The sequence below is a fragment of the Brassica rapa genome, unplaced genomic scaffold (assembly GCF_000309985.2).
Source record: "Brassica rapa cultivar Chiifu-401-42 unplaced genomic scaffold, CAAS_Brap_v3.01 Scaffold0902, whole genome shotgun sequence".
In the NCBI taxonomy this organism is placed as follows: Eukaryota; Viridiplantae; Streptophyta; class Magnoliopsida; order Brassicales; family Brassicaceae; genus Brassica; species Brassica rapa.
This window is the reverse complement of record NW_022610838.1, coordinates 40,605-112,693: the sequence shown is the minus strand read 5'-3', so window position 1 is coordinate 112,693 and position 72,089 is coordinate 40,605. Positions and strand designations below refer to the sequence as shown.

Below are 72,089 nucleotides of genomic sequence, written 5' to 3'. Positions count from 1 at the left end.
GAATTAACCTGATCAACACCACAAGAATCCATGGTTGGATTTATTCAGAATTTATCTCCAGTGTAGGCAAACCAACAAAACTTCTCACAGAAACTGATCCACAACCATCTTACCGATCAAAATCAAAGGCTGAAGAACATAGGTGATTCTCAACTTCAGGACACCAAATCTTCAGCTCTTAAACACTCCAAAACTCACTGATTAAAGTCACAGGATGGTGAGAAAGAGTTGTCCATGCTCACTCCTCTTCTCTGAATATTTTTCTGAATTTTTCATGAATCTTTTCTCACAGATTTTTCTCTCTTCTTTCTCTCTTTCTCTCTGAATTTTTCTCTGGTTTTTCTTGCAGGTTATGAACGTCCAGAGGAGAGAAGAGGGTATTTTATATCATAAGGAGTTGCTTCAGATGAGGGTTTGCTCCCACAAAAGACAAAGATGAGGTTAGACAGCTGGTGACATGCTTCAGCACACCAAGCAGCACAAGCAGCTGAACTTTTCCTTCCCATGAAAAAGCTACAAGCAGCTGAAGCAAGTAGCTTGTGACCAGCATGTGACTTCTAATGAGCAAGCAGGCAAGCAAGTAGGTGTAGGTCATGTGACCTAATTACTGAGGAAGCAAGTAGGCTAGAAGGTGCAAAGCATGTGACTGTTCAGAAATAATTTTAAGAGTTTTGTCGATATTTTTCGGACTGTTTCGACTAAATATTTTTCATCATTCGAATCTCGTCCTGCTCTGAATAAACTCACCCAGCATGAATAAAAATCAACGATAATAATTAACACTCGACCAGAACCATCAAGAGATGGTTTTTCGACCAAAAGACAGCCCCGTCGAGATTAATTCACCGTGTCGATTTTTATTTAAATTCTGATCGATCAATCTTCAAACTGATCTTAAAGAATTTTCTTGACCAAAATTATATCTGCTCGTGAGGGTTATTACATTCTTCCCCCCTCAAAAGAATTCGTCCCCGAATTCTGAAAACGTAACTGTACACTCTTTACTGAACAGTTTCTGAAAGGAGTTCTGGATATTAGCTCTGACCTTATCTTAATCTGCCCATATCAAAACAACTCATGGTTGACCCTTGATTCTCCCAACCGATCCTTTCTTTTATGAGCAGCCACTTTCAAGATAACCAAATTATTTACTCTGTACAACTCTTGTCAACTGCGGTCTGCATACTTTTTCTAACAATCTTGTATCTATAGACTATTACTTCTCAACCTTTTCTATCTGGCTTTCTCCCATAACAGCAACATGAAATTTGGAACGTGAGGTGATGTGCCATACGTGAAGGTAACATCTTCAGTCTGGTCAATGTCAACTTGATTAACCGTGCAACAATCAAACAAGAACATGCACGATCAATCACGCTAACATGATTCAGACCAAGGGTGCCACTCTCAAATACACACAAACACACTTATTCCAGAAATGATTTCCCTTACAGTATTCCATACCCTTCTTATCTATCTGAGATACTCTTCAAAAACTTCTGAACGACTCAATCTCACTGAAATTTCGCATATCCAAGTCTTGTTCTATTACTTTCTGATTTCCTTCTTCTGTCTAGTAACTGAGGAATCAACAAGTCCGCCTATACCAAACTTGATTTACCAACGAAGTACTCTTGTATGATGACTTCACACTTTCTCTGTTAATACATCTTCTGATCTCTTAACAACTTGAGCATTCCCATATGCCTTATGGTTATACCTTTTTCCTTGCACTCTTCAATCTTCCTTGGGATTTACTTCACATCTGCTTAATTTTAGGTTGAATTTGGATTCCTTCTCCCACATCTCCACTTTATGAACTTGTACATGACACAGTCCTCATACTATTCTTCGAAATTCTCTTCACCCAGTTCCTTCTATGAATTCCTTAGATTCTCATCCTTCAACTGAGTTCCTCAAATACGAATGAATAAGCCATCTTGATTTTCTACTTGCAATCTTGAAGGTTCTCTATTCTTTCCTTATAAGGCAGCAAAATAAATCACTCCCAATTCCGCTTCATGATTCTTGAGATCCTACTCCATATCATCATTAATATCACTTCCTCTTAAAGCATAAGCAGCAATATTTGCTCTTCCTTAGGCTTCTTTGATCAGTGAAAACTTGCATCCTTTCCCCATATTGAAATGATCACTAAATTTGATGTGCAACAGAACTGCCACCAACCCCAACTTGTGCATCAAATAGTTTTCCTTATGCTTCCTTAGCTCCCTTGATGCATAAACGATTACCATATCGTCTTGCATTAGCATTCACCTAGACCAACACATAATACATCCATGTAGTAGTATATGGCTGGTTAGGCTCATGCAAGTCTAAGATATGCATAGACGTAGATACTTCCTCTAACTAATTTCATACTTCATCAATACTTTTACTCCATTCCAAGGTAACACCATTCTCAGTCGATCAACTCATTGGTGGATATGGTTTCTAACTCTTGAACAAACTTCTGATGGTAACCGGCCAATCCACAGAACTTCGAATCTCGATAACTGAAATTGAGTACGACCATCATGTAGTAGTAGCGATCTTTTGTAAATATGCAACAACTCCTTGTTCCATTTACTGACTAAGGTATCTAACTTCCAATTTCCGTGCAGAAATATTTACTACAACGTGAAGCGTCCATCAAACGTCCTTGGAATAAAACTACGCCTTGCGACCGATCTTAACCATTCTTCAATTCTAGAACTTGATACTTGACCCTGATGGTCACGTCCTTGATTTTATACTCGAACATAACCGCAAACTCTGGTTCTTCTTCTTTACCACTGACATCGGTACACTCCACAGAAAATAACTAAGTCGAACAAAACCTTTCTCCAAACAAATCTTCTGACTTCTACTTGAATTTGGCTAGAACCACTTGGATAGATGCCTAGGCAATTGCAGCGAATCAAGGTTCAACCAGAATACTTGACGGGTTACTTTTGGATGTCAACAAATTTTCCACTTTCTTAAACATAGCTTCATGTTCCCTAGTTATCTAACTGTCCTCGATACTCTGCTTCTTATTATTTTCTCTCCGCCCAATTATGATGATAATGGAATACGCCACGTCACCGTTTCCCAAAAGGTTCCCAACTCTCCAGACTGATATGAGCGAGGCTCCAACACTTAGTAGAATACCATTGCAAGCCAACGGTAACTGGTCTTCTCTCAAAGACTTTCTTCCTCAACAACATCCTAATTGAGCTCGATAACTAGATAGCCAATCTCACTCTAGATAGAAACAAACCGCTCTAATGGAAGTACTAAGGAATGGGGATGGGATACGAAGGCATACCATAACTCTAAATGGCAGCCAGTACTTCCACGAATAAGAACAGTGTACTTGAATTCACTAAAGTGAATCCTTCCTAAAACAAAGACACTACCCGAGAACTACATCTATGTGTTGTTCCCGCATCAAACACAATATGGGCGGAAAATTCCATCCATAGGCAAGGTCTCATACGACACCTTGATCACTCCTTCACTTATTTATTTAATCATTCATAAATTTTTAAAATGCACACAACACGCAATGGGATAAGAAGCAAACCTGTGATTGGACCTTTCAGGGGTTTTGACGGTCCAGTCAACTATAAAGTGTAGGCTCTACCCAAATAGCCTAACACTTGGATGTGGACTAACGGTAAGGAAAATCGGACTAGTTCAACAAGTGTTATCTTAGGTATAGGTAACGTAGATCGGGTAACTTCATGAGGAAGGGTAACCTAAATTCCTAACTCTTCACAAGAACCACCAAAGCGCGAATGATGCAAACGTTCCAGGATTTCCCAAACTTTGACAATCACGACCATTCTGTCTTTGCTAGTCACAACCATAACGGCTCAAGGTCCTCGATCTTGATCTTTGATCTGCAGCGGTTGGAAAATAAACGGTCTGCATGACTTGGTTAACTTCTTCAGCAATAATAGCTTCTTTAACATTCACGTCATACTCTAACATCTCCTCGAAGCTTTGAAACTCCATGGTCTTTTATCTACTCCAAAATTCTTGGCTAAGTTCCCAAAGATTTTTCGTATGATCTTTTGCTTATTCTCCAAACCATAATTGATGAATCCAATTCACTCGACCACGTATCTCGATGCTTGTGTAGAAAATACTACTTCCTGAACTCATGAAATCTGTCCAACTCGAACTCAACTCTGTGAAGTAATTCTTGACTCTCGACCAACAAAGCGTTCATCTCCAAATAGCTTGCTGCCAAATCCTTCTTGTTATTTCTTAACAACGGCCACGTCAATATTCAGCTCTGAGTGTTTGATCCCAAATCTGCCTCAAGCCAAAGTATACTTCGAACGGTTTAGTCCTTCTTCAGTATCTTGTGGTCCCAACTTCTTCTTCTTTGCATCATAAGCTTCATGATGTCTCATTGCAAACAGAATGCTTCCGGTGCTTCCATCATCTTGTAATACAATCAAACCATCTCTTCGTCCAATCCTAAGCTTGAAACAAATACAGAACAATTTGGCTTGTACAGCTCTGGTGCTTGTACGTCTCAGCATAAGCTTGATATTCATAACACACAAGTCCAGAGATATATTCGATGTATCAACTCTGTCCCATATATCTCTCTAAAGAATTGGCATCCCCCACTAGAACTCAAAAGAAAGGCAGGAAGACATGACATTAATGACTCCTAAAAAGACGGTAGTGAACCCGGCCATGAGGGTAGAAATCTCGAACATGATGATAGCAGCATCGATAAGTACGGTTCACCCGTTCAAGCTTGTCTTGGTGCTTCTGCTATGAAAGATCAGGTTACGTAACTACCCATGACTATCTATTCTAAAATGAACGAACCAGCCAGCATATCCTAGTTATGCTTGCGACTCATGTTGACTCGAAAAACATTTGAAACAAGTCCCATTCTAGCATCGTATAACCATGCTCTGATACCACCTTTGTGACACCCCCGATCATAGATGACCGGAAATGACACGGTCGATGTTCCTCGATGGTCGATCTGAGGTTCTCAGTATACTTCCGATCGCCTTAGACCAACAATCAAAGAACACCAACGCTCCTATCGGATACCACTCTAGGCTTTTCAACCCGAGAAAGCAATACCTGATAGTTAGTTCGTCCGGACAAGGACTAATATCATATGGAACCCGTACTTTAAAAAAAACATTATTTATATATCATTCAAAATCATCTTACAAAATTTGTTATAAATTAACCTCGAGGTTTTCGGTCTACAAATCTTATTCATAGGATATATCAAAATGACTTTGCAGGGATAATAAAACTACCGCTGGCTAATGCCGTTCCTTCCTGTCCTAGAGTAAAGGTCTCCCACCTACTGGTTACCTGCATATCAAATGAGTCATGAGTAACTAGTTTACTCAGTGAGTCTAATCCCACACCCAAACACATATCAATAGTATCCCGAGCAATCGACACCATTTGAATGCAGTGGAATTATATTCCATAATTAATATAAGGCCTCTCAATCCATCCATGTGAATCTATCTTAAACATCACCTCCACGATACCCGCCAATCACTCATACTCTTAATATATATATATATGCTAAACCCGGAAAACCACCAAGGCTAACCGAGCTTAACGGGGAATAAATATAACCATCATCTCCATCAGATATTCCAAGATAGAACATCCAACGCTGCATGCAGTTACACGGCCTCCAGGGTGCGACCCCATCATCGTGTCTTCATGACCTTGATCCATATCGCAGGACCAATTCACGGCAATGCGGGACTTTCGGGAGAGTGAGTATACAATAAGACTTCACATGATTCACACTTATTAATAGAATACTTATAGATTAGTACTTGAGAACAAGTACTAAGGCTCGGGATAACCTCAAAGAATTATTCTTGTTTATTCTTAAGTATTTAAACTAGATATATACTTCATATATAAATATAGATCAAGGAATAATACTTAATCAATCAAACCATAATTACTCCTTAATTAATCCATGATTAATCCTTAATTAATAAATGATTATCCCTTAATTAATTCATGATTAATTCTTAATTAATCAACAATATTCAATATGCAATCATGCATACTCATTCATAATTCATTCATCATCTATCTAGACTCACCTTTAAATCCATGAGATTGGCTAAGGAAGACTAGACTCGAGCTCAAGCTAATCACACTTCACTTTTGGATCACTCTCGGTTCAGAACCATCACAAGGATCCGGCTGATCCGAATACTCTCCTTGGCCATCTGAATTCAAAACATAACAGTTGGAACATAAGGTTCAGTAGTCTGGTTCAAGAAGAAACTCAACTCAGTTCATAACATTTCAGTTCAGTTCTCTCATATCAGTTCGGTTCAAGACAGATTGATACCATGTTCAGCTCGGTTCAAGCTTTAACAATTTAACTCGGTTCATATCAGCTTAGTTCATGCTCAGCTAACTCCGGTTCTAATCAGTTCCCAACAGCTTAACTCGGTTATACTCAGACGACATCAGTTCAAGACAATTTCAGACCATAGACAGCTCCGCTCAGATCAGATCAGAACATACCAGCTCAATTCAGTTCTAAACAAGATCAAATCAGTTCGGTTTAATTCCCATAATTCTTATCAGTTCGTCTACTGGTTCTATGAGACTGATTAAATCATAAACCAACCAAGACTGAAGAGAACAAGACCTTAGACAACTGATCCTGACAGGTTAACCAACATACAGCAATTGGTTCTCATCAAAACATGGCTGAATCAAGAAGCTGAAGCTTACCGGTTTTACTCAACTAATTAAACTTGACTGGTTGTCTCTCTTCAAGCTAACCACGAATTAACCTGATCAACACCACAAGAATCCATGGTTGGATTTATTCAGAATTTATCTCCAGTGTAGGCAAACCAACAAAACTTCTCACAGAAACTGATCCACAACCATCTTACCGATCAAAATCAAAGGCTGAAGAACATAGGTGATTCTCAACTTCAGGACACCAAATCTTCAGCTCTTAAACACTCCAAAACTCACTGATTAAAGTCACAGGATGGTGAGAAAGAGTTGTCCATGCTCACTCCTCTTCTCTGAATATTTTTCTGAATTTTTCATGAATCTTTTCTCACAGATTTTTCTCTCTTCTTTCTCTCTTTCTCTCTGAATTTTTCTCTGGTTTTTCTTGCAGGTTATGAACGTCCAGAGGAGAGAAGAGGGTATTTTATATCATAAGGAGTTGCTTCAGATGAGGGTTTGCTCCCACAAAAGACAAAGATGAGGTTAGACAGCTGGTGACATGCTTCAGCACACCAAGCAGCACAAGCAGCTGAACTTTTCCTTCCCATGAAGAAAGCTACAAGCAGCTGAAGCAAGTAGCTTGTGACCAGCATGTGACTTCTAATGAGCAAGCAGGCAAGCAAGTAGGTGTAGGTCATGTGACCTAATTACTGAGGAAGCAAGTAGGCTAGAAGGTGCAAAGCATGTGACTGTTCAGAAATAATTTTAAGAGTTTTGTCGATATTTTTCGGACTGTTTCGACTAAATATTTTTCATCATTCGAATCTCGTCCTGCTCTGAATAAACTCACCCAGCATGAATAAAAATCAACGATAATAATTAACACTCGACCAGAACCATCAAGAGATGATTTTTCGACCAAAAGACAGCCCCGTCGAGATTAATTCACCGTGTCGATTTTTATTTAAATTCTGATCGATCAATCTTCAAACTGATCTTAAAGAATTTTCTTGACCAAAATTATATCTGCTCGTGAGGGTTATTACAGAGTCTGTCCTTGTCGAGCCTATAAAGCTCTAGTCTTTGCTTCATTGTAAATCATCCCATTTTGAAAGTAATAAGAATTATTCAGTTTTCTAGTTTTCTTAAAAACTATTGTTCTAAGTCTTTTGAGTTTGTGTGAAGCAGCTCCAAAGCACCTTGACTTATCAAGGGTCCTTTCCATAGAGTCTTGTGGCGTCCTCAATCCCCCATCCTTCCATTCCAATTCGTTTGCCAAGCTTGAGAGAGACATCAGTCCAGCAAGCAAAGCACCATCTCAATCCACTTCAATCATCAACTGATTAGGCTGAGAGTGTCTCAAGACCAGCAGCCTAATTCCATCCTATCTATCTTTATTTATCTTGTTTTATCATATTAGAAATCATATCTCATTTGTTTTTGCATTTGTTTTCAGGTTCATAACTTGCATTCCATCATATCGCCCATCCGATCATCTCTTTGGTCGACCCATCCAAGCTTCCATCATCCATCTTGCCCACCCTGATTTCCAGCCTGTAACATTTGGTATCAGAGCTTAAGCTCCTGAATCAGGTCCATTCTATCCTTGCATCATTCATCTTGTTTGCATTTGTTTTTCCAATTATAAAAAAAAAAAAGGTTTTGCATTGTTATTGTTCTTAGGAAAAGAAAAACATAAGAGAAGAAGTTTCTTGCATTTGATTCACAAAAATTTGAAAAAGAAATATCATATTGTGTTTGCATTCATTCCCCAGCTCCACTTGTCATTTTTAGATTTAGTGCATTCATTTAAAAAAAAAAAATCTGCATTCCATATTTGTTTCTTGTTTAAATCTTGCATAAAAATAAAAATAAAAAGGCATAGCATTTTATTAATTTCGTGCATACCATATTTGTTTCATAAGTTTGTTATTTGCATTCAAAAAAAAAAAATCATTCATATTGTTTGCATTTGTTTTTCCATCTTGTAAACCGAAAATCCATAAAAACAGTTTCTTTGTTCAAGTTTTGTTTCTGCATTTGTTGTTGTGTTCTTTCTGTTCATCCTCTTAAAAGCCACGAAAAAGAAAAGAAAAAGTTTTGTTTGATTCATTTAAAATCGAAAATCCCAAAAGAAAAGTGTTTGCATTCATTAGTTTCCATAAAAGAAAATCCCATAAGAAAAAATGTTGTTTTGAATTTGTTTCCTTTCCATTTGCATCCATAAACTTAAAAGCCAAAATAAATCATTCTCAGTATTTTCATACCATTTATAGTTGTCCATTTCGTGCTTGCATCAAGAAAACCAAATAAAAATATTGCATCTTAGTTTAAATCATTTTTGCATATTGTTGGTTAATTCTTGCATAATTAAGAAAATCAAAAAAAAATATCAGCATTAGTTTTCTTTCCATATTTTCTTTTCATTTGTGTCTCTTATCATACCATATTGTTTAATTTCGAGATTGCATTCAGAAAACCAAAAGAAAAAAAAATCATTTTAGTATAGTTACTTCATTTCGGTTCATAATTGCATACTTTCTCGGTTTAGTTAAATTGCATTCTTGCATTTGTTTTATTTTGGTTAGACCAAAACTTTCCATACCTTCACTTGTTCTTTGAGATTGTTTTCAGGAAGCAATGGAGGAGGAGATACACGGCCAAAACCTAAGGGCCACCTTGAGCCAACAGTCCGCAGCTCTACAAAAGCTCCAACTTAAGATTGCTCAGTTAGAGAAAAGAAATTAGGCACAAGGCCAACGTCCACATGAAGGAGAAAGGAGATCTGGAGATGTACCAGGGGCTGTATATGTCGAGCCCAAGCCACCAGATCCTTCAAGGATCAATCAAACTCCAACTTCTAAAACCCACAACCCTTATGTTGTTAATTCTCGGTTTGATTATAAATCTTTTGCTGATAAAATTGAACTCTTTAAATTTTCAGGGAAAAGAGGTTATCTAAGATGGGAGAGGAACCTTGATGAATGGTTTCACTTCAACAACATCCTGAGGAAAGAGAGGCTAGCTTATGCTATTGATCAACTTAGAGAAGAAGCCTTGAAATGGTGGGTACAAGAAGAAGATGATAGGCGGCTTTACAAGGAGCCAACTATCAAAACGTGGAGAGCTCTTAAGGAAGTCATGAGGGATAGATTTGCACCAGATTTTACAAGTTCTGAAATCCAAGAACTATATCCAAGGAGGTACCCAACTCATGGTTCCAAAGAAGCAAGAAGATTAGTGGCACAAGAAGGTCAAAGAGTCTTGTCTCAACAAGATAACTTTCAGCCAAAGCAGGGGCACACCATTATCCATTGGTTAAACCAGAAGAATGACATCCCAAAGGTCAGGAAGATGAGTACAAGTGTCGGCCAAAATACTTTGATCAGGTCCAAAGACAAACCAGAGCAAGCTATTGTCCAAGTAAAGGCCAAGGTAAGTCCTATACTTGTTAAATCTTTTCATGAATCATCTACCACTTGTATGATGCACTTGTCTTTGTCCAAGAGTGTTATTACAGGTATTAAAGAGCCTATATCCCACGGAGATGACACACCAAGAGCAAACCTTCTAATGGATCAGAAGGACAAGCAATCCAAGTTGCTTAAAGAAGCAAAACCAGTAACCAAAGTGTCAAACCAAGGTAAGTATCTAACACCACCTTTAGATACTGGCCTAAACGTTTATATTCTTGGTACAGGTATACTAGATGAGGGCCATATCCTTACTGCAGTTCCAAAGGCCAAATCAGTACATGAGCTCAATCAAAATCCACACCACAAGTGGAAACCGAAAACTGAACAAAGTGTTGTTCAAGTACCAAAATCTGAGGTAAATTCCACCCTAGATCAGAATGCTATTATTAATTCCATGACAAGATTAATTCACTTGTCTTGTCCAAGGAAAAGTGAAATTGGTACAGGAAATCAAGGTGAGTACAAGGCAAATAAAGAACAAGAAGTTCTTACTGCCACAGCTGAATAAAAGGTTAATTGTTCTATGTTTTCTTCAGTTTATAAATCCCTATACGTTGGTATAATACACTTGTCTTTGCCAAGATGTTTTGATCCAGGGATAAGTCAAGAAGAACATAAAAACCGAGCTGAGCTATCACAAAAAGATGGTCATACCGACCAAGGTAAACAGTTGCAAGAAAGGCAGCCATCTAACCAAATATCTCCAAAGAAGAATATCATTCTTCATCATGCTGATGCACCCAAGGTAAATCCGGCCATAACATATTATGTTCATAAAACTCCAGTATCAGATATAATTCACTTGTTCTTTGTCCAGAATGTTGAGAATTTTTCAGGTTGCAAAGGAGAAAGCTTCAAGGAAATCCCACCGGATAATCTTTTGTTGCTAGGAGGATCAAACCCAAAGATGGTCAGGACTGAGCCTACTAAGAGTATGAAGGACCATCCACTGAAGAAGAGAAGCAATGCCAAAGTCCACAGCAAAGGCGTGATCCTATCCTATTTGCTGAAAGAAGAGCCACCTGATGCACAATCCATCCCCAAACAAAAACAATATCAAGGTAAGACCTTAGAATCCCAAAAGAGTATGAAAGCTGACTTGCTCTATCTTGGTGCAGGTTATACAGTTTCGAGGTCGAAACCTTTTCAAGGGGGAGGGAATGTTGCGGCCAGCAATTCAGCAGCTGAACCAGAGGTCGACCCAACACCCTACTCAACCAGCCAAGGCGCCAGCCAGGACATATGTGCACTAAACATGCCATATCTTACAAACCAGGAGGGTGTAAATCACAAGGATAATTGTTATGGATTCTACACTCAAGGAGGAGTCCAGGCCAATTAGAATTGGGCCAAAATATTCAAGGAGCAAAAAGTTATGAATTTTACAATTCAGAGGTTTCTCAACCCGTCCATCTGCGAGTATGCGACTTTAGAAGAGAATTCAAGCCCAAAGAAGAAGCGTCCTGAACCAAAACCGATCATAGGAGTCAAGAGGAGTTTATTAGCTTTCCAGAAAGCCGAAGATCTCGATAAATGGCCAAGGAAATTGGAAGATATGATCAATTTCCCAAAACCGGCCAAACCAGCTCTACACTTGCCTTATTTGCAAGATCCGGGTTTCACATCAAACCACCCTCAAGAATGGCAACCAGGAGACCTTCTAAGTCATTCAGAGGCACCCCACAACATCGTAGGAAGCACCATGCCACACTGGATCAGGCGGATCCTAATCAAACCAAAAGATCAAGCCGGTTTGCATCAATTGGCCAAACCGACATCAATTAAGGAAAGTCTTCAACCAATTCAACTTGGTTCGACCCAGGGCTATCTATGGGAACCAGGAGATACTCTAGACCATTAAGAAGACATCCAAGACGTCCTCAGCTGCACCAGCACCCAGGAGATCAGGCGGATCTCTCTTCCCATCAACCTTCCATATTTGGCAACATCTACACTAAATGCTTTGGAGGAATTTCTACAAATTTTTGCCCAAAACCAACGGCCATATTCTCTTTTACTGAGGCCAAGGAGTATTTCAGGAACGCTTGAAGATCATGGCCACGTCCAGAAGCTATCAAGATACAAGTCTTCACAAGTTTCTCTTTTGGAAGGAAGCAAATCAAGTCTAACGGCTATATTCCATGGAGTCATCAAAGTCTTTGCTCCCAAGACTTTAAGTTCAAGTTATTTTGTTTCCTTTTATCATTTTATGACTGTTAGAGTCTGTCCTTGTCGAGCCTATAAAGCTCTAGTCTTTGCTTCATTGTAAATCACCCCATTTTGAAAGTAATAAGAATTATTCAGTTTTCTAGTTTTCTTAAAAACTATTGTTCTAAGTCTTTTGAGTTTGTGTGAAGCAGCTCCAAAGCATCTTGACTTATCAAGGCTCCTTTCCATAGAGTCTTGTGGCGTCCTCAATCCCCCATCCTTCCATTCCAATTCGTTTGCCAAGCTTGAGAGAGACATCAGTCCAGCAAGCAAAGCACCATCTCAATCCACTTCAATCATCATCTGATTAGGCTGAGAGTGTCTCCAGACCAGCAGCCTAATTCCATCCTATCTATCTTTATTTATCTTGTTTTATCATATTAGAAAAATCATATCTCATTTATTTTTGCATTTGTTTTCAGGTTCATAACTTGCATTCCATCATATCGCCCATCCGATCATCTCTTTGGTCGACCCATCCAAGCTTCCATCATCCATCTTACCCACCCTGATTTCCAGCCTGTAACACTGGCGGACACCCACAGACTTCCTATGTGTACTGAACAGACAGCCCAAGTGGGCCAAAATCAGTCCACGGGAAGAGTCAGCGTGCTGAGTCCAAGGACCAACGTGCTGATATGTGTACTTATGGACAGCGACAGACGTCCTGTGTGTGCTGACGGACACACACGAACACACACGGACAGCCACAGACATCTTGTGTGTGCTGACAGACACACACGGACGTCCTGTGCGTACTGAACAGACAGCCCACCTGGGCCAAAATCACCCGAACAGTCCACGGGAAGGGTCAGCGTACTGAGTCCAAGGACCAACGTGCTGACATGTGTACTGATGGACAGCCACAGACGTCTTGTGTGTGCTGACGGACACACACAGACGTCCTGTGTGTGCTGACGGACACCCACAGACGTCCTGTGTGTGCTGACGGACACCCACAGACGTCCTTTGAGTGCTGACGGACACCCACGGACGTCCTGTGTGTGCTGACGGACACCCACGGACATCCTGTGTGTGCTGACGGACACCCACGGCCGTCCTGTGTGTACTGAATAGACAGCCCACGTGGGCCAAAATCACCCAAACAGTCCACGGGGAGGGCCAGCGTGCTGAGTCTAAGGCCCAACGTGCTGGTATGTGTACTGATGGACAGCCACGAATATCCTGTGTGTGCTGACGGACACACACGGACAGGCACAGACATCCTGTGTGTGCTGACGGACACACACGGACGTCCTGTGTGTGCTGACAGACACACACGGACGTTCTGTGTGTGCTGACGGACACACACGGACGTTCTGTGTGTGCTGACGGACACCCACGGACGTCCTATGTGTGCTGACGGACACACACGACAAACACGGACACACACGGACAGCCACAGACGTCTTGTGTGTGCTGGCGGACAGCCACAGACGTCCTATGTGTGCGGGCAGACACCCACGGACATCCTGTGTGTACTGAACAAACAGCCCACGTGGGCAAAAATCACCCGAACAGTCCACGGGAAGGCCAGCGTGCTGAGTCCAAGAACCAGCGTGCTGATATGTGTACTGATGGACAGCCACGGACATCCTGTGTGTGCTGACGGACACTGACGGACACAAATGGACACACACGGACTGCCACAGACGTCCTGTGTGTTCTGGCGGACACCCACTGTTGCGGCCAGCAATTCAGCAGCTCAACCAGAGGTCGACCCAACACCCTACTCAACCAGCCAAGGCGCCAACCAGGACATACGTGCACTAAAAATGCCATATCTTACAAACCAGGAGGGTTTAAATCACGAGGATAATTTTTATGGATTCTACACTCAAGAGGGAGTCCAGGAAAATTGGAATCTGCCCAAAATATTCACGGAGCAAGAAGTTATGAATTTTACAATTCAGAGGTTTCTCAGCCCGTCCATCTGCGAGTATGCGACTTTAGAAGAGGATTCAAGCCCAAAGAAGAAGCGGCCTGAACCAAAACCGATCATAGGAATCAAGAGGAGTTTATTATCTTTCCAGAAAGCCCAAGATCTCGAGAAATGGTCAAGGAAATTGGAAGATATGATCAATTTCCCAAAACCGGCCAAACCAGCTCTACACTTGCCTTATTTGGAAGATCCGGGTTTCACATTGAACCAACCTCAAGAATGGCAACCAGGAGACCTTCTAAGTCATTCAGAGGCACTCTACAACATCATAGGAAGCACCATGCCACACTGGATCAGGCGGATCCCAATCAAACCAAAAGATCAAGCCGGTTTGCATCAATTGGCCAAACCGACATCATTTAAGGAAAGTCTTCAACCAATTCAACTTGGTTCGACCCAGGGCTATCTATGGGAACCAGGAGATACTCTAGACCATTCAGAAGACATCCAAGACGTCCTCAGCTGGACCAGCACCCAGGAGATCAGGCGGATCTCTCTTCCCATCAACCTTCCATATTTGGCAACATCTACACTAAATGCTTTGGAGAAGTTTCTACAGATTTTTGCCCAAGACCAACGGCCATATTCTCTTTTACTGAGGCCAAGGAGTATTTCAGGAAGGCTTGAAGATCATGGCCACGTCCAGAAGCTATCAAGATACAAGTCTTCACAAGATTCTCATCATTAAGCCTCCAACGGCTAGTTTTCAAGGAGCCATCAATTCCTTTGCTTCCAAGTTTATTATTTCGATTTTTATTTCTTTCCTTATGTCATTTTATGACTGTTAGAGAGTCCTTGGTCGAGCCTATAAAGCTCTAGTCTTTGTTTCATTGTAAATCACCCATTTTTGAAAGTAATAAGAATTATTCAGTTTTCTAGTTTTCTTAAAACTATTGTTCTAAGTCTTTTGAGTTTGTGTGAAGCAGCTCCAAAGCACCTTGACTTATCAAGGCTCCTTTCCATAGAGTCTTGTGGCGTCCTCAATCCCCCATCCTTCCACTCCAATTCGTTTGCCAAGCTTGAGAGAGACATCAGTCCAGCAAGCAAAGCACCATCTCAATCCACTTCAATCATCTTTTGATCAAGCTGAGAGTGTTACACAACCAGCAGCTTGATTCCATCCTATCTATCTTTATTTATCTTGTTTTATCATATTAGAAATCATATCTCATTTGATTTTGCATTTGTTTTCAGGTTCATAACTTGCATTCCATCATATCGCCCATCCGATCATCTCTTTGGTCGACCCATCCAAGCTTCCATCATCCATCTTGCCCACCCTGAATCTCAGCCTACAACATTTGGTATCAGAGCTTAAGCTCCTGAATCAGGTCCATTCTATCCTTGCATCATTCATCTTGTTTGCATTTGCTTTTCCATTTATAAATCAAAAAAAAAAAAAAAACTGTTTTTGCATTTTTGTGTTCTTTGTTCATCATAAATTGAAAAGCCATAAAAAGTTGAGATAGGAGACGACCTGTTGTCTGGTTTGATTCATTTCATCCATAAAAAGAAAAGAAAAACGTGTTTGCATTCATTCCCCAGCTCCACTTTCCATTTTTTGATTTTGTGCATTCATTTCAAAAAAAAAAAAAAAAGATCTGCATTTTCATAGTTGTTTCTTGCTTAAAAAAAAATAAATAAAAAGTCATACCATTTTTGTTTCTTTTCATACCATATTGTTTAATTTCGAAATTTCATTCAGAAAACCAAAAGAAAAATCATTTTAGTATAGTTACTTCATTTCGGTTCATAATTGCATATTTTCTCGGTTTAGTTAAATTGCATTTGTTTTATTTTGGTTAGACCAAAACTTTCCATACCTTCACTTTTTCTTTGAGATTGTTTTCAGGAAGCAATGGAGGTGGAGAGACACGGCCAAAACCTAAGGGCCACCTTGAGCCAACAGTCCGCAGCTCTACAAAAGCTCCAAATTAAGATTGCTCAATTGGAGAAAATAAATCAGGCACAAGGCCAACGTCCACATGAAGGAGAAAGGAGATTTGGAAATGTACCAGGGCCAGTATACGTCGAGCCCAAGCCACCAGATCCTTCAAGGATCAATCAAACTCCAACTTCTAAAACCCACAACCCTTATGTTGTTAATTCTCGGTTTGATTATAACTCTTTTGCTGATAAAGTTGAACTCTTTAAATTTTCAGGAAAAAGAGGTTATCTAAGATGGGAGAGGAACCTTGATGAATGGTTTCACTACAACAACATCCTGAGGAAAGAGAGGCTAGCTTATGCCATTGATCAACTAAAAGATGATGCTTTTAAATGGTGGGTACAAGAAGAGGATGATAGATGGTTTTACAAGGATCCAGCTATCAAAACGTGGAGAGCTCTTAAGGAAGTCATGAGGGATAGATTTGCACCAGATTATACAAGGTCTGAAATCCAGGAACTATATCCAAGGAGATATCCAACTCATGGTTCCAAAGAAGCAAGGAAAATTGTGGAACAAGAAGTTCAAAGAGTCTTGCCTAAAGAAGCCAACTTTCAGCCAAACCAGGGGCACGCCATTGTCCACTGCTTAGAGCAGGAGAGTGACATCCCAAAGGTCAGGAAGATGAGTACAAGTGTCGGCCAAAACACTTTGATCAGGTCCAAAGACAAACCAGAGCAAGTTATTGTCCAAGTAAAGGCTAAGGTAAGTCCTATACATGATAAATCTTTTCATAAATCATCTACCACTTGTATGATGCACTTGTCTTTGTCCAAGAGTGTTATTACAGGTCTAAATGAGCCTAGGTACATAGAAGAAGAGGCGCCAGGCACAAACCTTCCAATGGACCAGAAGGAAGCTCAAAGCACAAAGCAATCAAAGTTGCTTAATAAACCAAAACCAGTGATCCAAGTATCAAACCAAGGTAAGTGTCTAACACCACCTTTAGATACTGGTTTAAACATTTATATTCTTGGTACAGGGATACCAGATGAGAGCCATATGCTTACTGGAGTTCCAAGTGCCGAACCAGATCATGAGCTCAATCAAAATCCACACCATAAGTGGAAACCGAAATCTGAACAATGTACTGTTCAAGTGCCAAAATCTGAGGTAAAATTCACTTTAAACCAGAATGTTTTTATTGATTCTATGACAAGATTAATGCACTTGTCTTGTCCAAGGAAAAGTGAAATTGGTACAGGAAAGCAAGGTTACTACAAGGCAAACAAAGAACAAGAAGTTCTTACTGCCACATTTGACATTAAGGTTAATTGTTCTATGTTTTCTTCAGTTTATAAATCCCTATACTTTGGTATAATACACTTGTCTTTGCCAAGATGTTTTGATCCAGGGATAAGTCAAGAAGAACATAAAAACCGAGCTGAGCTATCACAAGAAGATGGTTATACCAACCAAGGTAAACATTTGCAAGAAAGGCAGCCATCTAACCAAATCTGTCCAAAGAAGAATATCATTCTTCATCATGCTGATGCACCCAAGGTAAATTCGACCATAACAAATTCTGTTCATGAAATTCCAGTATCAGATATAATTCACTTGGTCTTTGTCCAGAATGTTAAAAAAATTTCAGGTTGCAAAGAAGAAAGCTTCGAAGAAATCCCACGGGATAATCTTTTGTTGCTAGGAGGATCAAACCCAAAGATGGTCAGAGCTGAGCCTGCTAGGAGTATGAAGGACCATCCACTGAAGAAGAGAAGCAATGCAAAAGTCCATAGCAGAGGCGTGATCCTATCCTATTTGCTGAAAGAAGAGCCACCTGATGAACAATCCATCACCAAACCAAAACAATATCAAGGTAAGACCTTAGAATCTCAAAAGAGTATGAAAGCTGACTTGCTCTATCTTGGTGCAGGTTATACAGTTTCGAGGTCGAAACCTTTTCAAGGGGGAGGGAATGTTGCGGCCAGCAATTCAGCAGCTCAACCAGAGGTCGACCCAACACCCTACTCAACCAGCCAAGGCGCCAACCAGGACATACGTGCACTAAAAATGCCATATCTTACAAACCAGGAGGGTTTAAATCACGAGGATAATTTTTATGGATTCTACACTCAAGAGGGAGTCCAGGAAAATTGGAATCTGCCCAAAATATTCACGGAGCAAGAAGTTATGAATTTTACAATTCAGAGGTTTCTCAGCCCGTCCATCTGCGAGTATGCGACTTTAGAAGAGGATTCAAGCCCAAAGAAGAAGCGGCCTGAACCAAAACCGATCATAGGAATCAAGAGGAGTTTATTATCTTTCCAGAAAGCCCAAGATCTCGAGAAATGGTCAAGGAAATTGGAAGATATGATCAATTTCCCAAAACCGGCCAAACCAGCTCTACACTTGCCTTATTTGGAAGATCCGGGTTTCACATCGAACCAACCTCAAGAATGGCAACCAGGAGACCTTCTAAGTCATTCAGAGGCACTCTACAACATCATAGGAAGCACCATGCCACACTGGATCAGGCGGATCCCAATCAAACCAAAAGATCAAGCCGGTTTGCATCAATTGGCCAAACCGACATCATTTAAGGAAAGTCTTCAACCAATTCAACTTGGTTCGACCCAGGGCTATCTATGGGAACCAGGAGATACTCTAGACCATTCAGAAGACATCCAAGACGTCCTCAGCTGGACCAGCACCCAGGAGATCAGGCGGATCTCTCTTCCCATCAACCTTCCATATTTGGCAACATCTACACTAAATGCTTTGGAGAAGTTTCTACAGATTTTTGCCCAAGACCAACGGCCATATTCTCTTTTACTGAGGCCAAGGAGTATTTCAGGAAGGCTTGAAGATCATGGCCACGTCCAGAAGCTATCAAGATACAAGTCTTCACAAGATTCTCATCATTAAGCCTCCAACGGCTAGTTTTCAAGGAGCCATCAATTCCTTTGCTTCCAAGTTTATTATTTCGATTTTTATTTCTTTCCTTATGTCATTTTATGACTGTTAGAGAGTCCTTGGTCGAGCCTATAAAGCTCTAGTCTTTGTTTCATTGTAAATCACCCATTTTTGAAAGTAATAAGAATTATTCAGTTTTCTAGTTTTCTTAAAACTATTGTTCTAAGTCTTTTGAGTTTGTGTGAAGCAGCTCCAAAGCACCTTGACTTATCAAGGCTCCTTTCCATAGAGTCTTGTGGCGTCCTCAATCCCCCATCCTTCCACTCCAATTCGTTTGCCAAGCTTGAGAGAGACGTCAGTCCAGCAAGCAAAGCACCATCTCAATCCACTTCAATCATCTTTTGATCAAGCTGAGAGTGTTACACAACCAGCAGCTTGATTCCATCCTATCTATCTTTATTTATCTTGTTTTATCATATTAGAAATCATATCTCATTTGATTTTGCATTTGTTTTCAGGTTCATAACTTGCATTCCATCATATCGCCCATCCGATCATCTCTTTGGTCGACCCATCCAAGCTTCCATCATCCATCTTGCCCACCCTGAATCCCAGCCTACAACACCCACAGACGTCCTCTGTTTACTAAACAGACAGCCCACATGGGCGAAAATCACCCGAACAGTCCACGGGAAGAGTCAGCGTGCTGAGTCCAAGGACCAACATGCTGATATGTGTACTGATGGACAGCCACGGACGTCCTGTGTGTGCTGACGGGCACACACGAACACACACGGACAGCCAAGTACGTCCTGTGTGTGCAGACGGACACACACGGACGTCCTCTGTGTGCTGATGGAAACCCACTGACGTCCTGTGCTTACTGAACAGACACCCCACGTGGGCCAAAATCACCCGAACAGTCCATGGGAAGGGTCAGCGTACTGAGTCCAAGGACCAGCGAGCTGATATGTGTACTGATGGACAGCCACGGACGTCCTGTGTGTGCTGACGGACACACACGGACGTCCTGTGTGTGCTGACGGACACACACGGTCGTCCTGTGTGTGCTGATGGACACCCACAGACGTCCTGTGCGTACTGAACAGACACGGACGTACTGTGTGTGCTGACGGACACCCACGTACGTCCTGTGTGTGCTGACGGACACCCACGTACGTCCTGTGTGTGCTGACGGACACCCTCGGAAGTCATGTGTGTCCTGAACAGACAGCCCACGTGGAAAAATATCACCGAACAGTCCACGGGAAGGGCCAGTGTGCTGAGTCCAAGGACCAGCGTGCTGATATGTGTACTGATGGACATCCACAGATATCCTGTGTGTGCTGACGGACACACACCGATACCTACGGACAGCCACAGAAGTCCTGTGTGTGCTGGTGGACACCCACAGACGTCATGTGTGTACTGAACAGACAGCCCACGTGGGCCAAAATTACCCAAACAGTCCACGGGAAGAGCCAGCGTGCTGACTCCAAGGACCAACGTGCTGATATGTGTACTGATGGACAGCCACAGACGTCCTGTGTGTGCTGACGGACACACACGGACAGCCACAGACGTCCTGTATGTGCTTACGGACACACACAGACGTCATGTGTGTGCTGACGGACACCCACGGACGTCGTGTGTGTGCTGATGGACACACACAGACACACACGGACACACACGGACAGTCACAGACGTCTTGTGTGTGCTGACGGACATCCACACAGCCACGGACGTCCTGTGGGTGCTGGCGGACACCATGGACGTCCTGTGTGTACTGAACAGACAGCCCACGTGGGCCAAAATCACCCAAACAGTCCACGGGAAGGGCCATCGTGCTTAGTCCAAGGATCAACTTGGTGATATGTGTATTGATGGACAGCCACGGACGTCCTGTGTGTGCTGACGGACACAGACGGATACACACGGACACACACGGACAGCCACGGACGTCATGTGTGTGCTGTCGGACACCCACAGTCGTCCTGTATGCACTGAACAGACAGGCCACGTGGGCCAAATTCACCCAAACAGTCCACAGGAAGGGCCAGCGTGCTGAGTCCAAGGACCAACGTGCTGATATGTGTACTGATGGACAGCCACGGACGTCCTGTGTGTGCTGGCGGACACACACGGACACACAAGGACAGCCACGGACGTCCTGTATGTGCTGACAGACACACATAGACGTCCTGTGTGTGCCGACGGACACCCACGGCCATCTTGTGTGTGCTGACGGACACACACGAACACACATGGACAGCCATAGACGTCTTTTGTGTGCTGACGAACAGCCACAGACAGCCATAGACGTCCTGTGTGTGCTGGCGGACACCCACAGACGTCCTGTGTGTGCTGGCGGACACCCACAGACGTCCAGTGTGTACTGAACAGACAGCCCACGTGGGCCAAAATCACCCAAACAGTCCACGGGAAGGGCCAGCGTGCTTAGTCCATAGACCAATATGCTGATATGTGTACTGATGTACAGCCACAGACGTCATGTGTGTGCTGACGGACACAGACGGACACACACGAACACACACGGACGTCCTGTGTGTGCTGACGGACACACATGGATGTCCTGTGTGTGCTGATGGACACCCACAGACGTCCTGTGCGAACTGAACAGATAGCCCACGTGGGCCAAAATCACCCGAACAGTCCACGGAAAGGGTCAGCGTACTGAGTCCAAGGACCAACGAGCTGATATGTGTACTGATGGACAACCACGGACGTCCTGTGTGTGCTGACGGACACACACGGACACACACGGACAGCCACGGACGTCCTGTGTGTGCTGACAGACACCCACAGACGTCCTGTGTGTGCTGACAGACACCCACGGACGTCCTGTGTGTACTTAACAGACAGCCCACGCGGACAAAAAATCACCTGAACAGTCCACGGGAAGGGCCAGCATGCTGAGTCCAAGGACCAGCGTGCTGATATATGTACTGATGGACAGACAAGGACATCCTGTGTGTGCTGACGGACATCCTGTGTGTGCTGACGGACACACACGGACACACACGAATACCCACGGACAGCCTCGGACGTCAAGTGTGTGCTGATGGACAGCCACAGACGTCCTATGTGAGCTGGCGGACACCCACGGACATCCTATGTGTACTGAACAGACAGCCCACGTGGGCCAAACACTACAAGAAAAATGGGTTTTACTAGCGGACGAAAAACGCTATTTAACGATACGACAGCGGATTTAGGAACGCTGTATCATCGCCCGTCATAGTAGGTAAGGCACATTAGATAACACTTTTTCGAGGTGCTATCGTTTCCTTGGAATCGATAGCGCTTTTTCTTTTGCAATAGATTAATATTTAATAGCGCTTAATTAATGTTATTATTGTTATTAGTAACAGCGTTTTCGAGATGTTGTTGTTAAGACAACTATAGCAATTAATACTTCTGTTATATATATTATATTGAAATTATAGCAGCTTATTCTTGCTGCTATTATATAGTATATTTAAAATAATAATTAAATATATATATTTAATTTTAATATTTTATATATTTTTATTTTGTGATATACAATCAATTATTTAGTTTTGGGACATTAAATTATAAAACATAAACTGCTATTATTGAACATAAAAACCATTCTTGTCATATATTACATAAGTAGAGCAAATAACAAAGATAGTTCAAGGTACTAGCATAACAAGTTCAAAAGCAACAGACCTGCCTTACATTAAAACAACCTTATCATTTGGCCAAGCCACAATGCTTCCAACTGCATCACCAATGAATTCAATTTCACTGTTTGGCCTCCACACTCGTGCCCCATCGAACTCGGAAACCTCTATCCAGACCTTAGTAGCATTGGGACCTAAAGGGACGAAATGCACCTTCTCTGTTGGATCAGTTGAGAACACACGACCCAAAGCAACTCTCAGTCCAGAGTTATTACAGTCCAAGAGGGCGCACTTCTGTTTACCACCTTTGCTGCTACAACCACTGCTGTTACTACCACTCTAAACAAAATAAAGTAACAAACAGAATCAAGACAATATCATCATTGAATCCAAGAATCATATTAACACCAACAACTATCACAATACTTACTTAAGCAATAAATAAGATGTTTCATAAACATACCTGATTTGAATTCTTGTTTGATTCTTTTGGTGAATCTTGTTCAGGTAGTACTATCTTATCGATAGGCCAGGCAATAGTCCCATGTAGCGCATCACCCATCTTCGTCATTTCAGTAGTTGGTCTCCAAATATATGCATCAGATTTTACAACCACTTCCACTCTAAGAATTGCAGCATTCGGTCCTAGCGGTATTTGGTTGACTAGTTCCGCAGGATCAGTCGACAACAATACACCCTTAGCAATCAATTCATCTTCTGATTTCCAGTAATCAAAGATTTGAACTTTTCCTAAAGAATCATCAGTAGGCTGAAGCAAAAAAAAAACACAGAATTTTCATTAGATATGTATTCACTCATTACGGAAGAAAACTGACAACATATAATTACCTCTGATCCAATGGTGTTACCATTTTTTGATAAGTCAATATCATCGTCCAGTATTAGCTTATCCGCTGGCCATGCAATTTTCACTCCAACTGCCTGAGCAAGCCTAGAACAAGTTGCTGTAGGTCTCCATATAGATGCAGTTTCTACTGATACAGACTTTACTACTACAGCAGCCGCGTTTGGACCCAATGGAATTCGACCAATCTTGTAGTAGGGTTCACTAGAGTGATACTCTCCTTCAGCAACAACCACATCATCATTGGAAACCCAATCAAGTAGCTGGCACCTTATTCCTCCCTTGCTAATATCGCTAACCTCAGAAGTAGAACGATAATCGGTTTTATTCTAACACAGAAACAGAAATAAACAAGATTTTTAAAACCTTAAAGATCACTTAAGACTCTAATAATTACAACTCTAGTTCAAGGACTTACCTTTTGGCCGGCTAAGTCTTTTACCACATTTCTCAAATCTTCAATCTTGTTGATAAGCTCTACTTGAGTATCTTGAAGCTTCTGGACATGGGAGTCTCTAGCATGTAAGAATGCCAATTTGGTTGCAGTAACCCCTCGCCCCATCCCCCTAATTCTTCCTGGTTTATCCTTTCCTAGAACCTGAGTCACAGCATCTTCACCGATATTATCTGCGGAACTTGAACCCATTTCACTGTCAGTAAGTGTCACTTCTGTCGCTTTATTCAGCGTCCGGCCTTCAAGTAAATTCTGAGAAGTCTCATGATCTTCGTTTCTATTAACTGCTTCTTCTACTGGAACTGATCTCTGCAGGAACTCCATACAAAATGCAAGGCATTCACCTGCTAAATAACCCTCGGCCATACAAGCTTCGGGTCCTGCAAAATTCTTCACATAAGCTTTTAGAGTCTTCATATACCTTACAAAAAAAATATAACTTATTGTTATAGTAGCAGTATAGTGTTAATCAAGCTTATAAATAAATCTAGAAAACTACCTCTCGAAGGGATACATCCACCTGAAGTGTACAGGGCCACCCAAGCGTGCTTCTCTTGCTAGATGCAGTGGAAGATGAAACATTATATCAAACAGAGATGGAGGAAAGAATCTCTCTAGCTGACACATTGTCTCCACAATCTCTGCTTCTAACTTAAGTAACTTCTCTGGCTCAATAATGCGTTGACAGAGTCTGTTGAAGTAATTGCATATCCGAGTCACTGCAATCCGTGGCCCTCTTGGCAGTAGACCTCTCAATGCTACCGGTAACATATTCTGCATTAGTACATGATGGTCATGTGACTTCATGCCGCCAATACCAGGAGGATCCAGTGAGACACAGTTGGAGATATTGGCACTATAACCATCAGGCCCTTTGAAGTTTGATAACCGTCTGCAGAATTTCTTTTTTTCTTCCTTAGATAGCCAGTAAGCAGCAGGAGGCAAGTAAGTTTTCTTTCCCCTCACTTCTGTATGCAAGTTGCTTCTAATACCCATGTCTTCTAAATCTTTTCTTGCTTTCACGCCATCCTTTGATTTTCCACTATGCATCAGAATAGACAGCAGTGCATCAGACACATTCTTCTCCACGTGCATAACATCTATGTTATGCCTTACTGGCATATCCTGCCATATATTTTATACATGTCTTAATCAGTATAGAAATATAAACATCGAGAATAAGTTAAATTATATATCTGAAAAGGAAACATACCTTCCAATAAGGTAACTCAAAGAAAATTGACTTTTTCTTCCACCGCCACAGATCATCATCTTCTTCGTACTCCTCCAATGAAGCAACATCATTCTCATCTCCTGTTGTCCTTTTTCGCTTACTCTTTTTACTTAACTTTTTCCCAAAGTCGTTTTTAAAATCCCTCAGAATGTCAGAGATTTCTACACCACTCTGAATCCTATTTGCAGTACCAGTCTCCACCGTGTTGTCAAACCATCCTTTCCGTCTTCTATATGGATGATTAGGCATGAGCCGCTTCCTGTTCCCCATGTAAACGTGTTTGCGACTAAACTTTAGCCACCTATGCGGTGTATCCTTTCCACAGACATTACAGGCTTGCTTCCCCTTAACTTTACAGCCAGCTAATGTGCCTAACCCAGGATAGTCGGTTATACTCCACAACAACATAGCTCTAAGAGTGAAACTCTCCTTCTTGAACGAATCATGCACTTCCATACCTTCTGCCCACAAACTCTTCAAGTCCTCTATGAGTGGTTGTAGATAGACGTCTATGTTGTTGCTAGGTGCGGTTGGACCAGGTATCAACATTGTCAACATGATGTTCTCTGATTTCATGCACTGCGTTGGAGCCATGTTGTAGTTGACTAAGAGGACAGGCCATGTGGTATAATTGGTGTTCTGCATGGAGAATGGATTCATGCCATCAGTAGAAATACCTAATCTTAGGTTTCTTGCTTCAGCAGCGAACTCTGGCCATTTGTTGTTTATCTGTCCCCAAGTCACTGAATCAACTGGATGTCGCATAGTTCCATCGTCAGATGCATTTGTCGAATGCCAACACAACTCCTCCGCCAGACGCTTTGATCTAAACATTCTTCTGAACCTATCTTTTATCGGAAAATACCTAAGCACTTTAACCGGAATCCCTTTCTTCTCTTCACCAGTATGCTTATCCTTCTCCCATCTTGATTCACTGCATCTTGGACAGCTGACCGCATCCTCATACTGGTTCCTAAACAAGATACAGTCGTTCTTGCAGGCGTGGATGACATCATAACCAAACCCAAACTGTTTCAGAAACTTCTTTATCTCATCTGTAGACTTAGGTAGCACATTGTCTCCAGGAAGCATATCATGAATTAACACCAATAGCTGATCAAAATAGCTTTCAGACATCCCACTTTTGACCTTTATCCTGTACAGTCCCATGATCGCAGCAACCTTCGTGTATTTTGAACACTGAGAGTACAACGGGGTTTCTGCATCCTCCAGTTTTTTTCTGAACTCAGCTTCTTCTGGTCTGTCAGTTCCCGCAGACGCTTCTGCACTCTCCTCCTGAGCTGAGTGATGGTCTTCAGTTGGCATGAAAGCTGTTCTTAACAACTCGTACGGCTCACTTGCAGAGGAGTTGATATCAGATGGCTTATCAGGCTTGTTATCTCCGTGTTTGGACCAGAATTTACAACTCTTGTACTTCGGATCCATCCCTCTAATCACTAGATGCTCGAAAACTTTCTCAGTAGACTGATGGCATACATTGCGGCAATCAACACACGGACAGAACATTTCTGTTGGGACACCTAAACGGCTTGATGAAGAAGACACAAACTCACTTGCTCCTTTCTCATACTCAAGGCTATTCCTGGAGAGTTAGAACAAGTGATAAATAAACAGATTAGCAGTGTGACATATACAATACGAAAAATTAAAATGACTGTGAAGTGAAGTTAATACCTTGGTAACCAAACCCAAGATTTATCCATGTTTCAGCTCCAACCAATTTTACATACAAGAGACGCAGTTTATCAACCCAGAAGAACAAAACAATACGAGATATGTAAACCAGTTAATTGAGTGTAACTTATTTTACCTGATAGATCTCTTGAACTTTGGTTTGATTTAGCTACAAAAGAAGAAAACAATGTTAATAAACCCAGAAAATTACAACAGTCATACGACATACCAAGAGAGCACAAAAACGAATAAGATTTAGAAGTACCTTAATCGAAATATTTGGAACGAAATCTCCCTGCAACATTGAGCACAGAAACGACTCAATTAAACATGCATTAAACCTAAATAACTAATAGGCAAGAGACAAACGGTTTACAATCGGAAGAGGAGACAAAATGAAAAAAACCCGAGTTCACCTTGGACTGATTCGAAATGGATTTCAATCTTGTTTTTTCCGATTCTGGATTAGATAAGTATATCGATCGAACGGAGACTGAAATTTGATGAGATTGGGAATCAGAAAGGAGAGGTTTTGGTTTGGGTCTATCAATCGCACGGAGGAAATGGGGGAAACAAATACGAGAGATGGAAGAACCCTAATGTTTTGGGAGTTTCTATTTTTTTATTTGGCAGCACAAATGATTTTAGGAGGCAAAATAATTCTAAGTATCCCGGGCATTACCGCGCAACTTTAACATAACACTATTAATGTTTCATTGCTATATTACATAAGCGCCTCCTTCAAAACCGTACTCTTATTTTATATTTTTTTTATCAGCATTCTAACATAGCGTCTCATTAAATGGACACGCTATCTTTAAAACACGGGTATCACAAACATAGCATAACCGGAAAAAACGCTATTCTGGTAAGCTATTAAAACCCATTTTTCTTGTAGTGAAAATCACCCAAACAGTCCACGGGAAGGGCCAGCGTGCTGAGTCCAAGGACCAACGTGCTGATATGTGTACTGATGGACAGGCACGGATGACGGACACACACAGACACACACGGACAGCCACGGACGTCCTGTATGTGCTTACGGACACACAGATGTCCTGTGTGTGCTGACGGACACCCACGGACGTCCTGTGTGTGCTGACGGACACACACGGACACACACGGACAGCCACAGACGTCTTGTGTGTGCTGACGGACAGCCACAGACAGCCACGGATGTCCTGTGTGTGCTGGAGGACACCAATGGACGTCCTGTGTGTACTGAACAGACAGCCCACGTGGGCCAAAATCACCCAAACAGTCCACGGGAAGGGCCAGCATGCTTACTCCAAGGAACAACATGCTGATATGTGTACTGATCGACAGCCACAGACGTCCTGTGTCTGCTGACGGACACAGACGGACACACACGGACAAACACGGACGTCCTGTGTATGCTGATGGACACACACGGACGTCCTGTGTGTGCTGATGGACACCCATAGACGTCCTGTGCGTACTGAACAGACAGCCCATGTGGGCCAAAATCACCCGAACAGTCCACAGGAAGGGTCAGCGTACTGAGTCCAAGGACCAACGAGCTGATATGTGTACTAATGGACAGCCACGGACGTCCTGTGTGTGCTGACGGACACACACAGACACACACGGACACACACGAACAGCCACGGACGTCCTGTGTGTGCTGACGGACACCCACGTACGTCTTGTGTGTGCTGACGGACACCCACAGACGTCATGTGTATACTGAACAGACAACCCACGTGGACAAAAACCACCCGAACAGTCCACGGGAAGGGCCAGCGTGCTGAGTCCCAGGACCAGCGTGCTGATATGTGTACTGATGGACAGCAACGGATATCCTGTGTGTGTGACGGACACACACGGATACCCACGGACAGCCACGGACGTCATGTGTGTGCTGACGGACAACCACGGACAGCCACAGACGTCCTGTGTGTGCTGGCAGACACCCACAGACGTCTTGTGTGAACTGAACAGACAGCCCATGTGGGCCAAAATTACCCAAACAGTCCATGGGAAGGGCCAGCGTGCTGAGTCCAAGGACCAACGTGCTGATATGTGTACTGATGGACAGCCACGGACGTCATGTGTGTGCTGATGGACACACATGGACACACACAGACAGCCACGAACGTCCTGTATGTGCTTACGGACACACACAGACGTCCTGTGTGTGCTGACGGACACCCACAGACATCCTGTGTGTGCTGACGGACACACACGGACACACACGGACACACACAGACAACCACAAACGTCTTGTGTGTGCTGATGGACAGCCACAGACAGCCATGGACGTCCTGTGGGTGCTGGCGGACACCCATGGACGTCCTGTGTGTACTGAACAGACAGCCCACGTGGGCCAAAATCACCCAAACAGTCCACAGGAAGGGCCAGCATGCTTAGTCCAAGGACCAACGTGGTGATATGTGTACTGATGGACAGCCACGGACGTCATGTGTGTGCTGACGGACACAGACGGATACACACGGACACACACGGACAGCCACGGACGTCCTGTATGTACTGAACAGACAGCCCACGTGGGCCAAATTCACCCAAAAAGTCCACAGGAAGGCCCAGCGTGCTGAGTCCAAGGACCAACGTGCTGATATGTGTACTGATGGACAGCCACGGACGTCCTGTGTGTGTTGACGGACACTCACAGACAGCCACGGACGTCCTGTGTGTGCTGACGGACACCCACAGACGTCCTTTGTGTACTGAACAGACAGCCCACATGGACAAAAATCACCCGAACAGTCCACGGGAAGGGCCAGTGTGCGGAGTCCAAGGACCCGCGTTCTGATATGTGTACTGATGGACATCCACGAAGATCTTGTGTGTGTTGACAGACACACACAGACACACACGGATACACACGGACAGCCACATACGTCCTGTGTGTGCTGACAGACAGCCACGGACGTCCTATGTGTGCTGACGGACAGCCACAAACAGCCACGGACGTTCTGTGTATGCTGGCGGACACCCACAGACATCCTGTGTGTACTGAAAAGACAGCCCACGTGGGCCAAATTCACCCAAGCAGTCCACAGGAAGGGCCAGCGTGCTGAGTCCAAGGACCAACGTGCTGATATGTGTACTCATGGACAGCCACAGACGTCCTGTGTGTTTTGACGGACACACACGGACAGCCACGGACGTCCTGTATGTACTGAACAGACAGCCCACGTGGGCCAAATTCACCCAAGCAGTCCACAGGAAGGGCCAGCGTGCTGAGTCCAAGGACCAACGTGCTGATATGTGTACTGATGGACAGCCACAGACGTCCTGTGTGTGTTGACGGACACACACGGACAGCCACGGACGTCCTGTGTGTGCTGACGGACACCCACAGACGTCCTGTGTGTACTGAAAAGACAGCCCACGTTGGCAAAAATCACCCGAACAGTCCACGGAAAGGGCCAGCGTGCTGAGTCCAAGGACCAATGTGCTGATATGTGTACTGATGGATAGACACGGACGTCCTGTGTGTGTTGACGGACACACACAGACGGCCACGGATGTCCTGTGTGTGCTGACAGACACCCACAGACGTCCTTTGTGTACTGAACAGACAGCCCACATGGACAAAAATCACCCGAACAGTCCACGGGAAGGGCCAGCGTGCGGAGTCCAAGGACCCGCGTTCTGATATGTGTACTGATGGACAGCCACAGACATCTTGTGTGTGTTGACAGACACAAACAAACACACACAGATACACACGCACAGCCACAGACGTCATGTGTGTGCTGACAGACAGCCATGGACAGCCACAGACGTCCTATGTGTGCTGACGGACAGCCACGAACAGCCACAGGCGTCCTGTGTATGCTGACGGACACCCACAGACGTCCTGTGTGTACTGAACAGACAGCCCACGTGGGCCAAAATTACCCAAAGAGTCCATGGGAAGGGCCAGCGTGCTGAGTCCAAGGACCAACGTGCTGATATGTGTACTGATGGACAGCCACGGACGTCCTGTATGTGCTGCCGGACACACACGAACACACACAGACAGCCACATACGTGCTTACGGACACACACAGACGTCCTGTGTGTACTGAAGGACACCCACGGATATCCTGTGTGCTCTGACGGCACATACGGACACACACAGACACACACGGACAGCCACAGACGTCTTGTGTGTGCTGACGGACAGCCACAGACAGCCACGGACGTCCTGTGGGTGCTGGCGGACACCCATGGACGTCCTGTGTGTACTGAACAGACGGCCCACGTGGGCCAAAATCACCCCAACAGTCCACGGGAAAGGCCAGCGTGGTTAGTCGAAGGACCAACGTGGTGATATGTGTACTGATGGACTGCCACAGACGTCCTCTGTGTGCTGACGGACACAGACGGATACACACGGACAGCGCCAGACGTCATGTGTGTGCTTGCGGACACACACAGACATCCTGTATGTACTGAACAGACAGCCCACGTGGGCCAAATTCACCCAAGCAGTCCACAGGGAGGGCCAGCGTGCTGAGTCCAAGGACCAACGTGCTGATATGTGTACTGATGGACAGCCACGGACGTCCTGTGTGTGTTGACGGACACACACGGACAGCCACGGACGTCCTGTGTGTGCTGACGGACACCACAGACGTCCTGTGTGAACTGAACAGACAGCCCACGTGGGCAAAAATCACCCCGAACAGTCCACTCTGAAGGGCCAGCGTGCTGAGTCCAAGACCCAGCGTGCTGATATGTGTACTGATGGACAGCCACAGATGTCCTGTGTGTGCTGACGGACACACACGGACAACACGGATACACACCGACAGCCACGGAAGTCCTGTGTGTGCTGACAGTCAGCCACGGACGTCCTGTGTGTGCTGACGGACACCCACGGACGTCCTTTGTGTACTAAACAGACAGCCCACGTGGACAAAAATCACCCGAACAGTCCACGGGAAGGGTCAGCGTGCTGAGTCCAAGGACCCGCGTGCTGATATGTGTACTGATGGACAGCCATGGACATCTTCTGCGTGTTGACGGACACACACAGACACACACGGATACACACGGACAGCCACAGACATCCTGTGTGTGCTGACGGATAGCCACAGACAGCCACGGACGTCCTATGTGTGCTGGTAGACACCCACGGACGTCCTGTGTGTACTGAACAGACAGCCCACGTGGGCCAAAATCACCCAAACAATCCATGGGAAGGGCCAGCGTGCTGAGTCCAAGGACCAACGTGCTGATATGTGTACTGATGGACAGCCACGGAAGTCCGGTGTGTGCTGACGGACACACACAGACAGCCACAGACGTCTTATATATGCTTACGGACACACACAGACGTCCTGTGTGTACTGACGGACACCCACGGACATCCTGTGTGTGCTGACGGACACACACGGACACACACAGACACACACGGACAGCCACAGACGTCTTGTGTGTGCTGACGGACAGCCACAGACAGCCACGGACGCCTTGTGGGTGCTGGCGGATACCCATGGACGTCCTGTGTGTACTGAACAGACGGCCCACGTGGGCCAAAATCACCCAAACAGTCCACGGGAAGGGCCAGCGTGCTTAGTCCAAGGACCAACGTGGTGATATGTGTACTGATGGACAGCCACGGACGTCCTGTGTGTGCTGACGGACATAGACGGATACACACGGACAGCCACAGACATCATGTGTGTGCTTGCGGACACACACAGACGTCCTGTATGTACTGAACAGACAGCCCACGTGGGCCAAATTCACCCAAGCAGTCCACAGGAAGGGCCAGCGTGCTGAGTCCAAGGACCAACGTGCTGATATGTGTACTGATGGACAGCCACAGACGTCCTGTGTGTGTTGACGGACACACACGGACAGCCACGGACGTCCTGTGTGTGCTGACGGACACCCACAGACGTCCTGTGTGTACTGAAAAGACAGCCCACGTGGGCAAAAATCACCCGAACAGTCCACGGGAAGGGCCAGCGTGCTGAGTCCAAGGACCAACGTGCTGATATGTGTACTGATGGATAGACACGGACGTCCTGTGTGTGTTGACGGACACACACAGACGGCCACGGACGTCCTGTGTGTGCTGACGGACACCCACAGACGTCCTTTGTGTACTGAACAGACAGCCCACATGGACAAAAATCACCCGAACAGTCCACGGGAAGGGCCAGCGTGCGGAGTCCAAGGACCCGCGTTCTGATATGTGTACTGATGGACAGCCACAGACATCTTGTGTGTGTTGACAGACACAAACAAACACACACAGATACACACGCACAGCCACAGACGTCATGTGTGTGCTGACAAACAGCCACAGACAGCCACGGACGTCCTATGTGTGCTGACGGACAGCCACGAACAGCCACAGGCGTCCTGTGTATGCTGACGGACACCCACAGACGTCCTGTGTGTACTGAACAGACAGCCCACGTGGGCCAAAATTACCCAAAGAGTCCATGGGAAGGGCCAGCGTGCTGAGTCCAAGGATCAACGTGCTGATATGTGTACTGATGGACAGCCACAGACGTCCTGTATGTGCTGACGGACACACACGGACACACACAGACAGCCACATATGTCTTGTATGTGCTTACGGACACACACAGACGTCCTGTGTGTACTGACGGACACCCACGGACATCCTGTGTGTGCTGACGGCACATACGGACACACAGACACACACGGACAGCCACAGACGTCTTGTGTGTGCTGACGGACAGCCACAGACAGCCCCGGACGTCCTGTGGGTGCTGGCGGACACCCATGGACGTCCTGTGTGTACTGAACAGACGGCCCACGTGGGCCAAAATCACCCCAACAGTCCACGGGAAAGGCCAGCGTGCTTAGTCGAAGGACCAACGTGGTGATATGTGTACTGATGGACAGCCACAGACGTCCTGTGTGTGCTGACAGACACAGACGGATACACACAGACAGCCCCAGACGTCATGTGTGTGCTTGCGGACACGCACAGACGTCGTGTATGTACTGACCAGACAGCCCACGTGGGCCAAATTCACCCAAGCAGTCCACAGAGAGGGCCAGCGTGCTGAGTCCAAGGACCAACGTACTGATATGTGTACTGATGGACAGCCACGGACGTCCTGTGTGTGTTGACGGACACACACGGACAGCCACGGACGTCCTGTGTGTGCTGACGGACACCCACAGACGTCCTGTGTGAACTGAACAGACAGCCCACGTGGGCAAAAATCACCCGAACAGTCCACTGGAAGGGCCAGCGTGCTGAGTCCAAGACCCAGCGTGCTGATATGTGTACTGATGGACAGCCACAGATGTCCTGTGTGTGCTGACGGACACACACGGACACACACGGATACACACCGACAGCCACGGAAGTTCTGTGTGTGCTGACAGTCAGCCACGGACGTCCTGTCTGTGCTGACGGACACCCACGGACGTCCTTTGTGTACTGAACAGACAGCCCACATGGACAAAAATCACCCGAACAGTCCACGGGAAGGGCCAGCGTGCTGAGTCCAAGGACCCGCGTGCTGATATGTGTACTGATGGACAGCCATGGACATCTTCTGCGTGTTGACGGACACACACAGACACACACGGATACACACGGAGAGCCACAGACATCCTATGTGTGCTGACGGATAGCCACAGACAGCCACGGACGTCCTATGTGTGCTGGTAGACACCCACAGACGTCCTGTGTGTACTGAACAGACAGCCCACGTGGGCCAAAATCCCCCAAACAGTCCATGGGAAGGGCCAGCGTGCTGAGTCCAAGGACCAACGTGCTGATATGTTTACTGATGGACAGCCACAGACGTCCTGTGTGTGCTGACGGACACACAGGGACACACACGGACAGCCACAGACGTCCTGTGTGTGCTGACGGACACACACGGACGTCATGTGTGTGCGGACGGACACCCACGGACGTCCTGTGTGTGCTGACGGACACAAACGGACGTCCTTTGTGTGCTGACGGACACCCACAGACGTCATGTGTGTGCTGACGGACACACACGGACACACACGGACACACACAGACACCCATGGCCATCTTGTGTGTGCTGACGGACAGCCACAGACAGCCACAGACGTCCTATGTATGCTGGCCGACACCCACGAACGTCCTGTGTGTACTGAACAGACAGCCTACGGTGGCCAAAATCACCCAAACAGTCCACGAGAAGGGCCAGTGTGCTTAGTCCAAGGACCAACGTGCTGATATGTGTACTGATGGACAGCCACAGACGTCCTGTGTGTGCTTACCGACACAGTTGGACACACACGGACACACACATACAGACACGGACGTCCTGTGTGTGCTGGCGGACACCCACGGACGTCCTGTATGTACTGAACAGACAGTCTACGTGTGCCAAATTCACCCACACAGTTTACGGGAAGGGCCAACATGCTGAGTCCAAACACCAACGTGCTGATATGTGTACTGATGGACAGGCACGGACGTCCTGTGTGTGTTGACGGACACACACGGACAGCCACAGACGTCCTGTGTGTGCTGACGGACACCCACGGACATCCTGTGTGTACTGAACAGACAGCCCACGTGGGCAAAAATCACCCGAACAGTCCACGGGAAGGGCCAGCGTGCTGAGTCCAAGAACCAGCGTGCTGATATGTGTATTGATGGACAGCCACAGATGTCATGTGTGTGCTGACTGAAACACACGGATACACACGGACAGCCACGGAAGTCCTGTGTGTGCTGACAGACAGCCACAGACAGCCACAGACGTCCTCTGTGTGCTGGCAGACACCCACAGACGTCCTGTGTGTACTGAACAGACAGCCCACGTGGGCCAAAATCACCCAAACAGTCCACGGGAAGGGCCAGCATGCTGAGTCCAAGGCCCAACGTGCTGATATGTGTACTTATGGACAGCCACGGACGTCCTGTGATGTGCCTCAGTCCGAGGAACCCGACCATCAGGAAGATCAGAACATTCCAACCGAGGTTCATCATCCCAGCCGAACCGATCAGCATAGCCGAGCTGTGTACCGGATCGATCCACGGACGTCCTGTATGTGCTGACGGACACACAGATGTCCTGTGTGTGCTGACGGACACCCACGGACGTCCTGTGTGTGCTGACGGACACACAAGGACGGCCACAGACGTCTTGTGTGTGCTGACGGACAGCCACAGACAGCCACGGATGTCCTGTGTGTGCTGGAGGACACCCATGGACGTCCTGTGTGTACTGAACAGACAGCCCACGTGGGCCAAAATCACCCAAACAGTCCACGGGAAGGGCCAGCATGCTTAGTCCAAGGAACAACATGCTGATATGTGTACTGATCGACAGCCACGGAAGTCATGTGTCTGCTGACGGACACAGACGGACACACACAGACGTCCTGTGTGTGCTGATGGACACCCACAGACGTCCTGTGCGTACTGAACAGACAGCCCACGTGGGCCAAAATCACCCGAACAGTCCACAGGAAGGGTCAGCGTACTGAGTCCAAGGACCAACGAGCTGATATGTGTACTAATGGACAGCCACGGACGTCCTGTGTGTGCTGACGGAGACACACATACACACACGGACACACACGAACAGCCACGGACGTCCTGTGTGTGCTGACGGACACCCACGTACGTCCTGTGTGTGCTGACGGACACCCACGGACGTCATGTGTATACTGAACAGACAGCCCACGTGGACAAAAACCACCCGAACAGTCCACGGGAAGGGCCAGCGTGCTGAGTCCAAGGACCAGCGTGCTGATATGTGTACTGATGGACAGCAACGGATATCCTGTGTGTGTGATGGACACACACGAATACCCACGGACAGCCACGGACGTCATGTGTGTGCTGGCGGACAGCCACAGACGTCCTGTGTGTGCTGGCGGACACCCACAGACGTCCTGTGTGTACTGAACAGACCGCCCACGTGGGCCAAAATTACCCAAACAATCCACGGGAAGGGCCAGCGTGGTGAGTCCAAGGACCAAGGTGCTGATATGTGTACTGATGGACAGCTCGGACGTCCTGTGTGTGCTGACAGACACACACAGACAGCCACAGACGTCCTGTATGTGCTTACGGACACACACAGATGTCCTGTGTGTGCTGACAGACACCCACAGACGTCCTGTGTGTGCTGACGGACACACACGGACACACAGACAGCCACAAACGTCTTGTGTGTGCTGATGGACAGCCACAGACATCCATGGACGTCCTGTGGGTGCTGGCGGACACCCATGGACGTCCTGTGTGTACTGAACAGACAGCCCACGTGGGCCAAAATCACCCAAACAGTCCACAGGAAGGGCCAGCGTGCTTAGTCCAAGGACCAACGTGGTGATATGTGTAGTGATGGACAGCCACGGACGTCCTGTGTGTGCTGACGGACACAGACGGATACACCCGGACACACACGGACAGCCACAGACGTCATGTGTGTTCTGGCGGAAACCCACAGACGTCCTGTATGTACTGAACAGACAGCCCACGTGGGCCAAATTCACCCAAACAGTTCACAGGAAGGGCCAGCGTGCTGAGTCCAAGGACCAACGTGCTGATATGTGTACTGATGGACAGCCACGGACGTCCTGTGATGTGCCTCAGTCCGAGGAACCCGACCATCAGGAAGATCAGGACATTCCAACCGAGGTTCATCATCCCACCCGAACCGATCAGCATAGCCAAGCTGTGTACCGGATCGATCCACGAATGGACGGAAAGGAGCTTAGACTGGATCCTCGATCTATCAACTGAATTGACCCTACCGGATCGTCTCTCTCCCGGACAACTCGCCAATCTCAGACTAACGGCCAAGCCAGAAGCAACTTAGGCCGAGCAGGACAAGGAACTGGCCGCGACTTCTCTCTTCTCGCTCGTTTGGAACATACCAACCGTATTGACGAACTGATCGATCCATTTGATCAGTTCATGCACTTTGATCATCCGAATCTCTCTAAGGCACAGATTCTTCATCTTTCAGAAGACTTAGAACGATTGTGGTCGAAGATGGTTCAGGAGACGGACAAGTCGGAACAGACGGACCGGCCCGCGACCGTACTGCTCCTTACAGTGGTTCAGCCAGTCAGACACAAGCCAGCTGAAGGGCCACTTTGACCAGTCCGCAAATTGAAGAGTCTTTTCTTATGTCTCTCAAAATTCTAGTCAATTGTCTTTAATTTTCTTTGTCTTCCAAATAAGTGTCCTTTCTCATTAATAAAATCAGATCATTTTGGATTATGTTTCTGAGTTTAAACTCTCTGTTCTCTTTAAAACTTGTTTTCGATTGTCTTGGTGAGTCATATCCGAGCAATTCACTTCTCAACTAGTTGGTCTTGTGAGTCATATCAAGCAACCAGTTCGAGATCTTCCTTGGCGGACTTGTTAGTCATATCAAGCGTCATTGAAGCCGGTAATATCAAGGGAACATCCGCAACCCTTGTGCGACCCAACGATCCATCAGTTCTCCTTTCCGGAGTTCATATCCTAAACGAATCCAGTCGAGGGCAATCCGATCTTAGGGTCCTTTAAGTGGTATCAGAGCCACTCGTCTGGTATTCTCAATCTCGATCCATCTTCTCATCTTCCATTTCTTCTAAACACTTCTTCATCTGTCTATCTTGAATCCGGGCCCCTCATTACCATCCACTTATAAAAAAAAAAGCAAAGAAACAAGCAAGATCCGTATTTAAAAAAAAAAAAAAGAGTTTATTTACTTTGTGGATTGGTGGTGGAGGCGGAAGCCTGCTGGCTGAGGAGAAATCCAGCCTTTGAGGAGGTTAAAACGGATTCTTTTTAAAAACAAATCTCTTATCTTTCTCTCTTTTAAAATTCCCGTGTGTTTTGCTTAAGTTTGGCCATCCAGATTCCGAGATCTGTTCTTCATAGAACTTTGAGTGGAAACTTGGGTGATCACTTTTAAATCAAGAGAAACACGTGTGTGGGTGAGGAACATACACTTGAGAGTGTGAGTTTTTATCCTAACGTTTTGTGTTTAAGAAATTTCAGGAACCATGAGTAGCCACGAAGATCAAAACCGTGCCGGAAATTCAGTTGCTGGACTGTCTAATCTTCAGATGCGAGATTTAATTGATTCTTTTTCTAACCTTATAAACACAGGTTTAGAGCAGATCCATCAAAGGCTTGACGAACTTCAAGTAAGCCAGTCCCATCCTAGATCGGGAACAAGAACCAATCATCCGAGAAGGAACACCCGGTCAGATGATGAGTTTCCTGATGTGGACGCCCAAGAGGACGAGGTCAGATCCTCTTACCGGCCAAGAAGAGGTCATAGAACTCGAAACCCAGGTGATGTCAATCCATTTGCTAGAAACAATCGTACTGATGATAGCTTGAACGGATTGAAATTAAAAATTCCGCCTTTTGATGGTAAAAACGACCCTGATGCTTTTCTTGAGTGGGAAAGAAAAATTGAGCATGTCTTTGATTGTCAAAACTATTCTGAACATAGAAAAGTAAGGCTTGCTGCCACTGAATTCTCAGGCTATGCTATTAACGGGTATGATCAAGTGTTGACCCACAGGAGGAGAACAGGTGAACGGCCGATTGAGACATGGGATGAGCTAACCTTGTTGATGAGGAAACGATTCGTGCCAGCCCATTATCACCGCGACCTCCACCAGAAGCTAAGACGTTTGCTTCAACGAACCAAATCTGTGGAAGACAATTACCAGAGATGGAAGTCTTGATGACCAAAACGGACACGGATGAACCTTTGGACGCCACTATGGCTCGCTTTCTTTCAGGCCTCAACCGTGACATCCAAGATTGTATGGAGCTTCAAGAGTATGGAAGTGTGGAACAGATGCTACACAAAGCCATCTTGATCGAACAACAACTCAAGAGAAGGAGTTACTCAAAACCGGCCACTACTTCTAAGCCGGCCTACTCTCCTAAACCGGCCTATGCTCCTAAGCCAAGCTATCAAGAAAAAGGTAAGTCGCCTGTCACAACACATACTGCTTTTAAAAGTGATGTTTCTACTCATGATGACAAAGGAAAGGCAGTAGACGCCTCAAGCCGAGCAAGAGACATTAGATGTTTCAAGTGTCAAGGGCTAGGACATTATGCCAAGAACTGTCCAAACCAGCGAGTAATGATTCTCATGGAAAATGGTGAAGTTGAGTCCGAGGATGAACAAGAAGACAAGGAGGATCTTGGTCCTATATTTGATGAGGAAGAGGAGTCCTTTGACTACCCACATCACGGACCATTGCTCGTTGCTAGGAGGGCTTGGAACGAGCCCATTTTTGATAAGACGGACGGCCACGCGAACGGCCACACGGACAACGACCATGACCCGACCTTTGATCCGGATTCTGAGCCGATCTTTGATGATGAAGATAGCTTTGACTATCCAGCTTACGGACCACTACTGGTCACTAGAAGTTCCTTGAGTGTTCAGCCCAAAACCAATGAAAAGGAACAAAGGGAGAATCTCTTTCATTCTCGTTGTTTAATCTCTGAAAAAGTTTGTTCTTTGATCATTGATGGTGGGAGTTGTACTAATGTTGCTAGTGATACTCTTGTCAGGAAATTAGGTCTAGCTACTCGACCTATTTCTTGTCCTTTCAGGTTGGAATGGCTCAATGAAACTGGTGATCAGTATGTTAAGGAGCAAGTCACGATCCCTCTTACCATTGGACGATATGAAGACGAGATTGTGTGCAACGTTCTTCCCATGGATGCTTGTCATGTCCTGTTGGGACGTCCATGGCAGTTCGATAAAAAGACCATCCATGATGGTTACACAAACCGGCACTCCTTTGACCATAAAGGAAAGAAGATCACGCTTGTACCTCTCTCGCCCTTAGAGGTCCATCAAGACCAGCTCCAACTTAAAAAGAACCGTGAACAAGAATCCAAACCAGACAAACCTGAGTCTTCAATCCGGAACTCCAGCTTCTTTATCAAACAAATTCAGGTTAAGAAGTCTCTTTACTCTCCAAAGCCCTTTCATTTACTTGTGTATAAAGAATCTCTAATGGCTTCTACTTCTTCTAACCTTGCACCGGAAGTTCCGAGTGATTTGCTAGATGTCTTGCAGGAATTTTCTGATGTCTTTCCAGATGAGAACCCAAAGGGTTTGCCACCAGTGCGAGGAATTGAACATCAGATTGACTTTGTTCCGGGTGCATCTCTACCTAACCGGCCAGCTTACAGAACCAATCCGGTGGAGACCAAGGAACTCGAGAAACAGATGGAGACCTTATGAAGAAAGGTTACATCAGAGAAAGCCTCAGTCCTTGTGCCGTACCAGTTCTACTTGTTCCCAAAAAGGATGGATCATGGCGCATGTGTGTAGACTACCGTGCCATCAACAATATTACGGTAAAGTATAGGCATCCCATTCCTAGACTAGACGACATGCTTGATGAGCTTTACCGGTCATGTGTCTTTTCTAAAATAGATTTGAAAAGTGGTTATCACCAAATCCGTATGAAAGAAGGTGATAAATGGAAAACTGCATTTAAAACAAAGCTAGGATTGTATGAATGGTTGGTCATGCCATTTGGTCTTACTAATGCACCTAGCACCTTCATGCGCTTGATGGACCATATCTTGAGAGCTTTCATTGGTCATTTTGAGGTAGTTTACTTTGATGATATTCTTGTTTACAGCAATAACATGGATGAACATAAGAAACACTTGAAATCTGTCCTTGAAGTTCTTAGAAAGGAACATTTGTTTGCTAACCTTGGAAAGTGTTCTTTTGGCACAGATCATGTGGTCTTCTTAGGTTTTGTAGTAGGTGCTGAAGGACTTAGAGTGGACGAGAAGAAAATCAAAGCCATCCGAGACTGGCCAAGTCCAACGAACGTGAGTGAAGTAAGGAGCTTCCATGGCCTTGCCGGTTTCTATCGAGGGTTCGTCCAAGACTTCAGTACCATAGCGGCTGTTGGGGTCAAAAACGGTTACGACGGAATTACCACCCGAAAATCCTCGGAGATCGTATTTCCAAAAGAGATAGCAAAAAGAGAGAAGTAATTTTCATAAAAATAACCAATACAAAGTTTCACAAAGTTTTTACGAAGAAGCATCCTTTGGGATTCAAACCGAACAAACCAAGCTCGGTCACCACGCATACACGCCGTCCGATCGCTATGCAGCAACCAAACCTGAACCAAGCTCGGTCGCTACGTAGCGACCGAGCGCTCGTCCCGCTCGGTCTCTACATAGCGACCGAGCTCGAGCCAAAGCTCGGTCGCTACGTAGCGACCGAGCGATCGTCCCGCTCGGTCGCTACGTAGCGACCGAGCGATCGCCCCGCTCGGTCGCTGCGTAGCGACCGAGCTCAGCCAAGCTCGGTCGCTACATAGCGACCGAGCGATCGTCCCACTCGGTCGCTACGTAGCGACCGAGCGCTCGTCCCGCTCGGTCGCTACGTAGCGACCGAGCTCGAGCCAAAGCTCGGTCGCTACGTAGCGACTGAGCGATCGTCCCGCTCGGTCGCTACGTAGCGACCGAGCGATCGTCCCGCTCGGTTTCTACGTAGCGACCGAGCTCGAGCCAAAGCTCGGTCGCTACGTAGCGACCGAGCGATCGTCCCACTCGGTTGCTACGTAGCGACCGAGCTCGGCCAAGCTCGGTCGCTACGTAGCGACCGAGCGATCGTCCCGCTCGGTCGCTACGTAGCTACCGAGCTCAAGCCAAAGCTCGGTCGCTACGTAGCGACCGAGCACTCGTCCCGCTCGGTCGCTACGTAGCGACCGAGCTCAAGCCAAAGCTCGGTCGCTACGTAGCGACTGAGCACTCGTCTCGCTCGGTCGCTACGTAGCGACCGGGCTCGAGCCAAAGTTCGGTCGCTGTGTAGCGATTGAACCTTTCCGAACATCGATACGACACCAGTCCTTGCATTCTCGTCAAACCTTCGAATGCTATCTCCCGAAGACCATAGCAAGCTCAGTCCATGTTTCCCGCTATTCTAATTCGTCGATCAAACTTTGCAGATTAGAAACCGCGGAAAAATTCGTAGTAAACGTGTCGAGTTGGAAAACGGCCCAAAGGGACCTAAAACACGACTCGAGGCCCATCCTACGATTTTTCCTAATCAAAAGCCCGTAAACCACAGCATGGTTCACGCTTGGCCCACGAGGAAGGATAAATGTCAAGTTTCCGCGGATAAATACGGAAGTTTTGAAGATAATTGTGAAGATCGGGAAAAATGGACTATCTCCATTTTTACGCTATGACGGCTTAAGGGCAGAAGAGTAAAAGCGTAAACCGACCTTGGAGCTAGTATATAAGGAGTCTTAGGCGAGGAGCAAAGGGGGGGAACTTTTCCAGAGAAAACTTAGCACTTTGAGCAATTTAGGCAATTTTCTGTTTTTGTTATTTCGAGCTGCGACTCAATTAGGTTTAGCCGTCTTAGGGTTGCTAGAACTAGGAATCTCGCCGACAGCTCTCGAACCCAGGCTTATACCTTGTTGTAACGCTCATACGCAGATTCGGAATAAGTTCTACTTTGCTCACTTTTCGATTTCTTATTTTTATCGTTGTTATTCTCGTGTTCTGATTGCTTGACATGTTGTAATTAACAGATATCCGGGTCCTCTGGGAAATTAGGGTTTTCCTAGTTTCCTTATTTAAACGGAAATCAACAGTGTGAATTTCGGTTCCCACAGTTTGGCGCTAGAAGGAGGGGGACTTACGGATCAATCTAACCCGCAAAAGCCACACACAATCTGATATGTCAACCAACGACGCGGATAACGTGCAAACTCCTCTTAATGGAGGCAGCGGCACCGATCTCCACACTCCAGTAGCGGACGTATCCGCGGCCAACGCGCAAGCCAACGCCACGACGCTCGAGGAATTCAAAAAGATGTTCGCCACCTATGAGAAAAGGTCGGAAGAACAGGATAAGCTCGTGAATACCTTGACCAAACAGGTTGAAACCTTAACGGCAAGGACCCAAGCTATCCGTCCCCGCGGAACCACCAAAATCCATGGGAGGAGGCTCGACTTCGCCACCCCACTCGATAGAGCAGGACTCACGCAGGAACGACCTTCCGGTCAAAACCCTAGCGAGAAATCTCCCGTCGAAAAAGGGGAACCCTGAAAATCTTCCGCCCCCTGCAAAGGACTCGGAGGATAACGAAGCCGAACACATTGACCTGGATCCTAGCGATGTCTCCAACGACACCGACGAGGATGTCGACAGACATCCAAGAAGGACCAGAAGCCGATCCGCTCGGGAAGGCTCCCCGTTCGAAAAACCAATGACGGAAGAAGAAGAAGTCGCCTATTGGAACGAACAAGAGGAGCTGGCCGAAAGGCAAACCGAGCTCACTCGCAGTAAACGCTGACAGGCTCGGAAATCTACTGACGAGACATCGGATATCCGCGATCTTCGCGACTACATCACTAAGACTGTGGCAGAAGTGAGAGCCGTAAAGTCTCAAATCCATCATGCTACTAGTGCTGCCCCCGAGATCGATCGACTGCTGGAAGGAGCTCGAAAGACCCCCTTTACCAGTCGCATTTCGGACATGAGGGTGTCCGATCCGGGAAAGATCAAAGTACCGAAGTACGATGGTACGGCCGATCCAAAAGCGCACCTTCAGGCTTTCCACATCGCGATGGGAAGAGCAAGACTGAAGGACGGCGAAAAAGATGCCGGCTATTGCCGCCTGTTCGTCGAAAATCTCGAAGGAGCAGCGCTCGAATGGTTCGCACGCCTTCGTCGTAACACCATCGGGAGTTTTCGACAGCTCGCATCGGAATTCCTCAAACAGTACTCTTTATTCATAGACAGAGAAACCTCCGATGTTGACCTCTGGAGTCTCTCCTAGAGGGAAGACGAACCCCTCCGCGAGTTTATCAGTCGGTTCAAGCTGATAATGTCCAGGGTCAGCGGGATAAGCGACAAAGTGGCCATCGACGCGCTGAGAAAGACGCTCTGGTACAAGTCGAAATTCAGAAAATGGATAACTCTCGACAAACCGCGAACGATCCAGGATGCCCTCCACAAAGCAACGGACTACATCATAGTCGAGGAAGAAACTAAAGTCTTATCGCAAAAACATAAGCCGGCCAGACCATCCTCGAACGACGCAGATCCAAAAGGGAAAAAGAAGAACTCTTGTAACGACAAGTACGTCCATCACGAGGGGGAAGATCTCCAAGGGGCGCATAACTATGCGATCAATTCGGATCAAGGCCGGACCACGGGCAACACATGGACTCGCAATCAAGGGTATGACGAAAACACCTTCTGCGAGTTCCACCAATCCAGAGGACACTGCACGACCAATTGCAAAGTCTTGGGAGCAAGACTGGCCGCGAAGCTACTCGCTGGAGAGCTTTCGGAAGTAACTAGCGTAAAGGATCTCATCCTCGATTCTGATCGGCCTCCAAAGACGGATAGAAATCCGCCCGATGAAAAATCCCCTCAACGAAACCAACCTGGGGATAAACGCGGTAGGAGGCCGGATGACAAAGGGAACGATAACAATCGTCGCAGAGTCAATATGATCATCGGAGGATCACAATACTGCGGCGATACCGTGTCGGCCATCAAGGCATACCAACGGAAGGCAGAATCAAGTGCAAATTGGCCTACATGGTCTCCTCCTCGAGACGGCCAAAGTTGCTCGATCACCTTCACAGAGGAAGAAGCCGGCGGTATCGACCAACCTCACTGCGACCCGCTCGTCATAGATCTCGTCATACGAGATTTAGAAGTCGGAAGGGTACTCGTCGACACCGGAAGCACGGTCAACGTAATCTTCCGCGACACTCTCAAGCGGATGAGTATCAAACTCGGAGAAGTAATTCCAACGCCAAAACCACTCACGGGTTTTTCAGGCGAAGTGTCGATGACTCTCGGATCAATCCAATTGCCAGTCATGGCCAAGGAGATCACGAAAATCGTCGAATTCGCGGTAGTCGATCATCCCGCTATCTACAATGTGATCATGGGAACCCCATGGCTCAACGCCATGCAGGCAGTTAACTGGGGATGCCAAAAACAGTCGCGACTATGCTTCCTCGCGGATCATAAGTTAAGGCAAATCACGGCTTCTGCAAACGGCAAACGCGCGAAGATAGATCGATCTTCAGCCAAAAGCGCCCCGGGAGAGGACGAAGTAAAATCGTCTATCAACGCAAACGCATCGGACGTCGAAGCTCGACATAAATCCGAAGCCCACGCGACAACTCAACCGGAACATCCGGAAAATAGCGTCGACCCAGCCACGATCGACACGGTCAAGGCGGACATCGCGACATCTACCGCCGAGTAAGAACACTCGCGGCATGAAACAGAACTACGAGATGGCTTGATCCTCGAAAGGGGTACGTTGGCAGCTCGTCAAAAGACGAGTTCAGCTCTCCCCCTCTCTAAAAAGGGGGGGGGGAGTGGGTTCGTATACTCGTATACTCCCACTTAGAAAAATCTTCATTATTGTAATCGAGTTTTTAGAAACTTCAAAAACTTTTACTACAATATACGTTGTCCTTTTTTATCAAAAACGTTTACGCTTCAGTAAAACACAAAAGAAACTTTCAGGACACGCCTGAAAACGTTAAGACTCTTGTCTGCGGCCCCTTCCGACCCAAAAATCGTAAAGATTATCACCTTTCAAACACGCAAAAATACACGTATAATCCTCGAAATAACTGCGAGACGTCGCAAAAGTTAAAATTCGAGGACAATGCTAACAAATTGTCCGAACGCGACCACCAAAAACCTTACACCCCGTTCGTCGATTGGCCCTGACGAACACGCCAGCCGTCTTAAACAAACGCAATCCGATCACTCTTCTGATCTTTAAAAAGGTCCAGCACAAGGACAAAAGCGCGCTACAACAAAAATCCGAAATTTTGGTTTAGCACTTCCAGTTGATTCTGAGAAGATGCTCGATTCGTACCATTCAAGTCATATAAGCCGAGAACATATCGCGGACTTTAAATCGGTGCGAGTCAGGAAGAAATCGCAACAGGAAAAACGATAGCCGGCTAGTCACCGCACAAACCTTAACCGAAAGTAAACCTAGGTCTTGCCCTAAACCCAACGCTCTGGTCTCAAACATCTCAAGGCATGATATCTAAAAGATACGAGATCCTAAACCATGTCTCTCCGTTCATATCACAATGTTCTCGAAAATCGTAAAGATAAGTAAATTTTTACGAAAATCACTAACGAACCAACAGATTGAACGTCTAATCAGAACTAAATACGAGACGACAACTCGTATTTACTTCAACCCTACTCAGGAAAACTCGAAACAAAACATTTATCATATAAATAAACCGCTTAAAGCGGCAAGGGATTCAAAGCCACCAACGGCCAGTCCCGGTAAATACAAATACGGCCATCTAGGCCTAAACAAAATCCAAATTCAAAAGGCCACACTTGGCCAAAAACAGATAAAAGGATAACTAATCCGCCCCTCATAATCCAAAGTCAAAGTCCCCGGACAACGAAGAGCCGAACGCATTCGCGGGACGATCCACTTCCTCGCCACCATCGGGAAACCCGGCCGGAACCTCCTCGGTATCAGGGGAAACCGGGATGGAATCCCAGAACCTTTGAATCTTCTCGTCAATCGGAGGGATAAGCGCCTCAGCATGGGCACTTTCACTCATCCCACTCTTCATCAAGCTCATTTCCTCTTCAAACACATAGTCATCGGCTCGCGTCCTCCAAAGACTTCCGACCGAACCGCGGCACTCGCGAAAGTCACCCACCGAGGTAAAGGCATTCTTGAGGTTCCCATACTCAACTTGGAACTGAGATGCACGAGTCTTCATCACCTCGACGATTTCTCTTTTGCCTTTCCTCTCCGCTTTACGAACAGCCCGCGCATGATCACGAGTAAGCTGCGCCTCTCGCTCCAGCATCTCGCCTTGCACGCGAGCGAGATCCCGCTCCGCTTTCTCCACTTTGAAGCGGTAGACCATGGCTTCTCTATGGCCCGCCTCAATGGCCGAGCCCAGCAAGCTCAGGCCCTGCAAAATCGATTGGCATGTTATAAATATATACATAGGACAATCACCAAAAAATTCTCAAAAAACTAACCCCATTGATGATGCGAGATCCTTCCGCAACGACTCTCGGCCTCGCCGATTCTTTCGTAGGAGGAGGAGCATCGAAACCCGATGGCAGCCCAGCAAAGAAATCATCGAAATCCGGAATAGGGGCCTCGCTCGAACCGCTCCCGTCGCCGTAAGCAAGGTTCGGATCCCATCCTGGAAGCATAGAGTCATCCATCGAAAACTCTATGTCGCCAAGATCGACATCTTTTCCCTTCCAAGAGCTCGACTCCGGCACAGCTGTTAGAGCTTCGACGGGATTCTGGTCGTCGGGTTCGGAGTCGCTTCCCGTGTCCGCATCCAAAGCATGACTGGGTTGCACGAATCTCAGTGCCTTCCAAACCCTCTTCGGCGTAAAAGAAGTCCAGAAGAAGGGACCATTCCTGAGAAGATCCCTCACCGAAATGATGTCCTCGGGGAACGGAGGAAAAGGGTTGATGAAGGGACGATCATTCGGCAACCTCCAGAACAGTGGAATGCAACTCTCTTCGACGGATGCAGCGTCTATACGAACAAAGAAAAAGAACTTCTTCCACGAGTTGAAGTTCGAAATAAACTTCTTAACCACTGACATAAATTTCCGAGGGACCAACCTATGCTTATCCGTACCCCTGACAAGTTGAAGCCTCAAAAGCGCTTCATAATGATCGACGGAAAGGGAAAAGCCATGCTCGTAGCTTAGGATTAGGATCCCAATAAGATGCTGAATGGCAAGGGGTGTCAAATGACTTATCGCAACTTCGAAACGGTCCAACACTCGGACGAGAATTTCGGGTATGGGGAACCATAGGCGACAACGCACTACGAACGCCTCATAGCATGGCCTCATGGCCGGACCCCCATGGCCCGCCACCAGCCCGGACCCAGACCATCGGACCGAAACCCGAACAGTCCGTCCAGCTGAGATGAGCTGACTCCCAGCTGCCTCAGCTGAGTGAGCTAGTAGTTCAGCTAGTGGACCTGACTTAGTAGTGGTCGAGCTAGAGTGAGCTTAACCTAACTCCGTTGAGCTGGTCAAGCTACTTGTTCCATCCGTCCAGCTACCGTCTTACTTGTCCTAGCTGACTCTCGACTTGTATAAGGTTAAGTCTAAGTTTCCTTACGTCCTTAACCTTTTTATCTGGCCATGGAACGCTTGTCTTGATGTCCTAAGACTGACTAGTACGTTTCCTCAAACCATGGCCGTCCCAATGATCCTATTCAGGATCCGGGATGTTACAAGTCTCCCCCACTAGCATTGGATTCGTCCTTAAATCCGAGTCATGTGGTTCATCCAACATAAACTGGTCAAACCATTTTGGAAACTTGGCCTTCATCCTGGCCTCCGTCTCCCAAGTTGTCTCTTCTCGACCATTACAATCCCAAATGACCTTGACCATTTGGATTGTTTTCTTTCTCATTGCTTTTTCCATCTTATCTACGATCGGAACCGGCCTTGTTTCCAAAGTTAGATTCGCACCTAGATCAGATGGTATTTCTGGTATTAAGACGTCCTGATCCGTCAAGCACTTCCGGAGTTGGGAGACATGGAATACGTTATGGAAGGCTTCCATCTCGAATGGTAAGTCCAACTTATATGCCACACTACCCACTCGTTCTATGACTCTGAATGGACCTAGGTATCTTGGATCTAATTTCATTCTACCAGAAATTCGCACTCTAATCATTTTGAGATTGACAATATCACCCACTGCAAACTCCAGTTCTTTCGTTCGTTTGTCAGCGTAATGTTTTTGTCTGTCCTATGCGGCCCTCATCTTGTCCCACACGGACTTGATCTTCTCCATGGTTTCCCTCCACGATTTCGGGGCCTATCATGCTGCGCTCCCCCAGTTGGGTCCAGCATAACGGTGTCCTGCATGGTCGTCCATACAAAGCTTCGTATGGCGACATGCCTATACTGAAGTGGAAGCTGTTATTGTAGGCGAACTCCACTAACGGCAAATGCCGTTCCAAGGAATCACCCCAATCGAGAACACATGCTCGAAGCATATCCTCCAGCGTCCATATAGTTCTTTCCGACTGCCATCCGTTTGGGGATGATAAGCCGTACTCATGTTAACTCTTGTTCCTAAAGCTTTCTGAAAAGTGAACCTCGAATCTCTATCTGAAACTATACTTGAGGGTACTCCGTGTAGCCCACAATCTCGTCAATGTACTTACTCACAATATGGTCGACTCCATCAGTCTTTTTGATGGCCAGGAAGTGGGCAGACTTGGTCAGCCGATCCACTATTACCCAGACAGCATCATTCCTATTCCTGGTCGTGGGAAATTCTGTCACGAAATCCATCGTGATGTGATCCCACTTCCATTCCAGAATAGGTAGGCTCTGAAGCAGTCCACTCGGAACTTGTTGTTCGGCCTTGACGAGTTGACAAGTAGGACACTTGGCCACCCATTTGGCCATATCGACCTTCATCCGTATCCAATGATAGTATTGTCTGAGATTATGATACATCTTGGTCACTCCATGATGGATCGAGAATCTAGACTTGTGAGCTTCCCTAAGGATCTCGTCCTTTAAACTCCTATCATTGGGTACGCTGATCCGACCATGAACTAAGATCATACCGTCCTTGGCGATTTGATACTCAGTCAGGTCGTTCCGAGCAACCGTCTTCAGGTTCTCATCCCGATCTTGGGCCGCTCGGATCCGGGTAAGCAGGTCGGCTCTATTCACCACCTCTAAACCCCATGGTCCGTCCGTTTCGTTCAAAGCATTTAAACGAACGAAGCGTTCCACCTTATCCGGCTCGTCTGTTCCGCTTCCGACCGCAACGTCTTCTCGCGTTTCCGGCTCAATGCGTTGGCCACAAGGTTAGCCTTGTCGGGATAGTAAGTTATGTCTAGGTCGTAGTCGGCCACAAACTCCATCCACCTCCTCTGCCTTAAGTTTAACTCAGGCTGGGTGAATATATACTTCAGACTTTTATGGTCTGTAAGTATCTGGACTTTGGCCCCATATAATTATGATCGCCAAATCTTTAAGGCGAATACTACCGCAGCCATTTCAAGATCATGGGTGGGGTAGTTTCCCTCATGTTTCTTCAGTTGCCTTGACGCGTAGGCAATGACCTTCCCATGTTGAGTCAACACCCAACCGAGTCCAGTGATGGACGCATCCGTGTAGACCACATAAGGTTGGTCTGCCTCCGGAAGAACCAGGACGGGCGCGCTAGTCAGCACATCCTTAAGTTCGGAGAAACATCTTGTACCCTCATCAGACCATGTGAACTTAACGTCCTTCCCAGTTGATATACCTTGGATTTGACCCGTTTTTATCCATGGTATATAATTATTTTACTATATATATATCTATGTTTTCTACTCTTCTAGGTATGTTTTCAGGTTCAGGTGCAGTTCGGAGTAAAGCTATGACTTTGGAGCATTTTGGAGCTTAAAGGACATTTCACCCGAGCTGACCACTTAGAGGTCGACGAGAGGAAGAACAATCGATCGATGCGCATCAGTGCTGATGATCGATATCAGGAAATGCCTCGACAGATGAAGATTAATATCGATCGAAGTACACAAGTACCATCGATAGATGTCGAGACACCAGACGCGACATTTTGGATTCAGCAGACTTAAAAACCAAGGCCACGCCAAATTACCAAAATGCCTTGACGAGTATTTAACCTAGTAGAATATATACTGTCTAAGTGTTTTGACGGCAAAAGGAAAAGATTTTCTAGACCTAGTTTTGTTACAAGTTTCATTTGGGAGAGAAGATCACTTGTGATTGGAACTCTTTGTTTTTATTTCTTTTCACCTATTCTATGAGTTTCTATTTCTATATTGATATGAATTGCTTTGCTATGTCTGAGTAGTTCAACTGTTAGATCCAGGGTTCAGATAGATTTGTGGGATTAGCCCCAAACTATAGATCTGCCTTGTTGTGATATTCATGATAGATTTGTATTCATTGCTTGTTTTAGCCTTGCTAACTAGAACTTGATCATAGGATTGCATATTCAAGCACCCTTGTTATCCCATCCTGACATCTATCTATCATATTAGGATTGCTAGAGAGGGCTAACCGCCAATTCATACTCGCGCATAGGCCTGGCTAGAACCCGTCGATCGATATCCTCAACTGACAATCGATCGACGTTGGCAAAGGTGTATCGGTCGACGTCTTAATAGACCATCGATCGTCACTCTCTCGTTGTCTGCATACTAACCGTTGAGACACGAGATCTAGTCTGTTAACCAGTGGTACATACGACTGCTGATCACTGAGTTAAGCGAATGAGCTCTAATATATCATGCATGCAACAGTTAGGCATCTATAGGTATTATAATCTCCAACACCTGAATAGTGGCCCTGCATCTAATATCATTTCCAACCAAGTTACATTTATTATTTACTCGCTTGTTACTATTGCTATTTCATTTAAACATTTACAACCTTTAGAATTAATAAACACTAGATTTAATTGTTCCCTAGCTCCTTGTGGATTCGATCCCTAAGTACTACATCTGAACCTCTTTTGATGAGAATAACACTCCTTAGGGTAATTTGAGTGGTATCAAATTTGGCGCCGTTGCCGGGGAGCTTTGATCGCCATTAGATTTAGTTTTATTAATTCTTATTCTTTTCTTTACCCCCTTTCTAATAATCTTTTTCTTGTCTTTTCAGGTGCATGCCCAGCGGTACCAGAAGCAACAAGGAGAAAGACTTGCTGTTCTCAGACGATCCTGCTCATTTGGAACGCACCATCCGTAGAGTTCAACGTTCCACATCGCTCGACGCAACCACTTCGTCGTCGATCGATACGCACAACCAACCGTCGACCAACACCAGACCGTCATCGTCGATCGGTCCCAATCGTTCGACAACGATCGATACTACACCGCGTACGTTGATCGATACCGTGTTGTCAAAAATGGTAAACATTAATATTCTAACTCAGGACGAGAACGGAAACCTGTATGACCAGGCCGGTCATCTGCGTAATGCAACAGGTCAGAAAATAGATGCTCAGGGAACTGTAATCCCTGATGCTGATGCTACAGGAGCTGCTCAACTTGTAGATGAGGGCCCTCGATCGAAACAACTGGCCGACTACAATCGCCCAAATGAGTACTATTCCAACAGATCAGCTATTCGACTTCCGGAGATCCAGAAGCACAATTTCGAGCTGAAGCCTCAATACTACACTCTCGTGTCGCAGATACCCTACTCTGGGTTACCGCACGAGCATCCTATGGACCATTTGGAACGGTTCGAGGATCTAATCGCTGCTATTCGGATGGAAGGAGTCCCCGAAGATTACCTGCTGTGCAAGCTCTTCAGATACACGCTGAATGGAGAAGCGATGCACTGGCTTAGGCAGCAACCCACATGATCTTTAACATCCTGGAGCGACATCAAGAATGCTTTCTTACGAAACTTCTTCGATGAGGCGCGCGCTGAAGAACTTCGGAACAAAATTTCCACATTCTCGCAGAAGGCTGGAGAGTCCTTCAAAGATGCGTGGATTAGATTTAGGTTCTTCCAGCGAGACTGTCCACACCACGGATTTAACGAAGTGCAGCTGCTAAGCACTTTCTTCCAAGGTCTCGCCTTACAATATCAAATGGCCCTTCATACGGCGAGTGAAGGAAACTTCACTACTCGGAATCCGTTGGAAGCTGTGAGACTTATCGAAAACCTTGCTAACAGCAGCAGCACCAAAAACACTGACTCTGAACGGAAGAAGTCTGTAGCCTCTATCGGGAAGGAACAGATGGACAAAGTAAGAGCTAAGTTAGATGTGGTGCACGAGCTTCTTAGGAAGCAAGTCTGTTCAGCTGAAGGAGAAGTAGCAGATACGGAAGGAGAAGAAAATGTGAACTACATCGGAGGTACCGGATTCCAAAAATTTGGAAACCAGGGCGGAAACAGAAACTTCTTTGGAAATGGCCAAAGAAGTAACCAAAGTTCACAATTTCAAAAACCCTTCAACAACAGCAAGAGCTACTCGAACTCTTACTACCAAAATCCACCACCCCAGACTCAGGAAAGCAAGATCGAAGAGATGCTTGATCGAGTACTGTTGGGACAACAACAAATCACTGTGGATTTCAACGGTAAGATAGACTCCGCCTACAACAATCTGAACACCAAAATCGAGACCTTAGGGACTCAGGTGAGAAAACTTGAAACCCAAGTAATTCAGACGGGCGAGACTATAAAGAGGCAAGAAGCTTTCGCTAGAGAGGCAGGAGCCGACAAAGGAAAACACCACGTAAATGCCATCATAGATGATGATTTCTGGCAAGTGGTGAGAAATGAAAAGCTTGAGGAAGGAGATTTCAAAATCGAAAGCTCCATGAGTCTCGGCGGATCCCAATGGTGTCGACCGATGTCGATGAACTCGCATCGATCGACAGACCATGATGAAGATCGATGGACGGATTACTCCAGTCATCGATCGACATCGTCTGCCAAATCGATTGAATGCAATGCGGTTCAAATTCTAACTCATGAAGAATTCGCAGCTAAGCATCATCCCACCCACCCTCCCCTTTCTATGAAAAATCGATCGATCGGTTGAGCCAACCATCGATCGACAGAGTGAGTCCGACGTCGATCGACACAACACACCTCCCATCGATCGATAGGCACCTCTGACATACCGAGTGCGGTTACCCTCAATCGATAATGATTACATCAACGCACTCAGACCACCACCTAAACCATTAGCAAACCCACCCGAACCAAAACCCAACCCTTTAAATAGTTCACCAGAATCAGTTCAAGAAGAACAAGAATCTGAAGGGAGAAGGTTAAGGAAAAGAAAGGAGAAGATTCCTAAAAACCTTAAGAGGGAAGCTAACGATAAGGAGATGGATGGTTTCACTAAACGAGTCCTCAGAATCCCAATCGAAAAACCTTTTGATGAAGCTTACTTCACACACCGGTTGTGGATGTTCTTCAGAGAAACAAAGGTAACTGAGGAGGACATTAGGAGAATGTTTCATCAAGTCAGAGAGAAGATGAAACACATGATCACATTGACGAAGAAGAGTGATCCTGGGAAGTTTGCAATACCATGCGTAGTCAAGGGTGTTGAATTTCCCCATTCAATGTGTGACACAGGAGCATCAGTTAGTATCCTCCCTAGGATCATGGCAGACCAGCTTGGTTTGACCATCGAACCCTCAACGGAATCCTTCACCTTCGTGGATCTTTCAGAGAAACGATCAGGAGGTATCATAAGAGATCTGGAGGTACAGATTGGTAATGCCCTTGTCCCTGTAGATTTTCATGTCCTAGACATCGAGCTTAACTAGAACTCTTCACTTCTGCTTGGAAGATCTTTCCTAGCTACAGTAGGAGCTGTATGTGGCATGAACAAAAACAAATTGTGTCTAACGCTCATAGACCCAAACATCCTCTACGACCCAATCCGACCTAAGAGAAAGGTCATTAATTCTGTGGATTATGGGAAAGAACTTGGCTTCATTGGCGCATGCCATTGTGGAGCAGGGTATGAATCGGAGTACGAAACAGAGTACTCGGAATCGATCGACACCACCCAACCTTTCCATCGATCGATTCCAATGTGTCAACGGTGACCGATGACCGCAACAACACGTCACTCGACGTAATGCACCCAGTTGACCATTTCGCTTCACCTAATCATTGTTACCAACACTTTGCCTTCCAACCTCCAAGCAAGAGAGGACATGATGATTATTCCATAGGCAGTTGGGCAGACAGTGGTTTCCATGAAAGTTTTGCAGTTGACACTGTAATTACTTCACCTAATGAGGAACATACGGAGGAATACGATGAGGATTATTGGAAAGAACGTGCAATAGAAATGTCTTTGCAGGATGAAAGACTTGAAACACATAAGTTCACCAACACGTTTCCAACATCGTTCGACGCTGTGCACTCCACATCGGTCGATACCCACCCTCGTCTAGCAAAACAACCGCTCACATCGATCGACACCCGTAAAGGAAAATCGATCGATATTCGCGCCGCAGCAAAAATTCAGGAGCAGAAGAATATTCCCTCCCCAACTAGGTTTATAGATACCTATATAAATCATTTTGCACCTCCGAAACCACCTACACACATCAGAGCAAACACACAAGCAAAAAAGATGAATACTCTTCCTTCTATATCTACAGAAAAATCCATGAAGAGCAATCATCTCAAGAACACAAGTTCTGCAGAAATTACTCTGCCATCGATCGATGTAACTGTATCTACATCGATCGATACTACTCTAAACCCTAATCTTTCTATTTCTAAATTGAATGATTATGCAAACATTGATTACGGTTTTCTAACACCTGATGAATTTGGTATTTTCAGGGACCCAGATGGCAACGCACGTGCAATGGATGGAAGGATTTTACAAGTGTCCAGAGAGGACATAGCAGACATCCTTCAAGTAGCCCATGGACCTGACAACCTATTCTCACAGCAACGTGGCACTCCAGACGTCATTCAAACAGATCCTAACAACCACGCAGGAGTCGCCACAACAGAGATCAACCCATATCTATCACGCCTACCAAAAAGGCAAGCATCGATCGATGGTACAACGGAGAAATCGATCGATAGGGTAACACCAACGTCGATCGATATAGATGAACCGACGTTGATTGACAGACGGTATGAATGTGGGAAAAGTGCTTTCGACATGTATGGAGCCAGAAAGTTCACTTGGGAACAAAGGGACGAGTATGGAGTCTACAGAGATGAGCGTGGACACGCACGAGGCGTAGCTTGTGAGATGATACCTGTCACAAAGGACAACATCAGGAAAATACTGGAAAGAGCATCACTTTTTTGAAGAGAGCCACATCTGTCTTCCAGAACATGCCACTTCCTTCACACTCACAAGACTGGCACCAGAACTCTACACCAAAGATGAAATCGATGAGATGGTGTTTGGTATTTGTGGAGCTCAGGAGAAACTGGGAGAGGAGCTCAAAACATTGGTAGAAGATACACATCAGCCTTTGGATAGAGGCTACAATGAGCTTTTCAGATGTATGGCAGAAATGAGGACAGAAATTGAGAGTTTACGTCAGCAACTTGAGAAGGAAGCTACGACCTCAGCATCGATCGACGCACCACATGCAACATCGATCGACGTCAGTCTTCCTACAGCTCAGATCCCTGCAGAACCACAATGTTCAACACAACACAGGGATGAATGGGAAGTCTCATACATCGACACGAGGATAAACGACGTTTACTGCCCTCTCAACAACAACGTGGACTGGTTAAGAACTAAAATCGAGCTACTACAGCAAGATCTGGACACCATTCGCAAGAAGGACCAACAACCAGCCACATCGATCGACATGTGTACCTTCACATCGCTCGACGCTAAAGTCTCAGCCATGAATGAGAGGCTGAGGACTTACGAGGATATGCATGACCGCTTTATATCACCAGTCATGATAGATTTAAACAAATTGTCTAGTCAATTACTTCATGCCCAAAAGGATATTGAGAACATTACTAATCAAAGTTTTTTGCAGGCAAAATCAGGCTACGAGGGCCTTGGATCGATGGCAAGAAACCTGTGGAGTTACTTCCTTACACAGCAGCAGAGGTTGACAAGATCACATCCAAGATCTACACTGCTCTAGACACCATGGAGGAACGACTTGACAAACGCTGCGATGACATCTACTTTCCATTCGACAACAAAATCAATGGACTAGACAACCACGCAGAATGGCTACAGAAAGAAGTCAAAGCCATTCAGAGGCAACTCGCAGCTCAACACCAGATATCAGCATCGATCGACAGGACAATAGCGAAATCGATCGACGGCAACTCGCCGAGATCGACCAACCAACACATAATCGCATCGATTGATGCTGAGTCTACACCAATCGGCGAGCAGCTGATACACAAGACGGTTTAGTCAATGCAAAAGGAACTGACAAAACTTTCAGCATACGCCTATGACAACATAGGCTGGCACCAGGTTAGCATTGACAACGTTCAAGAAAGGCTACAGAACACCTCCAAAGTACTTGAGAAGATGGATGACATTTTGTTACATTTTGTACATCATAAACTATTCATCATAACTCCGGCTGAGTTACACTGGGACAGTGTAATTTAACTCTGGGGGGGAGATTTACTGATATAATTTATTTTATTCTTATGTAAAGAGGAATTTCAAATAAATTACGCTTAGCTATTGAAAATAGGGATTATAATCTTATATTGATTTAAACATGAATATCTAACCAATCTTTAGCACCATTTTAGATTTACTGATTGCAGATAGCACTAAAGATTTACTGATTGCAGATAGCAATAAGATCTATTGTTTAATTAGGATGAGTCTGAACAGGACTTGGTGGCTAAAACCATTAAGGCTTGATTCATAAAGACTCAAATAAAAGAGTTCGAAACGGGTATGTTTGGAGCATTTAAAGGGTTCAGGTGCATTTCGGAGTAAAGCTATGAATTTGGAGCATTTTGGAGCTTAAAGGACATTTCACCCGAGCTGACCACTTAGAGGTCGACGAGAGGAAGAACAATCGATCGATGCACATCAGTGCTGACGATCGATATCAGGAAATGCCTCGACAGATGATGATTAATATCGATCGATGTACACAAGTACCATCGATCGATGTCGAGACACCAGACGCGACATTTTGGATTCAGCAGACTTAAAAACCAAGGCCAAGCCAAATTACCAAAATGCCCTGATGAGTTTTTAACCTAGTAGAATATATACTGTCTAAGTGTTTTGATGGCAAAACGGAGAGCTTTTCTAGACCTAGTTTTGTTACAAGTTTCATTTGGGAGAGAAGATCACTTGTGATTGGAACTCCTTGTTTCTATTTCTTTTCATCTATTCTATGAGTTTCTATTTCTCTATTGATATGAATTGCTTTGCTATGTCTGAGTAGTTCAACTATTAGATCCAGGGTTCAGATAGGTTTGTGGGGTTAGCCCCAAACTATAGATCTGCCTTGTTGTGATATTCATGATAGATTTGTATTGATTGCTTGTTTTAGCCTTGCTAACTAGAACTTGATCATAGGATTGCATATTCAAGCACACTTGTTATCCCATCCTGTCATCTATCTATCATATTAGGATTGCTGGATAGGGCTAACCGCCAATTTAGAATCTTAGTAGGGCATTTCATACTCGCGCATAGGCCTGGCTAGAACCCATCGATCGATGTCCTCAACTGACAATCGATCGACGTTGGCAAAGGTGTATCGACGATGTCTGAATAGACTATCGATCGACACTCTCTCGTTGTCTGCATGCTAACCGTTGAGACACGATATCTAGTCTGTTAACCAGTGGTACATGCGACAGCTGATCACTGAGTTAAGTGAATGAGCTCTAATATATCATGCATGCAATAGTTAGGCATCTATAGGTATTATAATCTCCAACACCTGAATAGTGGCCCTGCATCTTATATCATTTCCAACCAAGTTACATTTATTATTTACTCGCTTGTTACTATTGCTATTTCATTTAAACATTTACAACCTTTAGAATTAATAAACACTAGATTTAATTGTTCCCTAGCTCCTTGTGGATTCAATCCCTAAGTACTACATCTGAACCTCTTTTGATGAGAGTAACACTCCTTAGGGTAATTTGAGTGGTATCACCAGTCAACCGTGTCATAGGTTGAGCCAAACTTGCAAATCCCTTCACAAACTTCCTAGAGTAACCTGCCAGCCCTAGGAAGCTTCTAACTTCCGTGGCACTGTGTGGTTGGGGCCAATCCTTGATTGCCCTGATCTTCTCTGGATCCACTGAGACGCCCTGGTCAGAAACAATATGACCGAGGAACCCAATACTCTTTTGCCAAAAACTGCACTTGCTGAGTTTAGCAAAAAGTTTGTGCTCTCGTAATCGTTCCGGCACGGCTCTCAAATGTTTCCGATGAGATTCCTCGTCCTTGGAGTAGATCAGGATATCATCAATGAAGATGATCACTGATTCATCCAAGAAGTCCCGGAACACGCTGTTCATCATTTTCATGAATGCTGCTGGTGCATTGGTCAGACCGAACGGCATCACTACGAATTCGTAATGGCCTTACCTGGTCCTGAATGCTGTCTTCCTAATGTCGTTTGGCTCTATAGGAATCTGATGATATTCCGAGGCCAAATCGATTTTAGAAAACCACTTAGCTCCTTTCAGCTGATCCAACAGCTCGTCTATCCTAGGTAACGGGTATTTGTTCTTCACAGTTACCCTATTCAACCCTCGATAGTCGATGCACACACGCATGCTACCATCCTTCTTTTTCACAAAGAGGACTGGTGCACCCCAAGGGGACCTACTTGTCCGTATGAACCCCTTGTCAAGCAATTCTTCCAATTGCTTCTTTAGCTCGGCCATCTCGGCCGGAGCCATTCGATACGGACTCTTGGACAGCGGAGCTGTCCCCGGTTCCAGTTCAATCAGAAAGGGATCGGACCTATAAGGGGGGACACCCTGAGGTACCTGGAACACATCTGGGAACTTCGACACCAACGAATCCTCTGAAAGGTCTTTCAGACAGATAGAACTGCCCGGCTCTGTAGTTGTAATTGTAGCCAAAAAGGACTGACAACCCTGTTCCAACATCCGAATCGCTCGAACTGCTGAAACCACTACTTTCTCTTGAGCCGGACACAGACATTGGTACTGGATCGGTCGAAGCCCAGTCTCCAATTGCACACGACCTCTATGGCAATCGAGAGTGGCCCGATACTTTACCAACCAGTCCATACCTAGGATCACTTCGTGATTCCTTAGGTGGACACAGACCAAATCCACAGGGAATACCTTTCCCTGTATTGACAGTGGGATATTTGACATGAGACCTAGTGAGTTCATGGCTTGCCCTCCGGCCACCCTCACTATCCCAAAATTATCTCCAGCGTCCAGACAGAACAGACCCTTTCCGACCAGTCCTGGACTCACAAAACTATGTGTAGCCCCTGTGTTGAAAAGTACGTGGGTTTCCACACCACCAATCATGAGGGTTCCTAACAGAGGCCCCCATCAGATTCCCCTAGACATTCATGTAGCGCCTGAAACACATCCTGGAACTCGGACACCAACGAATCCTTGCGTGGGTCTAACAGAAAACCAGAAGTGTCAGGCTCTGTAGTTGTAATTGTAGCCAAGAATGACTGACAACCCTGTTCCAGCATCCAAATCGCTCAAACTGCTGAAACCACTTTCTATTGAGCCTGACACAGACCTTGGTACTCTACCGGGTGAAGTCCATTCTCGAATTGCACACGACCCTTATGGCAATCGAGAGTGGCTTGGCACTTTCCCAACCAATCCATACCTAAGATCACTTCTTGATTCTGTAGGTGGACACATACCAGATTCACAGGGAAGACCTTTCCCTGGATCTGTACTAGGATATTCGACATGAGACCTAGTGAGTTCATGGCTTGCCCACCGGCCGCCCTCACTATCCTAAAATTATCACCAGTATCCTGACATAACAGACCCTTTCCGACCAGTCCCGGACTCACAAAACTATGTGTAGCCCCTGTGTCGAAAAGCAGGTGGGTTTTTACCCCACCGACCATGAGGGTTCCTATCAGAGACCCTCATCAGAATCCCTAGACCATTCTAAGTTCCAGACCAAGCATTACTACTTGAATGTAAAAAGATAAATTTAGAAATTACCAGAGATCGAATAAAAAGATCTGGAAGCTCTGTCGTCTCGTGACAGTTCATACACCCTCGGTGTTGTGGTTGGTTTGCCTTGGGACGCCTTGCCTGAGTCTCCACGGCCCTTCCCCTGACTTTTTTGCAGCATGGGACACTCCGATTGGAAATGTCCTTGCTGGCCACAATGGAAACAAGTCATCGTGCCGCTTCTACCAGACGGGTTCGGTCGAGGACAGTTTTGAACCCCATGGTCCATCTTGCCACAACAAACACAAGCCCCCATGGCCTTCCAGCACTCACCGAGATGGTTCCGTCCACATTTGGAACACGCAGGTTGGCCACCAGAGGTCCTTCCTCCGTCCACCTGGTCCCATTTTCTCTTTTTATCATTAGTCTTGCCCAATGGGCCAGACTGTGGCTTAGCCTTAAGCTTAGCTTCTTCAGCCAAGTTAGACTCCAACAAAGCTACCATTTCCACCAGTTCTCCGACGGTGTTGAAAGTGCGGATCGAGCAGTGGGTCTTCAGTTCCGGCCTTAGGTCTCGGATGAACCTACGGACCTGGACTGACTCGTCCTCCAGCTCTCTTCCAACGAACCGTCTGAGTCGGTTGAACTCCTCTTCATACTCCCGTACGGTCCTGCGGCCTTGGACCAAATCTAGAAACTTAGCTTCCAGACGATCCAAAGCCTCAGCAGGAAAGTATTTGCGGTTGAATTCAACTTCAAAATCCGCAAAACTTGTGAGACTTCCATTGGTGCGCTTGTCCACTGCAAGCCACCAATTATGCGCGTCCCCTTCCAGGAAGTGAACCGCAATGTCTCGCCTGTAATCCTCTGGACAGCGAGTTGATTGGAATTTTTGGACTAGCCTACTCCTCCACTCATCTGCCTCCACAGGGTTGTGGGAACCGAAATTTGCACTGTCGATTTCCGTTTAAATAAGGAAACTAGGAAAACCCTAATTTCCCAGAGGTCCTGGATCTCTGCGGGAGCCAACGACAAGTGACCGAATATATGCGGAAATCATGAAAAGATAACAAACGAGTTTAGAGAAAACAGTAGATCTTATTTCGAGTCCGCATAAGAGCGTTGTGATCATTACAAGGGATCATAAAAGCTTTGGCCGCAAAGGCTGTCAGTGAGTTACTTAGTTCTAGCGGCCTAAAAGCTCAAACCTAGTTGAGTCGCAGCTCGATAACAAAAGACGAAAAAGATACATAAAAGGTTTTTGATTGGTTTCAGACTGAACCTTGTTAAAGGCTGCCTACGTACCCCTTTCGAGGATCAAGCCGAACGTAGTTCAATTGATAGAGATGGACAAGAGACCGAACTGCCTGGGCGAGTTCGTCAAGTAATTGAGTGCCAATCATAGAAACCTAACTTGTCGAGAATAAAGCCTAAAGTTTCTTTGTGCATAGAATTCCGAGTCTAAAAAGTTCTCCCATGCCTCTCGCCTAGGACTCCTTATATACTAGCTCCATTGTCGGTTTACGCTTTTACTCTTCTGCCCTTAAGCCGTCATAGCATAAAATGGAGATATTCCATTTTTTCCGATCTTCGTAATTATCTTCAAAATTCCGTATTTATCCGCGGAAACATGACATTTATCTTCCCTTGCGAATCAAGCGTAAACCATAGGCGGTTTACGGGCTTTTGGTTAAGAAATCGTAAGATGGATCTCGAGTCGTGTCTTAGGCCCCTTTGGGCCGTATTCCGACTCGAAACGTTTATTGCGACTTCTTTCGATAAAGAACAGACTTTCCGCGGTTTTTACCGCAAAGTTTGATCGATGATTTAGAATGGCGGAAAACATGAACTGAGTTTGCTATGGTCTTCGTGATATAGCATCGAAGGATAGACGAGAATGCATGGACTGGTGTTGTATCGACGTTTCAGAAGAGCTCGGTCGCTACGTAGCGACCGAGCAGGATGGACGCTCGGTCGCTACGTAGCAACCGAGCTTGGCTCGAGCTCGGTCGCTACATAGCGACCGAGCGGGACGGACGCTCGGTCGCTGCGTAGCGACCGAGCTTGGCTTGAGCTCGGTCGCTACGTAGCGACCAAGCTGTGTGCATGCTTGGTCACGGCGTATCGATCGAGCTTGGCTTGTCTGCGGTCCGATTGCCATACTCGAGCTTGTCCGCGGCCGATTTGGATACATGTCCGTTGCCTTCGGACAATCGTATTTAGTGATTCGATTGATATTTGAACAAGATTTTACCGCAAGGCTCTTCGTAAAGATATCTTTACGAGGATTTCTTTTTCGTAAAAATGTTCATGCTGATTTTTACGGACTTTCAGACATTGATTTCGTCGTGACCAATTTTGACCCCAACAGTTAGCCCCCCAGCTCGTTAGAACCACGAGCTTCTAGCGTGAGGTTCTAGCGAGTGGCTTGGCAAGTTAGGTAAGTAAGGTGAGTTAGGCGGAATTAATGGTTGAAAAGGTAAGTGAAAAGTGGTCTTCTCGCTCTTCTGAAAGTAGAACGCGATAAGATTGGGGCTGCGCCTTATGACGGCTGCCTACGTACCCTTGTTGAAGGGATCAAGCCTTTCGTAGTTCGTCTTGGAGTTAAGGTTCTTATGACTAGTTTTCCAGCGAGACCTTTACGGTCTAGTTTTTATGTAGCGGTTATAAGGCGTGTTGCTGCCGATGGCATTTTGTATGGGTGTAGAAGGAAGACTACGAGTTGACATCTCGTAATCTAACTCTGTGTGAACTGCTATATCCGTAATCTGTTTCGAGAGTTTTCTGCAGTGTGTAAACTTGCGGAATTTCTGAAGATTTTCGAATATTGGCAAAGAGACAAATTTTGGGATCTCGTATCAGGGTGTTTGATACTATTCCTAGAGATGTTAGAGACCAATGCGCTGGGTTTAGGGCAAGACCTAGGTTTACTCCTGGTTTTAGAGGGTGCGATGACTAATTCGACTTACGTATCCCGTTTCAGTTTCATCCTGATTCCATACCGATTTAAAGTCCGCGATAGGTTCTCGGCTTATACGACTTGTATGGTTTGAACCGAGCATCTATCCAAGGACAATTTTTAAGCCTCCTGGAAGTGCTGACCAAAAATTTTGGATTTCTTTTATAGCGCTATTATCCTTGTGTCGGATGTACGAGAGTCATCTCTACGAGATGGCTAAGTCTGTTTAGGACGTTGAGAGCTTGTTGTGATCAGCAACAAACTTAATGGTAAAAATACCGTTTTGAGTCTTCGCGAAGGATATGTTTTGAGAAGATGTTAGTGCGTATGACTGTCTGGTCTTCCAAGAAAATGATTTTATCGAGGAAGGAAATTTCGTTGAAGAACGAATCTTCAGGCGTCTGCGACGTCTCGCGATGCTGAAGATTTGTTATTCTTTCGTATGCCGTGTTTTGTGCTTGAAATGTCCGCGGGCTTGAACATGTTTCGCGATGTTGCAAGGGTTTAGTCTGAGCCCTGCGTTTGAGAAACGTTCTTGTTTGACTACGGATGTTCGCAGCAAAAATTGTTGTTCCTGTTTGGATGCTAATAATTTGATTTTCGATCGAGGAACTAGGATTGAGGTGTAGCGCAAATTTATCCATGGGAATAAGCGTTTTCCTTCATAATGTTTTTTGAAGTGTTCGCCTTCCGAGATCTATTTTGTGCATTTTTGAGGATGTTTCGTATAGCTCTAGAAGCTTTGTTACGAATTTTTTTCCTTACATGTCGCGTATTATAGGTAAAACGTTGCGGGCTTAAAGTGAATTTTGGAGCGTATTGAACTTGGTCAATTTTCAAAAAGTTTAGATTTTCCGTGCTCCTTTTAATGTGCACGATGCTACATCTATTCTCGAGTTTTCTTCGTCGAAAATGTTTTCGATGCTTTTCCATGACATACTTGGTACAACGGAAACTGAAAGAAATGCTTTGGTGATTGAAGATTCCTCGTAGAAATTTTTAAAACGAAACTGGCTTTCTGAAGCCGGAAAAGGCTTCAATACTTTGGCTAATCGTCGAGTTTCAGTTTGATATTGGTACAAGTTTTCTGTACGCATGATTGCGACAAGAAATGATGTATAGTTTTTGAGATTATGTTCATGATCGTCTGGATATGTTGCCAGCGTTTAGACGAATATTAAGATTGTCGTTTGCCTATTCTTGACGATTTGCAGAAGTTTTTTGAAGTTTGGGAGTATACGAGTACAGTATACGTACCTACTCCCCCCTTTCTTTTTTACGAAAGAAAACGGTTGAAACGATACTTTGAAGGGTTGTGTATGTTTCTTCTTCTGATGTTTGGAATGATCGATAATTCGGGACGGTTTATAGACGACGCTTGGACTGTGATTTGGTTATTTCCACGTTGACGACTTGGGATATGTCGGTTCCGAGAAAATTGCCAGAAACGAATCGGTTTTAAGACGACGTTCATGTCTCTAACTTTTTCTCTCTTTAGGAAGCGAGCTTGATATGCGTGGCAATCGTTTCTCGACTTTCGGAGAGTTTAGATCGGTTTGCAAGATCTGGATGAACAATTATCGAAGAATATATCGAGACAGGAAAATTCGCTTAAAACTTAGTTCGCTAGACTATCCGCCTAGGTTTTACGTTCCCTAAAGTTCTATGGCAGCCTCAAAGTAATTTCCTACGAAAATTCCAAGTCTGATTTCAAAAATTTCAAGTCGGAAATACCTTAGTTCTCTCGAAGATGCAGTTTTGTCTCTTCTCAGTTTTGCTTGCTCATTTCCCTTTCCTCTTCTTGTGTATGTTCGCCATTTCCGATATTGGTGTTTATCCTTTGAAACTTGACATTTATGTTCCGAACTTGACTGTTATCTTCTCCTTAGATAAGACGTCGATTTTTGTAAAAAGGTTCAACGTAATCGTATAGTTAAGGCGGCGAAGATGTTAAGTTAACCGTTGCCGTTTTATACAATTAATCTGAATCCATGCGAGAAAACAAGTCTTTGCGTTTTTTTTTTATCGTAAAGTTTCAATGGTAACTCCGGTAGAAACAAGAGACGTTTCGATCCAGACTTGAAGGAGAATACAAAGCTGGAGGTAAGGGCGAGTAGGAGCAAGCGAAGGAGTTTAGACGAGTCTTATTTGTTTTTGTCGTAAAATCTCGACGGAAACTCCGATTGAGACGAATCGAAAAGCGTTTCGATCGGGATTCAAAAGAGAACACAAAGGAGGATCTTTTTGAAGCCTTAAAGGTCGCAATGTAGCGAGCTGGGGGTCTGACAGGTCGCTACGTAGCGAGTGGAAGCTAGCCAGAAAGAGTCCTACTGGTTTTCGTCGTAAAATCTCAACGGAAACTCCGATTGAGACGAAACAAAAAGTGTTGCGACGAGGATTCAAAAGAGAACCCTAAGGAGGACCTTTCTGAGGCCTTACAGGTAGCTACGTAAAGACTGACGGTCTGACAGGCTGCTACGTACAAGTGGAAGCAAGCCAAGAAGAGTCCTACTTGTTTTCGTCGTAAAATCTCAACGGAAACTCCGATTAAACCAAAACGAAAAGCGTTTCGATGAGGATTCAAAGGAGGACCTTTCTGAGGCCTTACAAGTCACTACGTAGCGACTGTCGGTCTGACAGGTCGCTACGTAGCGAGTGGAAGCAAGCCAAGAAGAGTCCTACTTGTTTTCGTCGTAAAATCTCAACGGAAACTCCGATTGAGACGAAACAAAAGGCGTTTCGATGAGGATTCAAAAAAGAACCCAAAGGAGGACCTTTATGAGGCCTTACAGGTCGCTACATAGCGACTAAAGGTCTGACAGGTCGCTACGTAGCGAGTGGAAGCAAGCCAAGAAGAGTCCTACTTGTTTTCGTTGTAAAATCTCAACAGAAACTCCGATTGAGACGAAACGAAAAGCATTTCGATGAGGATTCAAAAGAGAACTCAAAGGAGGACCCTTCTGAGGCCTTACAGGTCGCTACGTAGCGAGTGGAGAGTTGGCTTGAGCTCGGTCGAGCGACCAAGCAGTGTGTGTGCTCAGTCGCTACGTAGCAACCGAGCAGCGTGTGCGTGCTCGGTCGCTACGTAGCGACCGAGCAGTGTGCGTGCTCGATCGCTACGTAGCGACCGATCCGTGTGCGTGCTCGATCGCTACGTAGAAGCGTGTGCGTGCTCGGTCGCTACGTAGCGACCGAGCAGCGTGTGCGTGCTCGGTCGCTACGTAGCGACCGAGCAGTGTGTGTGCTCGGTCTCTACGTAGCGACCGAGCCGTGTTCGTGCTCGGTCGCTACGTAGCGACCGAGCAGCGTGTGCGTGCTCGGTCGCTACGTAGCGACGGAGCCTTGTGCGTGTTTGGTCGCTACGTAGCGACCAAGCAGTGTGCGTGCTTGGTCGCTACGTAGCGACCGAGCTCTGTAATCGTTTTGTTGTGTTTCCTTTTTCCGCGATTAACCTATGGGTTTTTCAGCGGTTTTTGGGAGAACAAGTTTTATCCTTCCGAAATGTTTTCGGAAAACGTGTTTTGGTAAAATCCTTACGCATCGAGATTTCTTTTGTTCGGTAATGAGCCAAACTTACGGGGTTTGATAAGATTTATCGTTTCCCTTTATGTTTAGAAAGAGAAATCACGAGCTTGTTTTTGTGTTCTTCCTGTGGCGGAAGATCGCGACTAAGTTTTCGATTTTGCTGAACAATGCGGCGTTTGCGTAAGCGTTAACCATAGGAGCAGTCAGTGCTGCGAGTTTGTCTTTCATATATCCAGACATCGTTTCGATCAAGCGTTTTGTGGCCATGTGTAAGAGTAATCCGTAACCCCCCCTCCTTCTAGCGCCAAACTGTGGGAACCGAAATTTGCACTGTTGACAGGCTGCTACGTACAAGTGGAAGCAAGCCAAGAAGAGTCCTACTTGTTTTCGTCGTAAAATCTCAACGGAAACTCCGATTGAACCAAAACGAAAAGCGTTTCGATGAGGATTCAAAAGAGAACCCAAAGGAGGACCTTTCTGAGGCCTTACAAGTCACTACGTAGCGACTGACGGTCTGACAGGTCGCTACGTAGCGAGTGGAAGCAAGCCAAGAAGAGTCCTACTTGTTTTCGTCGTAAAATCTCAACGGAAACTCCGATTGAGACGAAACAAAAGGCGTTTCGATGAGGATTCAAAAAAGAACCCAAAGGAGGACCTTTATGAGGCCTTACAGGTCGCTACATAGCGACTAAAGGTCTGACAGGTCGCTACGTAGCGAGTGGAAGCAAGCCAAGAAGAGTCCTACTTGTTTTCGTCGTAAAATCTCAACAGAAACTCCGATTGAGACGAAACGAAAAGCATTTCGATGAGGATTCAAAAGAGAACTCAAAGGAGGACCCTTCTGAGGCCTTACAGGTCGCTACGTAGCGAGTGGAGAGTTGGCTTGAGCTCGGTCGAGCGACCAAGCGGTGTGCGTCCTTGGTCGCTACGTAGCGACCGAGCAGTGTGTGTGCTCGGTCGCTACGTAGCAACCGAGCAGCGTGTGCGTGCTCGGTCGCTACGTAGCGACCGAGCAGTGTGCGTGCTCGATCGCTACGTAGCGACCGATCCGTGTGCGTGCTCGATCGCTACGTAGAAGCGTGTGCGTGCTCGATCGCTACGTAGCGACCGAGTAGTGTGCGTGCTCGGTCGCTACGTAGAAGCGTGTGCGTGCTCGGTCGCTACGTAGCGACCGAGTAGTGTGTGTGCTCGGTCGCTACGTAGCGACCGAGCCGTGTGCGTGCTCGGTCGCTACGTAGCGACCGAGCAGCGTGTGCGTGCTCGGTCGCTACGTAGCGACGGAGCCTTGTGCGTGTTTGGTCGCTACGTAGCGACCAAGCAGTGTGCGTGCTTGGTCGCTACGTAGCGACCGAGCTCTGTAATCGTTTTGTTGTGTTTCTTTTTTCCGCGATTAACCTATGGGTTTTTCAGCGGTTTTTGGGAGAACAAGTTTTATCCTTCCGAAATGTTTTCGGAAAACGTGTTTTGGTAAAATCCTTACGCATCGAGATTTCTTTTGTTCGGTAATGAGCCAAACTTACGGGGTTTGATAAGATTTATCGTTTCCCTTTATGTTTAGAAAGAGAAATCACGAGCTTGTTTTTGTGTTCTTCCTGTGGCGGAAGATCGCGACTAAGTTTTCGATTTTGCTGAACAATGCGGCGTTTGCGTAAGCGTTAACCATAGGAGCAGTCAGTGCTGCGAGTTTGTCTTTAATATATCCAGACATCGTTTCGATCAAGCGTTTTGTGGCCATGTGTAAGAGTAATCCGTAACCCCCCCCCCCCTCCTTCTAGCACCAAACTGTGGGAACCGAAATTTGCACTGTTGATTTCCATTTAAATAAAGAAACTAGGAAAACCCTAATTTCCCAGAGGTCCCGGATCTCTGCGAGAGTCAACGACAAGTGATCGAATATATGCGGAAATCATGAAAAGATAACAAACGAGTTTAGAGAAAACAGTAGATCTTATTTCGAGTCCGCGTAACAGCGTTGTGATCATTACAAGGGATCATAAAAGCTTTGGCCGCAAAGGCTGTCAGCGAGTTACTTAGTTCTAACGGCCTAAAAGCTCAAACCTAGTTGAGTCACAGCTCGATAACAAAAGACGAAAAAGATACATAAAAGGTTTTTGATTGGTTTCGGACTGAACCTTGTTAAAGGCTGCCTACGTACCCCTTTCGAGGATCAAGCCGAACGTAGTTCAATTGATAGAGATGGACAAGAGACCGAACTGCCTGGGCGAGTTCGTCTAGTAATTGAGTGCCAGTCATAGAAACCTAACTTGTCGAGAATAAAGCCTAAAGTTTCTAAGTGCAAAGAATTCCGAGTCTAAAAAGTTCTCCCATGCCTCTCGCCTAGGACTCCTTATATACTAGCTCCAAGGTTGGTTTACGCTTTTACTCTTCTGCCCTTAAGCCGTCATAGCATAAAATGGAGATATTCCATTTTTTCCGATCTTCGTAATTACCTTCAAAATTCCGTATTTATCTGCGGAAACTTGACATTTATCTTCCCTTGCGAACCAAGCATAAACCGTAGGCGGTTTACCGGCTTTTGGTTAAGAAATCCTAAGATGGGCCTCGAGTCGTGTCTTAGGCCCCTTTGGGCCGTATTCCAACTCGAAACGTTTATTGCGACTTCTTTCGATAAAGAACGGACATTCCGTGGTTTTTACCGCAAAGTTTGATCGATGATTTAGAATGGCGGAAAACATGAACTGAGTTCGCTACGGTCTTCGGGATATAGCATCGAAGGACAGACGAGAATGCATGGACTGGTGTTGTATCGACGTTTCGGAAGAGCTCGGTTGCTACGTAGCGACCAAGCGGGACGGACGCGCGGTCGCTACGTAGCGACCGAGCGAAACGGACACTCGGTCGCCACGTAGCGACCGAGCAGGATGGATGCTCGGTGGCTACGTAGCGACCGAGCTTGGCTCGAGCTCGGTCGCTACGTAGGTACCGAGCGGGACGGATGCTCGGTGGCTACGTAGCGACCGAGCTTGGCTTGAGCTCGGTCGCTACGTAGCGACCGAGCGGGACGGATGCTCGGTCGCTACGTAGCGACCGAGCTTGGCTCGAGCTCGGTCGCTACGTAGCGACCGAGTGGAACGGACGCTCAGTCGCTACGTAGCGAGCGAGCTGTGTGGATGCTTGGTCACGGCGTATCGATCGAGCTTGGCTTATCTGCGGTCCGATTGCCATACTCGAGCTTGTCCGCGGCCGATTTGGATACATGTCTGTTGCCTTCAGACAATCATATTTAGTGATTCGATTGAGATTTGAACAAGATTTTACCGCAAGGCTCTTCGTAAAGATATCTTTACGAGGATTACTTTTTTGTAAAAATGTTCATTCTGATTTTTACGGACTTTCAGATATTGATTTCGTCGTGACCGATTTTGACCCCAACAAGGGTCGGTGCTACCTGAGAATTGCTTCGTACCCAATCTGGATAGATGTTGAATCAAGCTCAGATATTCAACCTTCTTTACAAACCTTTCCGGTGGATCAATCATGATCACCTCAACCGCATCCACAGCTGGACCCGTAGCAATAAGTGTAGCCGTAGCTACAGGTGTAGCTTGACCAACTAATGAATTCACTAGTGGAGTGAACAGCTGAGTCATAGCCGCCACCTAGTTACCCATTACTTTCATGGCCTCTAATAAGTCCTCTCGGGACAGTGCTGCGGGCACGTTGGCCGTTCCCTCGGCCCTTTGCTCACGCTGGTCACCATCATGGTTAGCATTCGAGGATTCTACTTCCTCGTCACTTTCCTGATGTTGCTGACCTTCTGGTTGCGTTCCCGTAAGATTGGACTGGTCAGTCGGTAACACATCCCCGGTGTTAGTCGCAGCCGGCTCGGTTGGTAACCCGGACAGATTAGCTCCGTCCGCGGCCGCTTTACTTGACTGACCGGCCGTTTTCTTACTCCTTTGGGT

The 72,089-nt window shown here is 45.8% G+C and overlaps 2 protein-coding genes and 1 non-coding gene across 4 annotated transcripts; 1 reads left to right on the top strand and 2 right to left on the bottom strand.

The window, feature by feature from the left end:
* The first annotated feature begins 15,500 nt into the window (after positions 1 to 15,500).
* LOC117131406 lies at positions 15,501 to 19,343 on the top strand. Its single transcript, XM_033283559.1, has 2 exons — positions 15,501 to 17,207; positions 17,265 to 19,343. Exons 1-2 carry the CDS (start codon positions 16,193 to 16,195, stop codon positions 19,148 to 19,150), a joined length of 2,901 nt encoding a protein of 966 aa, XP_033139450.1. The 5' UTR covers positions 15,501 to 16,192; the 3' UTR covers positions 19,151 to 19,343.
* A 3,279-nt stretch (positions 19,344 to 22,622) lies between these two features.
* On the bottom strand, positions 22,623 to 28,130 carry LOC103848796. 2 transcript variants are annotated; one of them, XM_033283561.1, is made up of 9 exons: positions 27,471 to 28,130; positions 27,320 to 27,349; positions 27,055 to 27,223; positions 25,339 to 26,962; positions 24,625 to 25,250; positions 24,090 to 24,546; positions 23,656 to 24,000; positions 23,270 to 23,575; positions 22,623 to 23,145 (listed from the first exon to the last, which is right to left on the bottom strand). In XM_033283561.1, exons 3-9 carry the CDS (start codon positions 27,081 to 27,083, stop codon positions 22,858 to 22,860), a joined length of 3,675 nt encoding a protein of 1,224 aa, XP_033139452.1. In that variant the 5' UTR covers positions 27,084 to 27,223; positions 27,320 to 27,349; positions 27,471 to 28,130; the 3' UTR covers positions 22,623 to 22,857. The 2 variants fall into 2 exon arrangements, with proteins under 2 accessions (XP_033139452.1, XP_033139451.1); XM_033283560.1 differs by having other exon boundaries at positions 27,055 to 27,349.
* A 25,364-nt stretch (positions 28,131 to 53,494) lies between these two features.
* On the bottom strand, positions 53,495 to 53,600 carry LOC117131411. The gene has a single exon (XR_004454604.1). It is a non-coding gene; the product is annotated as a small nucleolar RNA R71 (small nucleolar RNA).
* Positions 53,601 to 72,089: the final 18,489 nt, after the last annotated feature.

What these genes read in the sequence shown, in the direction of transcription:
- LOC117131406 (XM_033283559.1), top strand. Translation starts at nt 16,193, where the DNA reads ATGGAGGTGGAGAGACACGGCCAAAACCTAAGGGCCACCTTGAGCCAA. An exon ending in GATCCAAGTATCAAACCAAG is followed by an intron (nt 17,208 to 17,264) that starts GTAAGTGTCTAA and finishes TTCTTGGTACAG; the next exon opens with GGATACCAGATGAGAGCCAT.
- LOC103848796 (XM_033283560.1), bottom strand. Translation starts at nt 27,083, where the DNA reads ATGGATAAATCTTGGGTTTGGTTACCAAG. An exon ending in AAGACTTAGCCGGCCAAAAG is followed by an intron (nt 24,001 to 24,089) that starts GTAAGTCCTTGA and finishes TTTCTGTGTTAG; the next exon opens with AATAAAACCGATTATCGTTC. An exon ending in GTAACACCATTGGATCAGAG is followed by an intron (nt 23,576 to 23,655) that starts GTAATTATATGT and finishes TTTTTGCTTCAG; the next exon opens with CCTACTGATGATTCTTTAGG.